Genomic DNA, 72089 nt, shown 5'->3' with positions numbered 1-72089 from the left:
CAAACTAATCAAAAATTGAAACTTAATTGCATCCATAACGGGAGAATACGTTTCTTCATAATCAATTCAAGGTCTTTGAGAAAAACCTTGTGCAACAAGTCGAGATTTATATCTTATTATTTTATTTTTCTCATTTCTCTTTAGAACAAAAACTCATTCATATCCAACAGGTTTTACACCTTCAGGTGAAAGGACTATAGGTCCAAAAATGTTACATTTATTTAGCGAATCTAACTCAACCTGGATGTCTTCTTTCCATTTTATCCAGTCCTACCGATTTTTACATTCACCAAAATATTTTGGTTCATGGTCTTCATTTTCATTTATGATGTCACATGCCACATTATAAGAAAATATCTCATCAATTTCTTCTATATTTTTTTGGTTCCATATTTTTTCAGTATTAATATAATTGATAGAGATTTCATGATTCTCGTCAGTCTGTGGTTCTAACAGAGCATTTTCATCATTATGTGTTTCTGCTGGAACATCGTTCTCTATTTTGTGATCATCATGTTTCTCTATACATTTTCTTTTCTGAGGATTTTTATCCTTGGAATCGTCTGGCCTTTCACGCTTCAAGCATTTTTTGACATCATTAATGTCTTCAATTTGTTTATTTGGAATTTCAATTTGAGCAAGGGCATTTACAGCAGGTATATATGATTTAGTTTTCCTTTTTGTGTCTGCAAATGCATATGGTATTTGATTTGCTATTATTTGCAAGTTCACAATTTGTTGTACATCTTTTTCATATTGTTTGGTTCTTGGATCCAAATATAACAATGATGGTACATACCATGTAATTTCCTTTCGATATGTTTCTTATATCCCCCTAAAATTGGGAATATTTTCTCATTAAAATGACAGTCAGCAAAATGTGTTGTAAACACGTCGCCGGTCTGAGGCTCAAGACCTCGAATGATTGATGGGCTATCATAGCCAATATAAATTCCGCTCTTTCTTTGAGGTCCCATTTTTGTTCTTTGAGGTGGTGCAATAGGCACATATATCATACATCCAAAAATTCTCAGATGAGAAATTTCTGGTTCTTTACCAAATGCAAGCTGCAATGGGGAGCATTTTTTATATGCACTTGGTCTGATGCGAATTAGTGCAACAGCATGTAAGATTGCATGTCCCCTTATAGAAATAGGGAGTTTTGTTTTCATAATCATTGGTCTAGCAATCAGTTGTGGACGTTTAATCAATGATTCGGCTAATACATTTTGTGTATGTACATGAACAATTAGATGTTCAACAGTGATTCCCATTGACGTACAATAATCATTGAAAGTCTGGGAGTAAATTCTCCAGCATTATCAAGTCTGATTTTCTTGATTATATAATCGGGAAATTGATTCTGCAATTTTATTATTTGAGCCATTAATCTTGCAAAATGCCTCATTCCGAGTTGATAATAAGAATACATGTGACCATCTGCTAGATGGATCGATCAATACCATAAATTATCTAAATGGTCCACATGGTGGATGAATTGGCCCATAAATATCACCCTGAATACGTTCAATAAAAATAGGTGATTCTGTTTGGATTTTAAATGGTGATGGTCTTATAATAAGTTTTCGAAGAGAACATGCTTTACATTAAACTTATTATTCTGAAAGATCTTATGGTCTTTCAGCGGATGACCATGTGTAATTTCTATAATTCTTCGCATCATTATTAAACCAGGATGTCCTAATCGATCATGTCAATTAGTTAATGTTGAAGAATTATTGACCACCATTTTTTATTCAATTGGACTTATATGCATATAATGAAATCCAGTAGGGAGCATTGGTAGTTTTTTAACTACATATTTCTTTCCTGATTTATATGTGTTAAGACACATATATTTCTGATTTTTTTCAGTTATTGTCTCAGTATCATACCCATGGGAATATATGTAATGCCCAAAAAATATTTAATTTAAGAATTTACGGAATTTTGGATTTAAATTCCGAGTTTGATAAATTGAAGGACTAAATTGAAGTTTGAAAATTTAGCAGGGACTGAATTAAAATTTTAAGATTTTCCAGGGACTAAAGTCCAATTTTGCCTAGACAAACTCATTATGAGTTTTAATGAGGGATATCATTATCATTATCATCATTATCTACGTTTCCATCAGAGAAGGGGGAAGAAGAACCAACACCATTTTCGTTCACTTCAAACTCCGATCCGAAGTCATCCGCCCGGTAGAATTCAAAGATAATTGCATATTTGCGATCCTTGCGACGAGAGCTACGTTTTGACGTAAGTTTTATGAAATTTTACCAATATCTAATTTTGGGATGATGTTAGATTCGTGATTTGAGTTGATAAACATGTTCTTGAGTTGATAAAGATAGTGAATCTAAGACGGTTTGTGAAAATACCATCGTTTGAACATGTTTTCCAATTTTAATGGAATTTTCGAAAATGCTACTGTTGGGGGCTGTATAATTTCAAAATTTTGGTGATGGTTTGAGGATGATTTTGAATTGATATTGATGAATAATGATGTTGAGGATTTTTGGAAATACCCGACTTTTAACCGTGACGCCGTCGTTTTGAGTTTTGATGAGCTATTGGGTATTTGAATTGAACTAAGCATTGAAATGAAATCTTGAAGATGATATTGAACACGTATATTATCCATTTCAGATTTGAATTGGAGATTATCGAATTCGAGTTATTGAGAATCCGATCAAGGTTTGGTTTGATTTTGTATTGAAAATTCTAATATTTCAAAATTAAATATACTCGGATTAAATTAAATAATCTCGGATTTTTGCACTTTAGCCCTAGAAACATCAATATTTGCAAATCAACCCCGGATCGGGTTTCACCTCCGAATTAAATCATATTAATTCTCAAAACTTGGAATTTAATCTTAAATTCCATAAATATTCAAATCGAATATTTATTCCTTTAATTTAAGAATATCCGAAATTTAATTCTCCAAAATCCGTAAATTCTCAAATTAAATATTTTCGGCTCGAAAATGAAATCTCTAATGTCCATAACTTCTCAAATCAATATTTTCTCAAAATATGAAATTTAATTCTCAAATCCCGTAATTAATAATTTAATATTTTTGGGCCTTACAAAAATATTGATAATTGATCGGTTGGAAATTTATATGAGCTCGTATTGTGTAGCTTTGCAGTTGAGCATTTCGGAAAATCGAGATTTGAAGGTATGAGCATAAGAGGAAAGAATGGGATTGAAGCTCGAGATGAGTTGAATTTTAGAGTCCCGAGAAAAATCACACATTTTACTTATTACATGTTATTGCTTGGATTATGTGATTCGATTCTCGTATTTTGATTGATGGCATAATTATATTTTGATACTGCTCGATGATTGTCGATATTTGTTGCTATGTCATTTACATGAATCGATTTACATGCATATGATTGAGATGGTTTTTGAAACGAGCATTAGCGAGAGCAAGCTATGTTGATATACATATATTGTATCATCTCATTCATATTGAGTCGGCTTTATTTCAAAATTGATAGAATTGATGCCGAGATTGGATATGAATCTTGATGCCGAGGTCGGATACGAACCTTGATGCCAAGTCGGATACGAACCACGGGGAACTGATATACCTACACCGAGATCGGATACGAATCTTGATGTCGGGGTCAGATACGAACCTCGATGATTGATGTCTGTTGTTGCAAGCCAGCATATTATTGAACATGCATTTCATGAAATATTATTTATTTTGAAATAGAATTGATTTAATGTTATCGATTTTGAAATGCATTTATTTTGGGACCTTTGATGATTATATGCTTCCGTTGTTCATACTAAGTTTTTATACTTATCGGTTTTTCGGATGTTGCTTTGTCTGTGTGTGTGCATTGCAACAGGTAACCCAGGGCCGAGTCACCGAGGGCCATGAGATTTGGGTTTGAGTATAAAAGTGGTGCTCCGGGTTTAGCAAGTTTTATGGAGTCGAACTTGATATGTATAAGAAGTTGCATTTTCAAGAACTTTTGTATCATCGAGCATGGTTATATATTCGTCTTGGTTGTGGTGTTTAAGCTTATTTTGAATGTAATAATTGACCATGTATCGAGTTTGAGTCATTTCGGGTTTTCGTTTGAAATTTTGGCCAAAATCACCTCGAAGTGTGTCGGTTGTTTTGTAAATTTCTCCACCAACACATATTGGTAGAATGAGCATAACGTTTTACTGAAAATTCCAATTAAGGTGAGGTCAGTGGAATTGGAAAGCCAAGACAAATATCTACGACTTTTATGTTTAACATTTTTTCAAATCTTGTGCGCATGAATAGTGGAACAGTAGGTTTCTCGCTCGAGCGCATCTTTATGCCGCTCGAGCGCGTATTTTTAATTTTGTGGGCAGAGTGGCTCTCGCTCGAGCGCAACTTTTTGCAAGTCGAGCGCGGCACTGTTCATCAAAAAAAATTATTTCTTAAGGTTTTGCGTTGCCAAATGTCATATTTATTATTTTATTTATTTACACCCGGGGTACCACAATATATGTCATTAAAACTCAACAAATTTCTTTTCGATTGTGGTGAATATAAAACATCATTTATCAAAAATTTTGTACCATTATATAACAAAAAATGTGCTTCACCACAATCTTCAATCAAGTCTACAGGACCTGATATTGTATTCATCATTGTTTTTGTTTGTTTTAGTTCCAAATAATATCTTTTATCTCGGAGAATAGTGTGCGTCGTACCACTATCAGGTATGAAAATTTCATGGGATTATTTTCTTGTTTAGATTTTCTCATAGCATTTTCTATCTCGAACTTCAAAAAATTATGCAGTAAAAAAAAATTAATGACAATACATATGAAAAATATAACATATTTCATAATTATACAATAAAACAATAACACACAAATACATGGAAAATACAATATGTTACATTCCTCTTCCACAAATATATTAATCAATTTCTGAGAAATCATTCAGAAAATCTGAGTCATCAAAATGAGTTGAATTACTCAATCGGCCACTGTGATCAGTGAAATTGGTCTCTTTTTATTTTTTCTTTGATTCTTTATAGATCTTACAAAGGTACTCAGGAGATCGGCAAATACGAGACCAATGTCCTGGAGTGCCGCATCTAAAACAAGAACTTTCAAATCGTTTTGAGTGATTTTTATTAACATTCATGTTCTCATGATTCCTTTTTGGTGGGTGGTTTGTGACGTATTTTTTAGATGAGTTATGAAAGTAACTATCTCGATTGTTTTCATATCCACGGCCGTGACCACGATCACGACCACGATCATTTCTACGTCCACGCCACGCCCTCGATCTCGACCTCGTCCACGACCAAAATTTTGTCTATGACTTTGATTTTGGTTTACATTTTACTTACGACATTTTCTTCTGGAAATGTTGTTGATCCATTGGGTCGGGTCTGATTATTTCTCATTAATAATTCGTTGTTCTTTTCCGCCACGAGAAGACATGCGATGAGTTCAGAATATCTCAAAAATTCACGCACTCTATATTGTTGTTGCAGAGTTATATTTGATGTGTGGAAAGTGGAAAATATTTTCTCAAGAATTTCCATTTCAGTAACCTCATGTCCACAAAATTTTAATTGTGAGATTATTCGATACATCACAGAATTATAATCAATTACTTTTTTAAAGTCTTAGAATCTTAACGTATTTCATTCATCATGGGTGGTCGGAAGTATGACTTCTCTTATATGCTCAAATCTTTCTTTCAATCTTTTTCATAAAATCATTGGGTCTTTTTCTGTGAGATACTCACATTTCAATCCTTCATCAAGATGTCTACGTAAGAAAATCATAGACTTTGTTTTTTTTTGTGAGGTTGATATATTATTTTCTTTGATAGTGTCATTTAGACTCAATGACTCAAGATGCATTTCTACATCGAGAGTCCATGGCATATAGTTTTTCCCCGTGATATCGAGCGTAACGAATTCAAGCTTTGCCAAATTTGACATGGTGTTACTAGAAAAATAACAATGTATTTTACTATTTAACTTTCATCAATATGAAAATACAAAATAATGGAAGAATGATGAGTACAATCATGATTAAAAATATAAAAAAAATATGTGGTAGATAATCACCGATAAATACAAGACTCGTGAGTATGATGATCATAATACTTATAAAAAATAGCCTTGAAAATGTCATCTTCTTCTTCTTCGAAAAATCGAGGAGAAATAATTTTGAAAGAAAGAGTAAGTTTGGTGTGATTGAAATCCGTTTGAGAAATCATATTTATAGGGCAAAAACTAGTTGTTTTATTACCGTTTATGACTGTTAGTATATATACACAATAAAAATATAAGCAGTAATATATAATATAATCATATCACGTTATTATAATGTACTGTCATAGACATATTTTTATATTTTTTTTTGAAGGCAAATTTTATAAAATCAAACCGGGGGAAATACAATGGACGACAGATTAAGAACCCGTCGGTCACGATCAGTCGAAGAACCAGCCGACCTTGCTAGAAAATGGAGTCATCTGGTTTGCTGATCTATAAACAAAAGATAAAATACAAGATGGTAGTTTTGATAAAAGGAATCTACAATCATCCGCCAAAAGGCCTAGGCTTGATACATCCATCTCAGAAGAATGGATGGCATTGATAACTAGGAGCGTATCTGATTCGATGATAACGTTGATGAGTTTTAGCTCATTTATCCAACTGAGGGCCTCACGAACTCCTAAGGCTTCAGCTGTAGACGAAAGGAAATTGCCTTGGAAGCATCCATATATAGCATTGCTAATAGCTCCGGAGCGTCGCGAATAATACAACCATAACCCATGCGAGGTGGATCCTTGAAAAGAGCAGCATCGACATTGAGTTTTACAAAATTGTCTGGAGGGTAGGTCCAAACATGTGTGGACAGATGGGCTGAATGAGAAGGAGGGCTTTTATTCCTTGAATTAGCTATCAGCCATTGGTTATGAGAATCTGAAGCTGATTGGAAAATAAAATTTACTGGTCTTGTGATTCCGTTCCAAATCAATTCATTCCTAGCATTCCAAATGTTCCACAATATCATGGCAGCTCTGTCAATGTCAGTAGGAGAGTATTATAATGAGATGTCATAGACTCTTTTTATATAATAGTGTGACATTATACAAATATAATTAATATATTATAATATATACACAAAAAAAATATATAAACAGTAAAATAAATATTCTTATTTGATGAATATTTTTGTTTTTTTCTTGTGTTTTGGAGCTTTGGAAATTATACAGAACATTCGAGCGATCGTACTGATAACGTGTTGTAAAAAAGTAAAAATTTATGGTAAAAAGATAAAAACTCAAAAACTCAAAATACATCAAACTCTACACTTTATGAAATTTTCTCTCAATTCAATTGTGTTTTTTCATCACAAATGAAGAGATCTATTTATAGATCCTCATTAGAGATTAGTCCAAAAATAATTACATGATCACTTAAATCATCACACAATTAATATTTAACATTCAACTCTAATTTTCAACATTCAACTTTAATAATATATTTTCAACATATATATATATATATATATATAAAATTGGATAACACAAATAATTTCAAATTCTTGTAATTTGAAACGTGTTCAACATGTATTAGTTGGATGGGTGATTACACACATCATGATATGAAATATATGAAAGATTCAACTTGGATAACACAAATAATTTCAAATTCTTGTAATTTGAAACGTGTTCAACATGTATTAGTTGGATGGGTGATTACACACATCATGATATGAAAATATGAAAGATTCAACTTTGGTTGAAGTAGCGCACGTACAGAATTATATGAGGAGCAAAATTGAAATAATAGATGTGAATTTAATTAAGCAAACTATTTGAGTGATCAGATACGTTTGAACATGTTCTTAGAAAAAAATGCTTCTATAGATAATTTATTTTCCGTTTGGATATGTATTTATAAAATTATTTTTTAAATTTTTTTATAAAATGTTTTAAAATTTATATTTATATTAAAAATAAATATGTGTTTCGAAAACTATTCTATAAAAATATTTTAACATTTCAAAAGTAACGTTATTCATCTTTGATTTTCATAATTTCATTCTAAAAACATCTATCAGGTGTTTTTTAAAAATTATACTTGGAGAACACTTTTTTAAAAAAAAATTATTCAAAAATATTATACAAAAATTTTATCCAAACACATACTTTAAGTTTTTTCATTCATAAAATACTAGTAAAAATGTTTTTAAAGTATATGTACAAATAGAATCTAAAGTTTTTTCGGGAAAAGAAAACTAAATCATACATGAATTATAACATTGTATTTGAAATGCAGGATTTTGATGGAATTTGAAATTACAAATATCATTTTAGTGTTTGGTAAAATAGGATTTCGAAATGGGAATGGTATTTGATGAGATTTCATTTAATTAAATGAAATTCTTGTGAAATTGGTCGGATTTCGTGTGATTTTATAGGATTTGACTTTTAAATTATAATAAAATTTTTAAAAATTATATTTATATAACTTAATCGTAAATTTCAAGTTTTCTTTGTAAATTTTACAAAATATCATTTATCTAAAAAATTATACTATCAATTCACACTACTATATTTTAAATTCTTACCAAACACCAAAACAAAATTTCAATTCCACAAATCTAAATCTAAATCTAAATCTAAATCTAAATCTAAATCTAATTTCAATTCCAAATCTCATTTTTTATAAATTCAAACATACTCTTGATTTCGGAAAGAACTACAAAGTAGAAAATATTTATACCCTCTAAAGAAAAGTCATTCTTCACTTTTCATTTTAAATAATTGGTTTTGTGTATTTAAACCCTAAACTTTTTTTCTCGTACTTTTGCTTCATTTAATTCAAATAGGCTTCATGGAAATTTAAATTCTTCAAAGTGATTATAATATTTCGATAAAAAGAGAAAATTTCCCTGGACACTCTTATCCTAAATCCTAATAGTATTTTCTATTTTCCATATACCATCAAACCTTTTTTTTTTACTTAGAGAGATGATTGTTGCAATTAGGTCTCGAACTTGAGACTTCAAATACATATTTGGGACTTTGGTGCCACTTATAAGCTATTTTAAAGCTTATAAGCTCTTGATGTTGTACGAAATCTTGTTGTCCTGAAAAGGGTCTTCCGCGTGCTCAATCAATTGGAGTAAACCACAACTTTAGGAAATCAACTACTCCTCGCGTATCTACTCCAGTAAAATTAGGGTTGTCACCTGCGTCACGAAATGAGGTTAGAGGTGTCGAGAACCTGGTGAAAACTCTATATCGCTCAAGTCTGCGATCCACTCAAAATATGTACTCACAAAAACCAGAGAGCTTTTAGAGTATAAATTGAGATAATGAGATTGTACCTTGAAAAATGGAGAGGAGTCTTCTATTTATAGAGTTCTTTGTAAATGTGTCATAGGCCCCCCAAATATATGGACTCTTCTTTTGGGCCTAAGAACATGGGCTTAATGAACTTGATATTACTTTAATACACCCAAATTATATTTTAATTTGACTCAATTGGTATCTATCACTATCATAAGATGATGCACGAAATCTTACTACCCTGAAGAGGGTCTTCAACGTACTCAGTCAATTAGAGTAAACCACAGTTTAAGGAAACCAAATGCTCTTCGTGTATCTACTCCAGTAAAATTAGGATTATCACATGCGTCACGAAATGAGGTTAGAAGCACCGAAAGATGCCTGACGAAAATCCTCCGACTCTCAAATCAGCGATTCACTCAAAATATACAATCACAAAAAGCAGAGAACTTTTAGAGCATAAATTGAGATAATGATAGTGTACCTTGAAAAATGGGGAGGATTCTTCTATTTATAGATTTCTTTATAAATGGTCCATAGGCCCTCCAAATATATGGACTCTCCTCTTAGACCTAAGCACGTGGATTAATGAACTTGTTAATACTTTAATACACACAACTTATATTTTAATTTCACTTCATTAGTATCTATCAAAATAATTCGTTTGACAGCTTATAAGTTGTTTTTAAAAAAGATGGGATGACCCTACTTTTTTAAAAAAGATCTTATTTGAAAATTTTACTTCTCCAAAATAGCGTTCTATATTTTCATAAATACCCGTCATATCCTCTACTTATTAAATATTAAATATTTTTTAAAAATAAAATTTCAGAATATCATTTTTTTCTAAATTTAAATATGAAATATTTTTATTTTTCGTAAAATAGGTTTAATATTTATGATAAAATTTAAAAAATATTTTTAAATAAAATTCGTAGTCTTTACCTTTTTTGGTAATTTTTTACTCCCTCCGTCCCATATATGTTGTCTTGTTTTAGTTTTCACACGAATTAAGAAAAATTTATTGAAAAAGTAAATTTTATATAAACTTCTTATTTTATCCCTATTTAATGTATTAAAAAATAATTGTACAATTTTCAAGGTGTAGTTAATAGGGGTATATTAGTAAAGAAGTGTAAAAAAGTATTACTAAATATGGTGTATGATTATATATTTGGGACAAACAAAAAAGAAAACGTGGACAATATAATTGGGACGAAGGGAGTATAATAAAAAGATCATATAATGTCAAAAACATCAACATCTTTAATTCGTTTTGATAGGATCAGTTTCGGGGAGCTAAACTGCATGATAAATTGATCTCTCGAAATACCGTAGCAGTTGATCTCCAAAACTCTTAGTTTGGTTCACTTGAGCTTGGTCAATTAAATCCTTTCCTCCTCGTGTGTAGATGTTATAAATTTGCAAATAAGTTTGTTATGCGGAATGATGGAAACTAACAGATTGAACTTTGTGAATTAATGTATTGATGGATGTAGTGAGTGCGTGAGAGATAAACTGAAAATAAGAACACTGAAATTTGTTTATGGATGTTCGGAGATTTCAAAGACTCCTAAGTCACCCCTTCTTCCGATCCACCTCGAAATGATTCACTCTAGAAGACTTTTACTATTATAATCGACTTGCAACAACCCACTCTAAGACTAGGACTTACACTATCGCCTATCCCAAAACTCTTAGAAACACTCAAGAACACGGTTCACGACTGCTTCTTGTTACAACGAGGTTTGCAGCACCTTAACTGATATATTAGTAACACAACATTTGTTGTTACAACAATTAGCACTTATATGATCCTCACTTATCTACTATGCTTGAATGCTTTTGCTAGTGTTCTTCGACTCTTAGATGATGATCTTCAAGATACTCTGTGTTGGCTTTCTCGATTGAGTGTGTAAACTGAAACTTACCTCTGATATCTGGAGTGTATATGCGAGAATTCTCATTGAGTCGGATTCCAATTCTGATCCTCTAGGTGAGTATTTATAATTGGCGAGCAACGGTTCATTTGAATTCAAATCAATGTCATTAACTTTTCTTTTAAGCAGACATCCCCTGATAGGATGGTACACTGATGTGTCTCTGCTTTCGGAGCTTTGTCTTTTACGGAAAAGTTTATCCACAAGAGTTCTGTTGATTTAGTTTGGCTTACTTAGACTCTTGTATCAGTTTAGGCATCAGTTAAGTTGAAGACAGTTGATTCAGTTCAGCTCCATAAACTGAATTCGGTTATCTTCATATTTTCAGTTGAGCTCTGCTTAACTGCTTCGATAGCTGAGTGAGACAGATTCTTCATTTCTTGTGTGCAGTTTATCTTCTTTTTCTTGGATATGCTTATTGTCAATAGTCAACCCAGTTGGTCTCTTTTAGCTCTAGAGAATTTTGACTAGTTTATGTCTTACATGTCAGTATCTGCTCACGATCAGTTGACCTGAAATTATTTGCTTAATTTTGTCAATATTAAAACTTCATAATCTTCAACACGTTTAAAATAAGTTCATCCAAACACTTTAACAGCTTATTTTTAAAATAATTCGTGACAGTTTATAAGCTCTTAAACCAGTAGGGGTGTTCACGGTTCGGATAATCGCCCGATCCGAACCGAAACCAAAAATTCGGTTTTTGAATTTCCGGATTTTCGGTTTTTCGGTTTTTCGGTTCGGTTCGGTTCGGTTTTATAAATACACATATTTTCATTATATATTACATTTTTTTAAAATTCATAAATTATTATTATTGAAATTAAAAATGTTAGCAATTTCTTTGTTTTAAGTGCAGTTATTTTCAAATATATTTTTTGAATCATTAAATCTCAAATATTTGATTTAACCATTAATTTTTGTTTTAAGTGCAGTTATTTTCAAATATATTTTTTGAATCATTAAATCTCAAATATTTGATTTAACCATTAATTTTTTGCAAAAAATTATTCGAATAACTAAAAATATTTAGCTTTTTTAAAAAAAGTTTTAGTTTAATTTTTTTTTTTGGCAAAAAAACCGATTTTAAAAAAAACCGAATCAAAAATTTTTTTAAAAAAAAAACCGAAAAACCAAAATAATTTCGATTAAAAACCGAACTGAACCGCCCAATTAGGTTCGGTTTTTGGTTTGGATTTTCGGAGAACCGAAATTTCCATTCGGTTCGGACCAAACCGCCCGAATGAACACCCCTATAAACCAGCTTATAAGTTCTTAGAGCTTATAAGTTGTTTTTAATAAGTTTAGTCAAGCACCCTCTGACTTAAAAAATTCACCTCTTTTCACTATTATTTTCAACATTATTAATTTATGAATTTTTTCGCTTCTATATTATCTATAAATAATAATTTAGTCACTTCTTTGAAAGCATGACTTTTTACGAACACTTTCTATGTCAAGACGTCATCTCAAACGTACTCACATTTATAAATTAAATGAAATTTCCTGCTATGTTTGGTGCTCCAATTCGTGCTAAAACTTGCTCAAACAAGACTCGTTGCACAACTTATTAAAAATTAAATGCGCCAAATACTATATATGAACAAAATACAACTAATCATTGATAAAACATTTGATGCATCTAATTTTAAAAAGAAAATCGATAATAAATTGTATCACAAACACGATAAATGATTAAAATAATATATTGATGATTTTTTAATTAAAATAAATTAATATAATATTTTATTAATGATTAATTATATTTTGTTCATTCATTCATGTTGTTTTAATACATTTAATTTAAATAATTTGTGCAAATGAAACTTATTTGAGCAAAGTATAGCACAAAATTTAGAATACCAAATATAGCAAAGGATTTCATACCTACATAAATAACTATGACTCTATGATAGATACTTATCCTATCAAAATTCTATGTTAATATATATCCATAATTACCAATCATGAAATTTATTTTTTATATATATAAAAGAAAACACGTGGGTCAAATATATATATATATATATATATATATATATATATATATATAAAAACACGTGGGGCCAAAAAAAATACTTTAACAAAAATTTGTCTGATGCTCAAATAAAAATAAACAAAATAATATATAAAAATATTTTATATTTTCCATACGGTGCTACTTTTTCAAGTTTTACGTACCTGTCCGTTTTATAGCTAGGTGTCATTGAAAATCCCAATGGAAGCAGAATTCTTCATTTACAGGCTAATAAAATATAATCTATCGTTTCATCTATATATATATATATATATATATATATATATAGAATAAAGATTTTTTTTGAGTATCAAAATTATTATAATTTTAATATTTAACCAAAAAATAATCTTAGTTTTAAGAAACCAATAAGAAAAAAACCTTATTTAATGTGAACAGCATTTAATATTCGGCCTTCATCTGTCACTCATAAGTCATAACAACAATTTGAGGACTTGACAGGAAATAAACACCAACAGTGACAGTACACATTAAACACTAGATTTATTTGGTTACTTGCAAGAGCTATTCGAAAATATTTCAGAAATAAAAAATTATTAGATTTGTTGTGAAAAAAGTAAAAATTTATAAAAATTCAAAAACTCAAAATATTCTCAAACTTCACACTTTAAAATTTTTTTTCTCAAATTGTGATTTTCTACACAAATGGAGAGCCCTATTTATAGATCTCAATTGGAGATTAGTCCAAAAATTAATTTATCATCATCTACATCATCACACACTAATTTTCAAAATAATACAACTCAATTTTCAACATTCAATTCTAATATAATATAATATATTTTCAACACTCCCCCTTGTGATGATGATCGTCATACGATGATTATCTTTATTACGTGTTTTATGCTGGCTCGTTAAAAACCTTACTAGGAAAAATCCAGTGAGATAAAAACCATAGTAAGGAAAAAAGAGTGCAGCCACGTAAACTTACCCTCATGTTAACATGAGTGATTCTTCACATATTCCGTAGATTGCGCATCCCAATGTTATATATATGTTTTCTGAATATTGACGTAGGAAGTGCATTTGTGGAGAGATCTGATGAGTTCTCACTTGATTGAATGTAACAGATATTAATATCTTTATTCTTCTCAAGCTCTTGAGTGTAGGTAAGAAATTTTGGGGGGATATGTTTGGTTCTGTCACTTTTGATGTATCCTTCTTTCATTTGAGCAATACATGCAGCATTATCTTCATACAGCGTCACAGGCTTCTTGTCTACTGATAATTCACAAGAAGTTTGGATATGTTGTGTCATTGATTTTAGCCAAACACATTCACGGCTTGCTTCATGTAGCGCAATAATCTCAGCGTAATTTGATGAAGTTGTTACGAGTATTTGTTTCTGTGAACGCCAAGAAATTGCGGTGCCTCCACGAGTAAATACATATTCGGTTTGAGAACATGCCTTATGTGGATCAGATAAATATCCAGCATCAGCATAACCAATGATACTTTGATTGGTGTATTTTGAGTACAAAAGTCACAAATCTGTCGTTCCTCGTAGATAACGAAATATATGTTTAATTTCGTTCCAGTGCCTCTTTGTTGGATATGAACTGAATCTTGCCAATAAATTTACAGTAAAAGATATATCAGGTCTAGTGCAATTTGCAAGATACATAAGGGCAACAATGACACTTAGATATGGTACTTCAGGACCAAGAATAACTTCATCACCTTCACATGGACGAAATGGATCTTTCTCTATGTTTAATGATCTTACAACCATTGGAGTACTTAATGGATTTGATTTATCCATATTAAAATGTTTAAGGACCTTTTCTGTATAATTTGCCTGGTGAACAAAAATTTCACATTCTTTTTGTTCAATTTGCAAACCCAAGCAATACTTGGTTTTGTAACGTCCCACTGTATCAAAACGGGTCTTTTCAGCGTGCTTATGTCCTCACTCACACGCACCCTGAGAAACTTCCCAGGGGGTCACCCATCCTATAATTGCCCCAAATCAAGCACGCTTAACTTTAGAGTTCTTATGTGATGAGCTCCCGAAAAGAAGATGCACCTTCTTAATATGAGCAGTACATATGAAATCTTTTAATCCCTCCTCAACTATGTAGTCCCATACCTACACAGTCTCAGAATCCCCTCTCATTCCGGCACGGGATCGGTTCATTCATGTCTCCCTCCGCCTAGAAGCCTTTCAGGAGCCGCTCATTGTCCGTGCAACCTCTTGGCACCGGCGATCACTCCCCGCCTCTTCAGCCCCGGGCGTCACATGCCCACCAGCTTTCGCTTGGTTTGTCCAAGAACCATACCGTACTAAGAGAGGTCGACTTTGATACCATTTGTAACGTCTCACTCTGTATCAAGAAGAGTCTTTTCATCGTGCTTATGTCCTCACTCACACGCACCCTGAGAAACTTCCCAGGGGGTCACCCATCCTATAATTGCCCCAAGTCAAGCACGCTTAAATTTAGAGTTCTTATGTGATGAGCTCCCAAAAAGAAGATGCACCTTATTGATATGAGCAGTACATATGAAATCTTTTAATCCCTCCTCAACTATGTAGTCTCATACCTACACAGTCTCAGAATCCCCTCTCATTCCGACACGGGATCGGTTCATTCATGTCTCCCTCCGCCTAGAAGCCTTTCAGGAGCCGCTCATTGTCCGTGCAACCTCTTGGCATCGGCGATCACTCCCCGCCTCTTCAGCCCCGGGCGTCACAGGTTTTCCCAAGTTCCTTCATTTCGAATTCTTCTTTTAAGTACATCATAACTTCTTGAATTTCCTTATTCGTTCCAATGATGTTTAAATCATCAACATGTACAACAATAATTACACATCCGGATGTTGTTTTCTTGATGAAAACACAAGGGCATATTGGATCGTTTACATATCCCTTTTTCATCAAGTGTTCACTTAGCCGATTATACCACATTCGACCGGATTGCTTCAACTCATATAATGATCTTTGCAATTTCAAAGAATAAAATTCTCTGGGTTTTGAATTTTGTGCTTCAGACATCTTAAATCCTTCAGGGATTTTCATGTATATATCACTATCAAGTGATCCGTATAAGTAAGCTGTAACAACATCCATAAGATACATTTTCAAATTTTCAGATACTGCCAAACTAATCAAATATCGAAACATAATTGCATCCATAACAGGAGAATACGTTTCTTCATAATCAATTCCAGGCCTTTGAGAAAAACCTTGTACAACAAGTCTAGCTTTATATCTTACTATTTCATTTTTCTCATTTCGCTTTCGAATAAAAACTCATTTGTTTCCAGCAGGTTTTACTCCTTCAGGTGTGAGGACTATAGGTCCAAAAACATTACGTTTATTTAGCGAATCCAATTCAACCTGGATGACATCTTTCCATTTGGCCCAATCATGACGAGTTTTACATTCACCAAAAGATTTTGGTTCATGATCCTCGTTTTCATTTATGATGTCATATGCCACATTATAAGAAAATATATCATCAATATCTTCTATATCTTTTCAGTTCCATATTTTTCCAGTATTAATATAATTGATAGAGATTTCACGATTCTCGTCAGTTTGTGGTTCTGACAGAATATTTTCATCATCAGGTGTTTCTTCTGGAACACCATTTTCTATTCTATGATCATCGTGTTTCTCTATGCCTTTTCTTTTCCGATGATTTTTATCCTTGGAACCGACTGGCCTTCCACGCTTCAGGCGTTTAATGACATCATGAGTGTTTTCAATCTGTTTCTTTGGAATTTCAATTCGAGCAGGGGCATTTATAGCAGGTATATATGATTTAGTTACCGCTTTTATGTCTGCAAATGCATCTGGCATTTGATTTGCTATTCTTTACAAGTGCACAATTTGTTGTACATCTTTTTCACATTGTTTGGTTCTCGGATCCAAATGCAATAATGTTGGTACATACCATGTGATTTCTTTTTTGATGTGTTTCTTTTCTCCCCCTAACATTGGGAATATATTTTCATCAAAATGACAATCAGCAAAACGTGCTGTAAACACATCGCTCGTTTGAGGTTCAAGATATCGAATGATCAATGGACTATCATATCCGATATAGATACCGGTCTTTCTTTGAGGACCCATTTTTTATCTTTGAGGTGGTTCAATAGGCACATACACCATACATCCAAAAATTTTCAAGTGAGAAATATTTGGTTCTTTACCAAATGCAAGCTGCAATGGTGAGCATTTATGATAAGCACTTAGTCTGATGCGAATTAATGCAGCGGCATGTAATATTGCATGTCCCCATATAGAAACAGGGAGTTTTGTTTTCATAATCATTGGTCTAGCAATCAGTTGTAGATGTTTAATCAATGATTCAGCTAATCCATTTTGCGTATGAACATGAGCTACAGGATGTTCAACAGTGATTCCCATTGACATACAATAATCATTGAAAGTCTGGAATGTAAATTCTCCATCATTATCAAGTCTTATTTTCTTGATTGTATAATCGAGAAATTGATTTCGTAATTTTATTATTTGAGCCATCAATCTTGCAAATGCCACATTCCAAGTTGACAATAAGCATACATGTGACCATCTGCTAGAGGCATCGATCAATACCATAAAGTATCGAAATGGTCCACATGGTGGATGAATTGGCCCACAAATATCACCCTGAATACGTTCAAGAAATATAGGTGATTCAGTTTGGATTTTAGCTGGTGATAGTCTTATAATAAGTTTTCCAAGTGAACATGCTTTATATTGAAACTTATTATTCTGAAAGATCTTCTGGTCTTTCAGTGGATGATCATGTGTATTTTAAATAATTCTTCGCATCATTGTTGAACCAGGATGTCCCAATCGATCATGTCAATCGGTTAATATTGATGAATTATCCATCACCATATTTGATTCAATTGGACTTATATGTGTATAATGCAATCCAGTAGGGAGCATTGGTAGTTTCTCAACTACATATTTCTTTCCTGACTTATATGTGGTAAGACACATATATTTTTGATTTCCATCAGTCATTGTCTCAGTATCATACCCATGAGAATATATATCATTAAAACTCAACAAATTTCTTTTCGATCATGGTGAATATAAAGCATCATTTATCAAAAATTTTGTACTATTAGGTAACAAAAAATTGTGTTTTACCAAAACCTTCAATCAAGTCTACATGACCTGATATTGTATTCACCATTATTTTTGTTTGTTTTAGTTCCAAGAAATATCTTTCATCTCGAAGAATAGTATGCGTTGTACCACTATCTGGTATGCAAATTTTCATGAGATTATTTTTATGTTTGCTCGTAGCATTTTCCATATCAAACTTCACAAAAATGCAATAAAGAAAAAATAAGTACAATACAAATGCAAAATGTAACAAGCTTTATAATACAAGAATGCATAAAAAAAATACAAATTTGTTACAATCTAGTCCCACCAATATTTTAATCAATGTCTTCGAAATCATTCATAAAATCTACAGCATTGAAACTAGTTGAACCAATTAAATGGTCACTATTTTCAACAAAATTGGTCTCTTTTATTTTTCCCTTTATCTATTCTTTATAGAGCTTACAAAGGTGCTCAGGGGCTCGACAAGTACGTGACCAATGTCCCGGAGTACCACATCTATAACAAACACTCTCGGTTCTTTTTGAGTGATTTTTATTTTCTTTCATATTTTCATGCTGCCTTTTTGGTGGGTGGTACGTGACGCTCTTTAGAGATGAGTTACTGAAATAACTATCTCGATTATTTTCATATCCACGACCACGGTCATTTCTACGTCCACGTCCACGCCCAAGTCATCGACCTCGTCCACGACCAAAATCTTGTCTATGCCTTTTATTTTGGTTTTCATTTTTAATTACGACATTTGCTTCAGGAAATGTCGTTGATCCAGTGGGTCGGGATTGATGATTTCTCATTAACAATTCTTTGTTCTTTTCCGCCACAAGAAGACATGCGATGAGTTCAGAATATCTCGAAAATCCACGCACTCTATACTGTTGTTGTAGAGTTATATTTGATGCATGGAAGGTGGAAAATGTCTTCTCAAGCATTTCCATTTCAGTAATCACATGCCCACAAAATTTCAATTGCGAGACTATTCGATACATCGCTGAGTTATAATCACTGACTTTTTTAAAGTCTTGGAATCTTAATGTATTCCATTCATCTCGGGCAGTCGGAAGTATAACTTCCCTTATATGCTCAAATCTTTCTTTCAACCCTTTCCATAAAATCACTGGGTCTTTTTCTGTGAGATACTCACATTTCAACCCTTCATCAAGATGTCGGCATAAGAAAATTATAGCTTTTGCTTTATCTTGTGAGGTTGATATATTATATTCTTTGATGGTTTCACTTAGACCCAATGACTCAAGATGCATCTCAACATCAAGAGTCCATGGCATATAATTTTTTCCAATGATATCGAGTGCAACGAATTCAAGCTTTGCCAAGTTTGACATGGTGGTACTAGAAAAATAACAATGCATTTTATTAGTTAATTTCCATTAATATGACAATACAAAATAATGGAAGAACAAAGATTACAAGTGCGTGTACAAATAGAGAAAAAATATGTGGTGGAAAATCGCTGGTGAGTACAAGACTCGTGAGCATGATAATCATAATCGTTATGAAAAATAGCCTTATAAATGCCATCATCTTCATTTTCGAAAAATCGAGGAGAAATTATTTTGAGAGAAAAAATGAATTTTGGTGTGATTGAAAATGAGTTTGAGTGAACATATTTATAGGCAAAAAACTAGTCGTTTTTGTTACCGTTTGTGACCGTTGGGGGTAAGAAAAAAATCGAGTATGTGATGAATAAAAATTCGTGATAATCATGTGATGGATATAATGATAATCATAATTAAATAATTATGTATATCATATCACATTATTATAAGATCGGTGTCGTAGACAGCCTTTTATATAATATTGTGAAATTATATCAATATAGTTAGTATAAAGTCAGGTATAGTATATCATATCACATTATTATAAGATCGGTGTCATAGACAACCTTTTATATAATAACATGAAATTATACAAATATGATTATATTGTTTAAGAACCTTAGAGGCTTTTATACTTGTTGTATCCCTTACCGGGAGTGTGCGATGTCGTCTTAACATCATCTCAGGATTTATAACAAGTTTTTGAAAAAAAACTTATCTTTTTTTTCATAACATGATATTATATATTAAATATATACACAATAAATAAATAAACAATAAAATAAATATTCATACTCTTGTTACCTTTTTCTTGTGTTTGTGAGCTTTGGAATTTTTACAAAACCTTCGAGCGATCGTACTGATAACGTGCTGTGAAAAAAGTAAAAATTTATAAAAACTCAAAATATTCTCAAACTCCACACTTTAAAATTTTTTCTCTCAAATTGTGATTTTCTACACAAATGGAGAGACCTATTTATAGATCTCAATTGAAGATTAGTTCAAAAATTAATTCATCATCATCTACATCATCACACACTAATTTTCAAAATAATACAACTCAATTTTCAACATTCAATTCTAATATAATATAATATATTTTCAACAAGATTGGATTATTTGAAATAGAATAGAGTAAAACCAGTTCAAAAAATATTGAGTTGCGAAAAACTACTTTTATCTTACGTCTGTTTTTTTTAAGTAAATGTCTATTGAAATAGTCTCACATACATAGACGGGTCGATCTAATCCATATTTACAATAAAAATTAATATTTTTTGTATAAAAAATTATATTTTTTAGGGTTAGATCAAGTTAAAATCACCATCTCACAAAATTGACAATGATATCGTCTTTGTTTATCATATGAGTTTCACTATCATCTAATATCGACCTAGACTATTGAGAGATTTATGCGTTCTAAACAAACAAGAGATATTGGAAGAAAACATAAAATGAAACGAAACAAGGGCAAAGATGTGTAGTACAATGGACCCGACAGCCTTAAATTGAATCTTAAATTGGATCCGATTCATTAAAGAGAGGCCCCGCATATATTCACTTAAAAAATGGTCCAAACCCACAACTATGAATTCAAATTTCAAACAATCCACAATTATCTCATGCAATCGGTCCTTTTATTTAACTCACGTATTAAAAATATATATTATTTTTATTTCAGAAATGTTAATTTTCATTACTATTTTTATTGTTGTGACATACAAAATGCAACAAAAACACCAAAAATTAAAAAGGAGAAACAAGAATCTTAACGAAAAAGAGTTCATAATACAGAATGAAACCAACATTACATGAAAAGAAAAACAGGACACTGACTTTCGCATCAGCGAAATAGACGGAGACCATGAAAACAAGACACAACTAATAATAATACCCAACAAAGTTGAACCGGAATCGGAACCAAAACGATCGAAAAAAGACGCCTTAAACCATAAAAACTTAGGAGAACATGAACAACTCATGCAACACAGTAAGACCACTGTTCCTCCTCAGAAGCAACCGAGTCGGCGGCAGCTGCAGCGGTAAAATTCTCGTCCATCAGATAATAGTAGCTGTTATTGCCTGAATTCGCTGCTGTGAGGCTGCAAGAAGACGCTGCCGAAAGATAAGGCATGTTATCGAAAGAGCAAGCAAGGCCATTGGCTATTGCCAGGCTGTTGCTGTAATCGAATTCCTCGGCACGGTGTCTGAGGGTCTCGAACATGATCTTCGGCTCATGCTGCATCACCTGGAGAATGTCTCCGCATGATGGACCAGGCACGGCACGCGTCACCGCGAAGCTATGAGGGCCATCACTCTGTGAGACACGCACCATGCTCGGGCCACCAAATAGGTTGTGAACTCCACCAAGTGCTTCCTCGTACGCCCCGCCCAAGAACATCCCCAAGTAGTAAGCCCCACCGTTACCATTCAAACTGCCGTTTCCATCCAATTCATGGAGAAGCAAACTAGACTCGCCTCCTATGAATTGATCGATTTTTCCATCACTGTCGCAGGTTAAGTCGGATAAAATCCCCCTCACTGCAGGCCTCTCATCGAGCCTGTGTATAGGAATGATTGGAAACAACTGGCCAATGCCCCAGAAATCCGGAATCGAGGTGAAAATCGAGAGATTCACATTGTAAACTTGGACCGGATCAGAAACTCCTATAGATTTCGATATCAATTCGCAAAGGCCATCAACTGCAGCCAACTGTTCCATCTCCAAAGACCCTTCTTTGAACTGCTCAACACACCTCTGTTTCAGCTGCTCCGCATATAGCAAACAGGTATCATAGTCGCCACGAACCACAGCACTGGATAGATTCTTGTAATCAGCAAGGGCCTCATCAGTCAGCTTTTGCACCAGGTGCTGAAGGCCCAGAGAAGATATTCGAGGAGAATCATGGGAACTTGATGAAACAGCTTCAAAAACTAAAATGGAGTGGTGAGAAACAATTGCACGACCGCTTTCACTGCAAATTATAGGATGTTTGACACCCTTCTGATTGCACACGGAGCGAACAGCTTGAACAACAGCCGAGGCATATTCTTGGAGGCTGTAGCTAACAGAAATATCAGAATCTTGGGATTTGGAGCCATCATAATCGATTCCTAAGCCTCCTCCTATGTCAATGACTTTCATGCAAGCACCAAGGCGAACCAATTCACAGTAAATCTGAGCAGCCTCGCGAACTCCATCAGCAAGTAAAGAAGTAGAAGGGATCTGTGATCCGATATGGAAATGTAGCAGCTGCATACAGTCCAGCATCTCATACTGCCGCAGTTTCTTCACAACGCGGAGGATTTGGGTTGTTGTCAGACCGAATTTTCCTTTCTCACCTGAGGTCGAACCGAAATGACCCGAATGCTTGGTACGGAGCTTAGCACGAACTCCAACAACGGGCCGAACACCAAGTTTCCTGCTGGCATCAATCACCAGATCAAGCTCTTCCTCTTGTTCAAGAACAATGACGGTGTTCAAATGTAGCTTTCTTGCGACAAGGGCAAGAGATATGTACTCCATGTCCTTGAATCCATTGCATACCAAAAGGGCCTCAGGGCTTCCATTACAGAGACAACTCATGGCCAAGAGAAGCTCCGGTTTGGACCCAGCTTCCAGCCCGAACCGGAAACCTGACCCGAATTTCACAATATCTTCAACCACCAACTTATCCTGATTGCATTTGACAGGATACACACCCTGGTAGTGAGCCTCGTACCCTTGCGAGTGAATAGCGGCATCGAAAGAAGCCTGCAGGGACTCGAGGCGATTTTTCAGCACATCGGGGAAGCGAACAACAAGAGGCAGCTGAAGCCCGAGGCCGCCTGAATTTTTCGGGTCAGAAGCCTTCTTCACGACCTTGAGAAGATCGATTTCCTGGTGGGCCAGGGTGTTGACGCCGTGAGGACGAACGGAAACATTGCCGTTACCGTTAACGGTGAAGTAAGGAGCGCCCCACCCGTCAACCCGGTAAAGCAACGCCGAGTGGGCAGATGACCAAGCGGCGGAAGCAGCAACGGCATCGGCAGAGGTGTTTGACGGTGGAGGTGCTGGTACAGTGGCCAAAGCATACGGCGGTGGAGGAGCATCGGCGGCGTCGGCGAAACAAGTAAGGGTAGGCATCTCTTCCCGGATCTACGATCTACAAGTTCTTTAATTGTCGGAATAAAAAGGAAAAAGAATCAAAGAATGGAAGAATTGGCCGATGTTGTAAAGGTGGGGGCTTTGACACCCGCCGAGGCCGGAGCCCCGGCTACCCCCTCAAAAGAAGCAAAAAGGGATCTGGGTCACAACAAAACGGAAGCCACTCGCACGCCTACAGGAGCCCGATATCCCCACGCCTACCCCTCAGAAGAAGAGAATTACAGAGCACAAATATACAGAAACGGATGCCGAAAAAGAATCCGAAACAATTCTAGATTCCGTGAGCGAATCCCACCATACAGATTTCAGATCGGAAGTCGAAAGAAGGGAGAGAGAAATGGACGGAAACCTAACGGAATGGCTAGGGTTTCACCCTTCCTATGTTAAATTTGAAGGAGGATTTGTGAAATGAGCGAGAATTGCATGACAGCCAAAGGGCCGTTTTATAGGGAAATTCAAGGTGGGGGGGAGTTTGAGGTGTGGGCCCACATTTTTATTTTATATTATAATAATATAGTTTTCCTCTAATTCTTTAAATCAAAATAAGATTGTATAAAATATAAATTTGAATTTGACTTCTTTTCATATTTTTAGTATTAATAATTTAATTTAATTTAATTAATTTGGAACTTAGAAATCTTTGGAGAAATTAATGTGGTTATGAAATTACACTGATTTTAAATAAATATTAATAATATTATATGAATCTATAATTTATCCAGTATACATGGACAATAATAACGACTAAAAATATCACTATTAAAAATAATAATGATTTGATTAACTTGGAGTGTTTTTTTGAAATTAAATTTTATGGGATGATGATGAATCATTTTCGAGTTGCCGCGTGGCAGAAATGATAAATGGGACCCACTCAGTCTCTCTCTCTCACTAAGGAGCCTTCCTTGGTTCGAGCCCGCACGCCAATAAATCAGTGTTTACTTGCGAATTTACTCTTTATAAATTATAAATAAATCTCACTTGACGATTCCCCTCTATGTTGTCGCCCAATTTAGACAAAATAGTGCATGAACTTCCCGAAAATTCTACGTTATATCTGGAAAAAAAAAATTTGCTTTTTTATGAGTATCAATCACTTGAAAACAAACACATGAGATATATCAATACTCTTTTTATTTAAAAAAATATTATCGTTTAAACGCACAAAAAGTAGCGATGACAATGGAGCGGGGCCGTCTCCACATACAAAGATTATTCTAGGGATGAAAAATTTTACATAAATCCTGACCCGTCCCGATTCCCGAGCTGTTTCCGTCCCGAATTTTTCCCATTCCGAACTTTTTCCGACCCGAGTGGTCGGGATTTTTTCCGACCCAATCAATTTCTAGATCGGGATCGGGATAGACAACTTTTTCCGACGGAATTCCCGACCCGACGCGAATATAAAAATAATATTTTTTAATAATATTTTTTAATTAAAAAAAATAAATTTTTTTATTTTATGTTTTAATATTAATGTTTTATAATTATATACCATATAATTTTTTTTATATTTATTTTTTTAATATTAACATTAAGTTATAAATTTTTATTTTGTTTTTTTTAATTATTATGAATATTTATATGTTTTTTTTATTAATCAAGTAGTTGTTTTAGTTTATTTGTAATGTACTAAAAAGTTGTTTTAGTTTTTTAATGGTTATATATAAAAAAAATTTTAATTTATTTGTAATGTATTAAGAAATTATTTGATTTTTTCATATTTTTTTTAAAAAATATTTACATAGAATTTTTTTTTAAAAAAAATATTATTCGGGATTATCCTCTCCCGACCCGACGGGATCCCGAATGTTCAAAATCCCAAACATTCGAGTCCCGACAATTCTCGGGTGCGGGATTGGGATAAAAAATAAATCTCAATTTCTATCAGGACTGGAATCGGGTAAGGGGGTTACGGGACGGGTCTCGGCCCGATTCCACCCCTAGATTATTCATCCTCATATCCGTGGGGACTTTAATCCCACATCTTCGTGCAACCACTAAAACTCGGTAGTGGGTTGCACCACTAAAACCCACTATCGGATTTTAGTGGTCGCACACAGTTTTTCTGCACCCTAGGGTGCAGGGGATCAAAATTATATATATATATATATATATATATATATATATTTAGTTTTATTTTTATATAAATTGTTAGTCAATTTTATTGTAATCTTGAATAAAAAAATACTCCTATCAATTAAGATTATTTTTTAAATGAATAAAAATTGTTCATTTAAAATAAAATATTATATATCAAAATTTTAATAAAAATATATTTTTTCTCAAATTTTTTTCAAATAAATAATAAATATACATAATTAATCTTAATAGTTTATTTATATTACGTAATCAAATAATATTTTTATATTATAAAAATTATGTTATCATAAATATAATAATTATATATAATGTATAAAAATAATACAAATTAAACTAATAAATAATATTATTTTTAATTTTAATATTTAGTATAATTTATATATTATTAAAAGATATAATAAAATTTTATAAATAAAAAATATTTATACTTTAATATTATTATTATTATTATTATTATCGAAACGAGTTCGAGGATAGAGATAACATCTCATACTTGCTCCATATATGTTCGGGGATTTTTTAAAATCCACGAATCCAAACCCAAACTCGAAAAAGTTCTCTCATATCCGTCTCGTTTCAGATTTTTCTCGCGGTCCACGAACTCGTGAGAAAAATTGTCATCATTAACCGAAAGTAAAATAAATCTTTCCATCCTTCTTCTCAATTATACAAACAAAATTAATATTGAAAAAAACACTATTTGTTAAATGAGTAAGGTTCTAAGAGACGGTCTCGTGAGTATTAATTTTGAGAAAAATCGATTATTCAACCTCATAAATATATAGATTGAAAAGTGATGTTTTACAAAATTAAGTCGTGAGATGGTGCCATAAGATTTTTTGTATTGATAGTATATGGTTTACTTAATTTGTATTTATATCTTTGAGATTAGACAAATATATATTTAATTCAATTTTAGCTAGAGTGCCCCCTTCGATTGAGAATAATGTAAACTCGTGCAAAAATTAATAAAATTAGAGTTGTTATATTGTCATTTTCAATTGGATTTATTTTCAATTGGATTTAGATTGAGCTCGCATGAATGCTTCCACCATGGAAAGTGCTAGGAAGTTTCTTGTGAATTGGGGATTTTCAAAGAATTAATTTTTAGAAATTATCAGGTTTTTTTTTTTGAAGAAAAATACTATAATTAGATAAAGAGACTTGATTTTCCCACGTCATTATTACCATTTCATATTACAATTTTTCCCCAAATTTTTTTTTTAAAAATGACAATATATAATGGAGTTGCATAAAAAAAAACAAACACCGAGGAAACTCCGTGTGCCTATAAATTCTAATGTAAAATTGGATTCACGTCCACAAAAGGTGGCGCCTATTATCAAAAATTAATTAAACAAAAAAAGTTACGATATGGCTTGCCTCTAGCCGCTAGCGTCACCTGAAATACCCATAATGCCCTTCCATGTAATTTTTATAGTTTCATTTATACTTTTATTTCCTTCTATGTATTTAGGGTTATTTTCATTTGCCCCCTTAAAACTGAGACATATACTCATTTACCCCCTTCAGTTATCGATTCTATTATTTTACACCCTCTAATTGTATACCATGTTGCACTTTACCTCTTAGGGCCTAAAGGGAACAAAGGAAGAAAATCTAATCAAGAATATTTTTTTAATAGCATTTGCGATTACAATATTAAAATTTTAGAATTAGAAAATTGGGTTTTGTTTTCCAAAATGTTGACTATATTATGTAAGCTCTTCATTGAACAAGCTAATTTATTTATATACGCAGTGTTTTATTCAATTGATGAGATTATTGAATGATTAGTAAATGAATGATAAAAGATATTATAAATAAGGATTGATAATTTGTGTTAAAAATAATATTGTGTTTGGTAGTTTAATTTTTTTTTTTCAAAAATATCCTTTATATTTTGTTGAACAATTAAATTAATACCTAATATTTCACTTTTTCCCCAAATGTTTCCTCCCTGTACTTTCAGAAAAACCTAGCCGACATTAAAAAGAAAATTGCATCGATCTAAAAGGAGGGGTCGAAAATCTCCAGATCTTCGATATTACAGGTCAATCCTAGACTCAAACGAGTAAATTTCGATTGTGCAGGTTCATCTTCGTTTGAACAGAGTAAATCAATCATATACTTCTTCCACAACGTTTTCTCCGCTTACTTTGAGAAAAACCGACGGGAAAGCTGGTTCAGTGCGCTTACTTTGTCGAGAAGAACGCTCCTCAGGCTCGTCTGCTTTTATAAGCAACATGTTTCTGGTCATGTTGTTTATAAAATTTCACTACCTCAAACGCAGATCCACCTCCATTTGATAGCGGTGTTTTCGGGGTCCTGATTTTGAAGAGCTGAAGGGTTGAAAATATAGAACCGAAGGAGAATTGAAGGACAGTGAGAATTGAAATTCAGAAGTAATTGAGAAGAGGAGAAGAGATTTGGTGCGTTTTTGAGGTTGGGGGTATTGATGAAAATTGAGTAGGATAGAAAGAAGGAGAAATAATACCAGGGTATGTCATGGGTAGAGCTGGCAAACGAGCCAACCCACGGCGGGGAGGGTCAGCCCACCAAAAACCCACCTTTTGGCGGGTCGATGGCGGGCCAACCCACCATATTGGCAGGCTGAAAATTCTCAACCCAACCCAACCCAAGGTGGGTTGCGGGTTAGGCGGGCCGGCCCACGGGTTGGATCACGACAAATAAAAATAAATAAAAAATATTATAATTAATTATAAATATCATTTCATAAATAAATATTAATAGAAACATATTAATAAAAATTTTAATTATTGATTTCACATGTGTAAATTTTATATAAGTAATTAATACAAAAAAAATCACAACTTTTATTAAAAAAATACATATATAACAATAAAAATTAAAATAAATTATTATTTTTCCATGCCCGCGGCGGGCCAACCCGCGCGGGTCGCGGGCCTAGACGGGTTGGCCCATCTAGGCCCTGTAAGAGTGGGTGCCCAGTGAGCCAACTGTGTGGCTATGGGCTTTGATGACTCTTTGTATAAACAATCTTTTGTTTAATATTATTTACACTTTTATGGCAATGACTTTATATTACTTCATATTGTTATATTGTGATATACTATTGTTGTTTTGATAAAGACCTTGAATATACTATAGTGTATGTAAGATGTGGTAGAACATGGAGATGTCTATCATGAAATACATCTTATAGTCACTGTATATTCTAAAAACCGTTCCTAGTCGATTGAGCCGTCCGATAATAAGGATAAGGATCGCTCGAGTTTGAGACTAGCATTTGCGATGCGGAGTACCACGTTTCATTGGTAGGGAACATGGAGATGTTCGAAGCATGCAAATGGATATTCATAGGATGAATAATCGAACTACCCTATCCGGACTTTCCAAGTGGTTATCACTTATCGAGTGGATAAAGTCCGCGGTTTTGGTTGTACACCATTAGTCCTTACGACTTGAAACATCATGGAGACTCTATATGCTAGTGCTGTGCTTTGACTCGTTTACCGACTCTATGGGGGTCATCAGGTGTCGAGATTGGGTACAGTTACGACACATATAGGAGTCAATGCATTGTTGTCAAGGATTCACCACATACTTGCGAGTGTGGATATCCTATGCGATCTGAGGAGATATTAGTGTGACAAATCTCTGGCCAGAGTACTTGATGTGATTTAAGAAATGGTTTCTTAGTATCACATGCGATGTCACTAATTTGATCTTCAAGATGTATTGCATAGTTATCGAATCTTGAGCGACTCTCGATATACCAATGGTTGTTGATTCGATCGGGATATATGGATGAAGGGACCGTACTGTACGCTAACCAAAATCTACTGGTTCTTGTAGGCACTATCAGTGATACCTAGGGAATCATGGGGCGATGTTGCTAGGCGCTTTACCTTGATTCGTTGGGCAAGTCGAAAGTGTTGTTCCGAGTCACAAGGAGTTGTGAGCCCACGGCTAGCTGTATCCCTGAACCATTGAGGGTCACACAGTGTAATGGAGTTTTAATCCCCGTTGAGATAGTTAAATTTAAAGAGTTAAATTTAATGAACTAAGGAGTTGGACTTCTTAAATAAGAGTAAGGGAGTATGATTTCCTAAAATGACATAGGGATGGGCATTTTTGGAAACCACTGAATTCGGATTCAGGAAAATTTATTTTGACTTTAAAATGTGCAGAAATGGTTTCTGTGCACATTGGTGAAATCGGTTCATCAATCGGAGTCACGATGAATTTTATATTAATTTCTGAACGTGCGGGCTTTGCTTGTCGGGCCCTAGCTTATGACTAATGGGCCCTAAGGTGTTAGTGGCCTGCATTATAAATAAGTTATTGCAGTACAGAAATTACACACAACAGGTCATTATTTTGAGAGACAAAATTTTCGAACCCTAGCTCTCACTCTAATATTTTCGGCCGCCCCCCCTTTGCTCTGTCAGAGAAAATTCCGGTCTGTGATTTTGAATTGCAGTCAGGAATAACGAATCAGATTCGTTTAATCTCTTCGCAGAAAAACTTCTGACAGATTTTCTAGTGCAATCTGTCAGAGGGATTTAAACCTCATTCGTGGACCTGATTGAAGGAGTTCATCAGTTCCTGGGAGATACAAGAAGCGCAGAGAAATCTGTGTGGTGTCCATTAATCTCGCTTCGAGATTGAAGGTAAAATTTAATTAATTGTTATTTGAATTTTACACACACAATAATTTAATCGTTGAATGGTTGATACCCACACCATGGAATTGTTCCATGATAAAATTTTTAAACTTCCGCTGCACCGGGTATCAATCGTGATTGATCTGACCGCCAGTTTTTTTCCAACAGTGGTATCAGAGCCAGGTTGCTCAGATCAAACGATTAAATTAATCGATTGTACAAAATTTTTGAATCTCGGTTTTTGGAAAACAAAATAAATATTTTTAAATAAAAAAAAAAAAAATTTTCCGGGGCAAAACCCGGGCAGCGATTGGATCGCTGCCCGGTGGGGCAGCAATTGTTGCTGCCCCGGGCGGCGCACGGCGCCGCCCAGGACGGCGACCGTCGCCGCCCAGGGCGGCGCACGGCGCCGCCCAGGGCAGCGCTGTGCGCTGCCCAGCACAGCGCTGGGCGCTGCGCAGGGCAGCGCTCGGCGCTTCCCAGGGCGGCGCTGGCGGCGTTCGGCGCCGCCCAGGACGGCGCACGGCGCCGCCCAGGGGCGGCGCTAGGCGCCGCCAGGGCAGCAATTGTTGCTGCCCTAAGGGGGCAGCCGGGCTGCCCCCGGCCCGCTCCCCGGGTGCGGGCCGGCCCGGGAGTGTCCCGGGCGGCCCGCGGGAAAAATTATATTTTTATTAAAAATTAATTTTAATATGTTAAAATTTTATTTTTGGTCCGGTCAAAAATTGTTTTTGATTGGTTCACGAGATTTCGGATCGAATTGTTCGAGTCCGTAAATTTTAAAATTGATTTTGGATAAATTTGAATTTTTGGAAAATTTTAATGTTTTATCCGTAAATTGAATTTTGAAATCAATTATTTTGGTACAATTGATGATAAGATATGATTTTATGATATATTGAGTAAAATATGATTTTATTTGTAAAATTGGATTTTATAGATAAAATATGATTTTATTTGATATAGAGATAAAATATGATTTTATATGTGAAATGAGATTTTATATATAAAATATGATTTTATCTTGTTTAAATTTGAATTGCCACTGCATGTTATCCAATAAATTAATTTTGAATTAAATGTTATTGGATAAGGATGATCGATTGCCATGACCAATTTTGTAGGTGTATGTTAGGAATTTACATTTTGTTTTTATTGTTGTTGGTTTTATTAATGGGCCTGGTTTATGGCCCGATATGAATGTCATATGTAATAAAAGTGGGCTTGGTTTATAGCCCGTTCCCACCCCTAAAAATGTATCCCTACTTGTCATTGTTATTTATTGTAAATACATTAGATTTAGTGGGAGATCAAGATTTGAAGACGGTGGGCCCAGCAGACAATAAAGAATGAAGAAATGTAAATTGGAAGCACATGTAATAGGATTGCATTGCATACTGCATATTACCTAGGATTGGACTAAGACCCGTGATTGGCAACCACGGGTCAATTAGAAATGGAATCGATCATCCTATATAATATTTGATATTATGATTGTATGCATGTTTAGACATAAATTGCGTGAATCCGGCAAGCATGCAATAAAATGAATATGATGAGACAAATATTTTTATAATTAAAAATTCCTCATTTTAAATATGATTTAAAATTTATATCAAGATAAATAAAGGAAATTTAAATTTGTTTAAATGTTCCCACCTTCCATCAACGGTCAATGTATGTGACGCTACCCGCGGATACGGTCCGGCTCATATTATTGGGGGGGCCCGTCCGTCGGAAAGCTGTACATTGGATCGACAAATGTTGTAAGTTGGGTGGAACTCCCATGGGATCGGCTCATATTATTGGGGGATCCACATGGCGACCGTCCATCACAACTTAATATTGATGGGTCATCTTGACATGTCACTTTAAACGGCGTCATATTATTGGGCCCTTATTGGACATGAGGTAAAAACATGGGGGTTGCTTTGGAAGCAATTGGGCTCTACCTTTTGAGAATTATGGTTGGCTGATATTATTCGGGACCATAAGTTTGTCAATTGGACTCCATGTTCTCACTAAGGAAAAAGTTTCCCGTTTTCACTAGAGGGTGGTGAAATCGTTAAAATAGTGGGAGTGAGATTCATAAAATTAAATTCTCCTATTTTATGTCTTAGTAAATTGTTAAACAATCATTGATATATGTCTGTTTTTCTTTTCAGTATTTCATACAATGAATTCGCGAAATCCATTATTCTCGATCCTCGAACAAAACAAGTTGACTGGCGCCAACTATACGGAATGGTTCCGGAAGTTGAAGATTGTCTTAACTTCGGAGAAAATGTTCTACGTGTTAGAGAAAGCACCTCCGAAGGAAGCACCAGCTGACATAAGTCCGGAGGAATTGGCCAAACTTGATGCATGGTGTGACCATGACATCAAGACCAAATGTTATATGCAAGCCTCGATGTCTGATGAACTCCAGAGGCGATTTGAGGACACGGTGAATGCTGCTGACATTCACGCGCAACTCAAGGAACTTTTTGGGGCTCAGTCGAGGGCTGAAAGGTTCGCTACTGTTAAGGAGTTGATGACGTGCCGCATGCGTGAAGGGACTTCGGTCCGTGATCATGGGGTACGAGTGATTTGGCTCATACAGAAGTTGGCGACCCTAGATTTGGTGTTGGAGCATGAACTCAATGTGGATTTATTGCTTCTGTCTCTTCCTTCTTCATTTGATGGATTTGTGATAAATTTTAATATGAACAAGATAGAGGCCACCCTTGAAGAGATGATCAATATGCTCGTTACATATGAATCCACACTTAAGAAGGATAAGCCAGCTTTCTTGGTGGGCTCCACATCTTCTGCGAAGAAGGGGCCAAGTATGAAGGGCAAGAAACGTTCTACCCCACCCAAGAAAGTTGAGCCCGAGAAGAAGCAAAAGACAAAGGCTTCAAACAATGGAAAATCCAAGGATGTTTGCCATTACTGCAAGAAGCCGGGTCATTGGAAGCGCAACTGCAAGGAATATCTTGAGCAGTTGGGAACTGCAAAGGGTATGTTCTATATTGAAATAAACATGTCACTTAATACAACTTCTTGGGTATTGGATACCGGATGTGGATCTCACATTTGCAATGATTTGCAGGTGATGACAAGAAGTCGCAGGCTTAGAATGGGTGAGACCCAGCTGAGGCTCGGGAATGGTTCCAGAGTTGAAGCTACGGCCATTGGAGATGTTTGTTTGACTTTGCAGAACGGTTTTAAATTATTGTTAAGAGATGTTTTATTTGTGCCAGATTTAATTAAAAACATTATTTCTATTTCTATGCTTGATAGAGATGGTTATTCTTGCAATTTTGTGAATGAGATTTGCAATATTTACAAGAATGAATGTTTAATTGGAAATGGACAACTTGAAAACGATCTATACAACTTAAAACTAAAAGACGTTCCAGTGAATTATGTTGATAAACCGGCGACAACAAACAAAAGGAAAATCGATAGTCAAAACCCGGCAAACCTTTGGCATGCTAGGCTAGGTCATATTTCCTCAAGGAGGATGAACAAGCTAGTGGGAGAGGGCATGTTTGATATGTCTGATATTAATTCTCTACCTACTTGTGAATCCTGCCTAAAAGGAAAAATGACTAAATCTCCTTTTAAGGGGAAACCTGAGCGTAGTCAGAATCTGTTGGATTTGATCCACACAGATGTTTGTGGTCCATTTAGAGTAGGGACTCAACATGGCCACACCTACTTCATTACCTTTACTGATGATTATTCAAGGTATGGGTATTTATATTTAATGAAATATAAGTCTGAAGCATTTGAAAAGTTCAAAGAATTCAAGGCTGAAGTAGAAAACAAGCTAGGTAAAAGTATTAAAGCACTTCGATCGGATCGAGGTGGAGAATACTTGAGTACCGAGTTTTTGGACTATCTAAAAGAGAATGGGATTCTCTCTCAGTGGACTTCTCCTATGACACCACAGCTTAATGGTGTATCGGAGCGTCGTAATCGAACTTTGTTGGACATGGTTCGATCTATGATGAGCTTCACTGAGCTTCCACCTTCGTTTTGGGGCTATGCGCTTGAAACGGCGGTATTGTTGTTGAACAACGTCCACACTAAAGCAGTGGACAAAACACCATACGAGTTATGGAATGGCAAAACTCCTAAGTATTCGTACTTGAGGATTTGGGGATGTCCTGCTTACGTGAAGCGGACAGTGGGAGATAAGTTGGATAGTCGATCCAGCTTATGTTATTTTGTAGGGTATCCGAAGAATTCAATCGGATATTATTTCTATTATCCTGCTGAAACAAAGGTGTTTGTTTCTAGGAATGCCACCTTCTTGGAGAAGGAATTCTTATTGGATAAGAAAGGCGAGATGATGGAACTCGAAGAAGTTCGAGAAGAACCCGAAATACAAAATAACGATCCTACACCTCAGGAACCATTGCTGGACACGCCTGCACCTAGAAGATCCGAAAGGACTTCTAGACCTCCAGTTCGATATGGTCTTCTTCTTGAAGGGGATCAAGATGAACCCGACATTGGATGTGATCCAAGAAACTTCAAGGAAGCAATTTCTGATGCGGATTCGAATTTATGGCTTGAAGCTATGCAGTCAGAATTGGATTCGATGCATACAAACCAAGTTTGGTCTTTAGTAGATCCTCCCGATGGAATTGTTCCGATAGGATGTAAATGGATCTACAAAAGAAAGCTTGGGCCTGATGGTAAGGTATTGACCTACAAGGCGCGATTGGTGGCTAAAGGTTATACTCAAAGGCAAGGAGTTGACTATGACGAAACCTTTTCACCAGTTGCAATGTTCAAGTCCATAAGAATCCTAATTGCCATAGCTGCATGGTATGACTATGAGATATGGCAAATGGATGTGAAGACTGCTTTTCTTAATGGAGACATTAAGGAGGAAATCTATATGAAGCAGCCTGAGGGGTACACATCCATGGGAAGCGAGCATAAGGTATGCAAGCTTCAGAGATCAATTTATGGTCTAAAACAAGCATCAAGAAGTTGGAACCAGAAATTTGATGAAACAATAAAAGATTTTGGTTTCATCAAGAACCCGGAGGAACCTTGCGTGTACAAGAAAGTAGTTAAGGATGCGGTGACATTCTTAGTACTTTATGTTGATGACATCCTACTCATTGGGAATGATGTAGGGATGTTGCAGTCAACAAAGATATGGTTATCAGGTAGATTTTCGATGAAGGATTTGGGAGAGGCATCCTACATTCTTGGGATACAGATCTATAGAGATAGGTCTAAGAGAATGATAGAACTCACTCAATCAACCTACATCGATACCATATTGAAACGGTTTTCAATGGATGGGTCCAAAAGAGGACATCTACCCATGTGTCATGGAGTTTCTCTATCCAAGTCTATGTGTCCCAAGACTGATGAAGAGATAGAGAATATGACACATGTACCATATGCGTCAGCTATAGGTAGTATCATGTATGGGATGATATCTACCAGACCGGATGTAGCATTTGCTCTGAGTGTCACGAGCAGATATCAGTCTAATCCTGGTCAAATGCATTGGAAAGCCGTGAAGGACATTCTTAAGTACTTGCGAAGAACTAAGAATATGTTCATGGTTTATGGAGGACGAGAACTCAAATTGGAAGGCTATACCGACTCTAGCTTCCAAAGTGATGTGGATGACTCGAAGTCAACCTCTGGATTTGTGTTCATGCTCAATGGCGGTGCTGTCTCTTGGAAGAGTTCCAAGCAGGACACCACAGCGGATTCCACCACTGAGGCTGAATACATTGCAGCATCAGCTGCTGCTAAAGAGGCCGTTTGGATGAGGAAGTTCGTCCAAGAGTTGGGCGTCATTCCTGAATTTGTTGGTCCAGTCCCGGTGTACTGTGACAACACGGGTGCCGTTGCTCAAGCAAAGGAACCAAGGTCTCATCAAAGATCCAAACACGTACTGAGGAAATACCACATAATCCGGGAGATTGTGGAAAGAGGAGACATCATTGTCGAACGAGTGGCCTCTGCAGACAATATCGCTGATCCGCTTACTAAGCCCTTGCCAGGACCATTGTTTGACAAACATCGCGAAGCAATGGGTCTACTTAGTATGACTAGTTGGCTATAGGGCAAGTGGGAGATTGTAAGAGTGGGTGCCCAGTGAGCCAACTGTGTGGCTATGGGCTTTGATGACTCTTTGTATAAACAATCTTTTGTTTAATATTATTTACACTTTTATGGCAATGACTTTATATTACTTCATATTGTTATATTGTGATATACTATTGTTGTTTTGATAAAGACCTTGAATATACTATAGTGTATGTAAGATGTGGTAGAACATGGAGATGTCTATCATGAAATACATCTTATAGTCACCGTATATTCTAAAAACCGTTCCTAGTCGATTGAGCCGTCCGATAATAAGGATAAGGATCGCTCGAGTTTGAGACTAGCATTTGCGATGCGGAGTACCACGTTTCATTGGTAGGGAACATGGAGATGTTCGAAGCATGCAAATGGATATTCATAGGATGAATAATCGAACTACCCTATCCGGACTTTCCAAGTGGTTATCACTTATCGAGTGGATAAAGTCCGCGGTTTTGGTTGTACACCATTAGTCCTTACGACTTGAAACATCATGGAGACTCTATATGCTAGTGCTGTGCTTTGACTCGTTTACCGACTCTATGGGGGTCATCAGGTGTCGAGATTGGGTACAGTTACGACACATATAGGAGTCAATGCATTGTTGTCAAGGATTCACCACATACTTGCGAGTGTGGATATCCTATGCGATCTGAGGAGATATTAGTGTGACAAATCTCTGGCCAGAGTACTTGATGTGATTTAAGAAATGGTTTCTTAGTATCACATGCGATGTCACTAATTTGATCTTCAAGATGTATTGCATAGTTATCGAATCTTGAGCGACTCTCGATATACCAATGGTTGTTGATTCGATCGGGATATATGGATGAATGGACCGTACTGTACGCTAACCAAAATCTACTGGTTCTTGTAGGCACTATCAGTGATACCTAGGGAATCATGGGGCGATGTTGCTAGGCGCTTTACCTTGATTCGTTGGGCAAGTCGAAAGTGTTGTTCCGAGTCACAAGGAGTTGTGAGCCCACGGCTAGCTGTATCCCTGAACCATTGAGGGTCACACAGTGTAATGGAGTTTTAATCCCCGTTGAGATAGTTAAATTTAAAGAGTTAAATTTAATGAACTAAGGAGTTGGACTTCTTAAATAAGAGTAAGGGAGTAGGATTTCCTAAAATGACATAGGGATGGGCATTTTTGGAAACCACTGAATTCGGATTCAGGAAAATTTATTTTGACTTTAAAATGTGCAGAAATGGTTTCTGTGCACATTGGTGAAATCGGTTCATCAATCGGAGTCACGATGAATTTTATATTAATTTCTGAACGTGCGGGCTTTGCTTGTCGGGCACTAGCTTATGACTAATGGGCCCTAAGGTGTTAGTGGCCTGCATTATAAATAAGTTATTGCAGTACAGAAATTACACACAACAGGTCATTATTTTGAGAGACAAAATTTTCGAACCCTAGCTCTCACTCTAATATTTTCGGCCGCCCCCCCTTTGCTCTGTCAGAGAAAATTCCGGTCTTTGATTTTGAATTGCAGTCAGGAATAACGAATCAGATTCGTTTAATCTCTTCGCAGAAAAACTTCTGACAGATTTTCTAGTGCAATCTGTCAGAGGGATTTAAACCTCATTCGTGGACCTGATTGAAGGAGTTCATCAGTTCCTGGGAGATACAAGAAGCGCAGAGAAATCTGTGTGGTGTCCATTAATCTCGCTTCGAGATTGAAGGTAAAATTTAATTAATTGTTATTTGAATTTTACACACACAATAATTTAATCGTTGAATGGTTGATACCCACACCATGGAATTGTTCCATGATAAAATTTTTAAACTTCCGCTGCACCGGGTATCAATCGTGATTGATCTGACCGCCAGTTTTTTTCCAACAGGCCCACCTTTTGTTGGGTTGAAAAAATTTCAATCCAATCCACTTAAATTGTGTGGCGGGCCGGGCCAACCCGACGGGCCTAACCCAAATTGACGGCGCTAGTCATGGGTTTATTTAACCCTCATTTATTCATGACTCAGTCCTTTCTAGACAACATTAGGTAAGTTTAATAAAAAAATCAACCAAACAAGAGATTAACACCACAATCCACCACAATCCTAGCTAATATTTGGTACCAAAAAGGGCCTATATATTTTGACTTTCTATTACTAGGTCATATTCGGAAAACAAGTGAAAAAACTTGCTAATTTTTCAAATAATTCATTAATTTTCATGACGTTGCTAATGAAATAGATGATCTACTTATATCTTATTTTTTTAAAAAAAATTTACAATGAGGTTAAGTTTTGTTTTACCTTGAATTTGAATATATATCAATTTTATAGGGAGATGTGTTTATCCAACACATCAAAAGAGCGTGAAGATTTAATTATATCTTACGCGAGATCTACTTTTGGATAACAATTAAATTTGAAATCTCAACGGACCTATTTGCATCAAATGTGGGATCTAAAGGGATGCATGTATAGTTGAGGTTGACCAATTAGATGACCATCCCTTATCAAATTCATGAGGTTGTATTTAACGATTATTTACTTTTGAAAAAATGATTAGAGTCTAATTGTTTGAAATTAATGGATTCAAAATATAATATATATAGTTGTCATTTTTTTTCAAAATGCAAATGAAAATACATTGAAATATGGGAAAGTTTGAAATATATAAAATCTATGATGTATTATTAAAAAAAATGCACCACATAACAATTATCTTGGTATGATCACTTCAAATCTTATTTGAGTGAGTAATTTAAAAACCACTCATTTCAAATCCTTCAACTTAAGTAGAACATAATAAAATTCTAAAAAATTTATATAATTTCTGAAAATATTTAAATTGTATATCAAAATATTATTAACTCATCCCGACTCTATCATGCTCGTTTTAGCGAAGTTTAAACTTTCACTTGGATATGCCATCTTCTTTTATTTTTTAACACAATTAATAATTTAACGAATTGCCGAATGTTATAAATTAATTGACGAGACAACTCGAATATTGAAACCAAGCATTAATTTTAAAATAAGATATTTTAAAAGGGATAGGGTTGTCACTTAGTATGTGATTATGGTCATGTTCTTTGTTTGAGCACGTCACATGTGTATGTTGATCCCTTGTCTATTCTTTGTGTATATATAATGTCTATTTGCTATTTGGTTAGGGCATTAACCAATGGATATATGTTAGATGTGTCCCCAAACAAACTAACGCACACACATTTAAAATATAATATTTGTTTCACGATAAAATGACATGTGCATGTACACAAACATATATGCATATGTGTTAATATGGGATAATTTCCAATTTGGTTCCACATTTTAGACCCCCTTCCTGATTTGGTCCTCCATTGTTTCATTGACCCAATTCAGTCCTTCAATTTTCACAGTTTTTCCGCAAATTGGTCCATCCGTCCATTTAAACGTCAAAATTAACAGGGTTGACCTGCTAAGCTCATTCAAGTATTACTTTTGACTTCTTCAACCGGCCTTCATCTATTTATTTTTCCCCAAAACGATGTAAACCCTGAATCAAGAACGAAATTGATCCCTCGAATTTGTCTGTGGAGCCAAATACCTCAACCAACCAGCAGCTCATCAAACAGCATACACAGATTTTTTGAAGCGCTGACAGGGGCAAAACAACAAGCACTTGGCGGACAGAAAGTAGAAGACCCGTCCAGTAGCAATGTAGCACTCCAAGCCAGCTCCAAATCCAACCAAAAACAACACAAAACAGCCAACAACCACCCCTCTACCTGTTTGATCGTCACTGATCGGCAAAATCGGTGTGATATAAATCTACTGGCAAGCGTACCAGGTTAAGTAATAGTAAAGTGGACAGAGAGTCCAAGTATCGATCCCACAGGGACTGTTGTCAATTCTTAAGAATTAATTATTTTACTTAATCTAGACAAAATCATAAAATTCAATTTGATTTAAATAAAATAAAAACTGCTTAAGAAATAAGAATAAAAATAACTAAAAATAAAAATAATTAAAACAAAGAAAACCAAGACACACGTAGGTATCGAACAAATCATGTAACATGTAGTCGATTCAGACATCAGATTTAATCTTAATTCACGGGAATTCTCCTAATTTGTTCAAATGACTATTTCTAGAACAATCAAACTTATTTAAATATTGATAAACTAATCTTTCATAATTTTAATCAAATTTGAATGCATTAAATATTTATGAAAATTCAGTTTACACCCAAACCGCACACTGAAACCGAATTCTATTTCTAGTCGGTTTTACAATATGTTAATTATCAGAGTGATCAAAATAAATACCTCCTCTGTCGACTTGGAATCGATTAACATGCAAGCAAACAGTTGATCAGACTATTCACAAGACAAATATAAATCTGGCAATCAATAAAATAAAATCAACTCTGAAAAATCCCAAAAAAACATCCAAGTTTTCTACATAAATTTGTTCGGCCCAATCACGCCATCTTGGTTGAAATAAACTACTCAATAATTAAAAACAATAATTCAAAAATAAAAATAAGAAGAAGAAAAGAAAATAGAAATCTTCTCTCCCAAGCCTTGTAGCCGCCTCCGTTGCGTTCTCTGCGTTCTGAAACTTCCGAACCCTCAAAAAATATGTTATATCTTGTATATATATGATCCGAAATGCCTACCAGTTAATTTCTTTCACAAAATAGGACTTTTCGGAACAAAACTGACCCCGAAAAATGGGCGCGCGCGGAATAGGCCTCGCGCACGCGCAAAAGTAAAAAAACAGAGGTCTGAACATGCAACTCATGCGCGCGCGAGCTTAATTCTCTCGCGCACGCTGATCGAGCTTTACTTGCACTATGAATCTCAGAAAATAATTGTATCTCGCAAGCTCGAGATAATCGCAAGTGCATGATACAAATTATAATATAATATGTGAATATGAGTATCGTCCACAGGGACTAGTGCACAATTTCTACCTAAATACTAATCCTTATTTCACTTTTACGAAAAATGAGTATTGTTTTTATTAACTAATTAATGACAAGAGAATTAATAAACTCAGAAATAAATAAAAATCTAGAATTGAATCAATCTTAGTGAATTAAATTCAAATGATGGAGATAATGTTGAGATTGTCGGGTCACCTTCCCCTAGTCGACTCTGAAAATTGCTTCCAACAACCAATTCACGTTTTTGACAAGATTCCCTAATTCATTAACATACTCTTTCAAGTTATGCTAAACTAATTCGATGCTATGAAATAATCAAATGTCTTCAATTATTTATCATAGATGATTGCATTCACAACTTGTGGAATCCCTTAGCTTTCGACCTACTGGACTATCACTATCAACATGTACCCAATTTCATATGTCTATGTAAATTGTAGATCCATGAATCATGCTATTTGTTCCTATCATGAAATATTCTTTCGAAATAAAACATGATATAAAAATATTGAGAGAGTTAGCTACGCTCCAACAATGCAAAACAAATCATTAGCATAATTAAGCATTCATTAGAAGTCAAAAACCAATATTCGTGAGTCGACAACTGGGGTCGGATCCCCTAAATCTCAACACAAGAAGTTTAGCTACAAATAAAACTCATAACTAACATCAAAATGTTTTTTCCAAACAAAAATAACAGAAAAGAATTTAAGAAGAAGAGGAGAAATTGCTTCACGATTGTTCTTCACTCCTTCCGCTCCGTTTCTCCAGTTTCTGATATTTTAGCCGCCAAGAGATGTGCCAAAAAAAATCCCTTAAATTCTAAAAATCAATCCCTATTTATCTCCAAGAGTCCTTGCTTTGAAATTTTCCTTTTTTTACTCAACGACCTGCGCCATGGCCTAAGAATGTCACGCTTTGGCGCAGGATATGGCAGGCTATAGCGTGAAAATCTCTGCCTCCAGCTTTAACACAGCACTTTTCGAGCTCCGTCTTCCGTCTTTTTCCTACAAAACAACTTAAACGCATGAGTGCATACTATAAGGCTTGAAAACTCGAATTTTAAACGGAAACACGAAACAAACCACAAATCACATGGTCAATGGAATCCAAAATAATCTAAATTAGCATGCATTTTTGGGTTCTATCAACCCCCTCATACTAGCCTTTTGCTTGCCCCGAGCAAAATAGGTTAAAGCCAAAATACAAACTTGCAGTTCAAAATTACATAATTTTTTTTTTCCGAAAAGCCTCAGAGAGTGACAGCGAACATTTTCTTTTTCTTTTCAAATTAAACTCAAGCAATGCATCCCTACAAAGTTCTCACATTACACCCTTGAGAGAAAAGTAGACGTGTGTATGTGATATTGATCCTAATGTCATGTATTTCGTGCTAATCCAGTTGCCCCAGATGGCTAAAGTGACATGTCAACACAAGTATAGTTTTCACACGCATCTCTTCAACCGTCACTGACTGAACACAAGTGATTATTTGGCTTGGGGTATGAGATATAAAAGATTGGAAAAATATGCACAATGAAGAGGGTACATCATCCATTATTTAACACAATCAAATTTTTCATCCGATATCCTCTACACCTTACATTCCCACCTTTTTGCCTCGAATTCAATTCCGAATTCATTAATTTCATTAGGCCGCCCCTCACCTTACTTTCTCCATCCTCTGTTTCTTTTTGCAAGAAACCATCACTGTACTCCATCGGATATAGATTTGGTTTGGGACAGGAGTAAAAGAGAAAATAGCCAAAGACATTTATCAAATGGAGTTTAATGATTATGCAGGGTACACTCCATTATTTTTCAACTAAGCTAACCAAGAAACTCAAGGATGGCTCTTTTTTTATATATTTTTTTTTTCATGAAAGACTCAGGAGTTTAAACGGCTTCAACACATTTATTTGGCAATATCAGTCAGCTAAGTTTCGAGAATGCATGCTTGATTTCTGCAAGTATCTAATGTCACAAGAGCTTCTCCAGTTTAACGGTTCATCACACTCCACACACTTCATTATTCACAACAATTCGTGCAAAAGGAGGTGCACTCTCTACTCGTGGGTTTCATGATTCAAAATTTCAAGGATGCTAGTCTGTAAATTACCAATACTTTCAAAATAAATTCGCATCAACCCAACATCATCACTGGCTTCTCTTTTTTTTTTTTCTCTACTAAACACATAACAAACTAAGCAACAGAGACAACTAAACAAAATGAACTAAACGCAGAAAAATAATCAACACAAACAACTAACACAAACGCACGACGAGTCCCCCTCATACTAAGATTCTGCAGTGTCCTCACTGTGATCGAACTAAAACACAAGAACGAGAAACCAAAAAAAAAAAACAGAAAGAAAAATAAAAGCAAAACTCCCCTGGCGGTGGATCAATCCTCCTCCTCTTCTTAGTGTTCTAGTGGTGGGATGCATTCTTCATCAGTGTGTGGTGCTCCCAATGCAGATGGGTGAGCAAATGGCGGTGGGTACGGTGGTGGATGCGGGTACCGTGAAGCATCAAAACCAAAGTGGGTGACAATTTCACGCGTCATAGACTCAGTGGATATCATATACTGGGCATTGACCCGATCATATTCATTTCGATATGCCTGATATGCATCCTGACGTGCAATCCATGCACAAATATCATCCACCTTCTCATTGTTCGTCTTCTTCTTCGGAGGTTGAGGTGGCTCGGAACTGGAGCTCGCTCCAGTTCTAAGCTTGGCTTGATTGTCCTTCATCCTCTCATATATCTTCTCGTCGATGTCCTGTAGCAGTTGGATCCATTCATCATCCACACCCGTGTCAACATTGGCCAAAGCGCACAACTCTGTAATGATAGTTGGGAAAAATAGCTTCGATTTTGGGTTGTTGGCGCATTGTAGAATCTGGCTTGAGATAATGCGGCCAACATTGATTGGTATTCCCTTCATAATTTCGAACAACAGAACTGCCCGGTCCATATGAACTTCGCTAACATGGGACACGGGCATCAACCGGCGAACCAAAAAAACATACCACAATGACGGCTTAATCTTAAGATACATGGCCTTAAAATTCAAAAATTTGACGGGATCACTCCACATTACCCCATCATGAGCTAAATCCCGCATAATCGCCATATAATCCGGTTCCGCACAAAGTGCGTCATACTCAATCGTATCAACTGAGGGCAATCCAAACAACTCGTTAATCTTTGCCTCTCCATAATTCACCCACTTTCCTCTCACAAACACCGTCCGTTCCTTGCCCTCTTTAGCATTGGCATAGAACTCCCGGACCAATGGTATAACTCCCGCTTTCGGTTGAGCACAAAACAAGTTCCAATTTCTATCTTCTATGATATCATGAATATAACACCCTATCCCAGAATTTGTAGACAAATGAAAGCCCCTCTCGGGCCATAGAGTACGATTAATATTAGAATGATCATACCGGTTCTTGGCCTCTTGGGAAACAAACTTACCCGCGATAACTGATGAAGAAGATGATGAAGAACCCCCAACCTTAGCTCTTTTTGGTCCCATGAAGAAATTGAAGCTTGGAGTCTCGAAATTTGACCTTCCGCACCGTTCTAGACTTCTAGGAGTGAGACGAGGCGTTAGGTAATGACGCTTGGAGCTTCCTCACCGATCGAAACCTGAGAATTTGAGAGATTTGGGCGTGAATCGATGGATTTTTAAGATGGGGAGGGGCTTAGGGTTCGAACAAAAGGGAGAAATTAAGAGAGAGGTGAGTGAAAGTGAAAGGGGGGTCTGCGTTTTTCAATCCGCCGATCTGTCGCGCCGCGGCGTGATGAAGTTCATGCTATAGCGTGACTTAAAAAAAATGGAATCCCGAACTTTTCATGCTATAGCGCAGGAAACATCATGCTATAGCGTGAATGAAAAAAACTCAAACCAGTGAAATTCATGCCCTGGCGGATGAAGTATCCCGCCTAGGCGTGCTCCGGGCCCTTCAATTTTTTTTTTTTTTAGCAAATTAAAAATAAAAACGACACAAAACGGTAATAAAAGGTTCAACTGAAATAACAAACAGGGGATGAAGAGATAGTTCTCAATTTATAGTCTAGAGCTTGACTTTGTCAGAATTAGATTTATGCGGTCTCTGACTGGAACACAGTTGTTCCAACTTTCGGCTCAAAGTGCTCGCCCATGTAGTGCTTCAGGCGTTGAGCATTGACAGTGAACTTATTCTCTTTGGAGTCGATCAGCATAATTGCTCCGGAAGGGTAGGTTTTTTTAATGACAAATGGTCCAGACCATCGCGATTTTAGCTTGCCTGGAAACAACCTCAACCTTGAGTTAAAAAGCAATACCGCGTCTCCCTCTTTGAATTCTCTTTGCATGATGCGCTTGTCATTACTTCTTTTCGTGCGTTCTTTATAGGATAGCACCAGATCATATGCTTTATCACGGAATTCTTCCAGCTGGGCCAACTCTAAGAGTCTCTTTTCACCTGCAGCTACAAAATCAAAATTTAGTGATTTAATCGCCCAATATGCTCTATGCTCCAATTCAACAGGCAGATGACATGATTTACCAAAAAGTAACCTATAAGGTGTAGTGCCTATAGGTGTCTTGAAAGCAGTGCGATATGCCCATAGGGCGTCATCTAACCTGACAGACCAATCTTTTCTACTTGTGTTCACCGTTTTTTCCAAAATTCTTTTTATTTCACGGTTTGACACTTCCACTTGCCCACTAGTCTGGGGATGGTACGGAGTAGAGATCTTGTGCGTGACACCATATTTTGCCAAAAGTTTTTCAAATAATTTGTTGCAAAAATGTGTCCCACCATCACTAATGATCGCCCGTGGTGTGCCAAAGCGATTAAAAATGTTTTTTTTTTAAATTTCAACACCACATGAGCATCATTAGTTGCACAAGGTTCTGCTTCGACCCATTTTGACACATAGTCAACCGCCACCAAAATATATTTTTTCAAGAAAGATGTGGGAAACGGCCCCATAAAATCTATGCCCCATACATCAAATACCTCGCATTCCATAATATTGTTTAAAGGCATTTCATTGCGATTAGAGATGTTACCTGTGCGCTGACACCGATCACATGCAATAACATATGCACGAGCATCCCTAAAAACAGCAGGCCAATAAAAACCAGATTCTAATACCTTTGCCGCTGTTTTTGTCGGTCCAAAGTGACCGCCAACCTCTCGATCGTGGCAGTGGCTCAAGATTGGTTGTATCTCTTCTTCTGGCACACATCGCCGTATCATGGAATCTGCACAGATCTTAAACAAAAATGGTTCCTCCCAAAAATAATATTTCACATCAAATAAAAATTTCTTTCGTTGGTGAAATGTCATATTTGGTGGAAGTGTGTCTGTCACCAGATAATTAGCAAAATTCGCATACCATGGGCAATCTTTTAATGAAAACAATTGTTCATCCGGAAACCAATCATCAGTATCACCATTTTTTTTCCCCCGTGTCCTCACTGACACACTCAAGCCTAGAAAGGTGATCTGCCACTACGTTCTCTACCCCCTTCTTATCTTTTATTTCCAGATCAAATTCTTGCAACAGTAATATCCACCTAATCAATCTAGGCTTAGCATCCTTTTTGGCAAGTAAATATTTCAGTGCCGAGTGATCGGTGCACACAACAACTTTAGATAAAACAAGGTAGGAGTGAAACTTATCAAACGCGAATACTATAGCGAGTAATTCTTTTTCAGTTGTTGCATAATTCAATTGAGCTTCATCTAAAGTCTTACTCGCATAGTATATAGTATGGAATACCCTGTTTTTCCTCTGACCCAAAACAGCACCTACCGCCGTATCACTAGCATCACACATTACCTCGAATGGAAGATCCCAATCAGGAGCTACCAACACAGGAGCTGTCACCAGTCGCTCCTTCAAGATCTCAAATGCCTGCACACAATTATAATTAAAGTCAAACGGTATATCTTTCATTAGTAAAGAGGATAGGGGCTTAGCAATTTTAGAAAAATCCTTGATAAAACGCCGGTAGAAACCAGCGTGCCCTAAGAAACTTCTCACTCCTTTAATAGATGTTGGTGGAGGTAGATTTTTTATGACTTCCACTTTTGCTTTATCCACCTCCATTCCCTGTTCAGAAATTTTGTGCCCAAGCACAATGCCTTCCTGTACCATAAAATGACACTTTTCCCAATTCAAAACCAAGTTAGTTTCCTCACATCGTAATAGCACCAAATGCAAATTTTTCAGACAATCATCAAAAGAAGATCCAAAAATAGAAAAGTCATCCATAAATATCTCTAGGAAATTCTCTGTCTATTCATGAAAAATAGCAGTCATACATCTTTGAAAAGTGGCGGGTGCATTACACAATCCAAATGGCATCCGCCTATACGCAAAGGTACCATAAGGGCAAGTGAAAGTTGTTTTCTCTTGGTCTTCTGGTGCAATCATGATTTGATTATATCCCGAATACCCATCTAGAAAACAATAAAATTCATGACCCGACAATCGCTCAAGCATTTGATCAATGAAGGGGAGGGGAAAATGGTCCTTACGGGTGGCGTCATTCAAATTCCTATAATCAATGCACACACGCCAACCCGTAACCGTTCTAGTGGGTATCAACTCATTTTTGTCATTTTTTATCACAGTTATACCACCTTTTTAGGAACACACTGTATAGGACTCACCCATGCGCTGTCAAAAATAGGATAGATGATACCTACGTCCAAGAGTTTAATGGTTTCATCTTTTACTACCTCTTGCATTTTCGGGTTCAGCCTCCGCTGAGGTTGAACCACAGAAGAGTACTTATCCTCCATCAAAATTTTGTGCATGCAAATCGATGGATTGATTCCCTTAATGTCAGCCACTTTCCATGTGAAGGCTCTCTTATGCTCCTTTAAGATGTGTACCAACTTTTCCTCCATCACACCTGTAAGACAAGAAGAAATAATAACAGGTAAATTATTATCATTACCCAAATAAACATATTTTAGATGTGAAGGTAAAGGTTTGAGTTCTAGAGTAGGTGGTGCATCTATGCTTGGTTGTTGAAGGACTAAATCCTGCCTATCTCCCAATTCTTCGAGTCTGAATCACACTTGCTTCTTCAATTGAGGATTAGCAGTAAAATATGCAATGATATTTTTTCTCTCTTCATCAAAGTCATCCTCACATCCATCATTTATAAGTGCAACTTCTAAATGGTCTTTTAACTCATCCTGCACAAAATTATGAACAAGTGAATCCAATGCATCAATTATAAAACAATCATTATTGTCCAGTGTGTGCTTTAGTGCATTAAAAACATCAAAAGTGATTTCCTCCTCTCCTACTCTCAATAACAACTTCCCTTTTTGCACGTCAATTAGGGCTTTTCCAGTTGCCAGAAAAGGTCTGCCCAAGATCAATGGCATATCCAGGTCCTCCTCCATGTCAAGCACCAAAAAATCTACTGAGAAAATAAATTTGTCCACTTTAACCAGCACATCTTCAATTATTCCTCGTGGATAATTTATGGATCTATCTGCCAGTTGCAGAGAAACTCTTATAGGCTTTGGTTCTCTCATTCCAAGCTTCCTAAACATAGAAAATGGCATCAAGTTAATGTTGACACCCAAATCACAAAGAGCCTTATGAAAAACCACATCACCAATCATGCAAGGGATAGAAAAACTCCCTGGATCTTTCAACTTTGGTGGAATTTTGTTTTGCACTAATGCAGAACAATTTTCAGTTAAGTTGACCATGGCATGCTCCTCTATTTTTCTCTTGATTGCTAAGATTTCCTTCAAAAATTTTGCATAACTAGGCATTTGCAACAATGCATCAGCAAAAGGTATATTAATATGTAACTTCTTAAACACCTCAAGAAATTTTGAAAATTGCGAATCAAGTTTCGCTTTCTTCAGTGCTGCAGGAAATGGAGGTGGAATAACAATATTAGATTTTGATGTGGGTGATTGTGTAGAGTCAGATGACTTACCTGTAGATGGCTCTTTCTCACCCTCCTTCTTTTTCTCTTCCTGCTCCAACTCCTTGGTTTCCAGTTTCTTCCCACTTCGCAACTCTACGGCCTTTACTTGCTCCTTTGGATTAGTCTCAGTGTCACTTGGCAAAGTTCCTGGCTCTCGATTTGACATCCTCTTTGCCAGCTGCCCTATATGATTTTCCAAACTTCTTATAGTTGCGTCTTGGTTCTTCATTCGAGTCTCAGTGGATGATATAAAATTTTGCATCATTTGCTCTAAACTGGACTTCTCCTCTTGAGGTTGCTTCACAGGATTTTGATTCTGATATGGCCTAGACTGATTGTTGTGACCACCCCAAGAAAAATTCGGATGTTTTCTCCACCCCGGATTATATGTATTTGAATACGGGTCAAACCTGGGGCAATTTTGGCTTCCCACGTGATTCACTGGTGCCTCATCCTGCACATAAAAAGGATTACCATCTTGACAATCTTTAGTGAAATGCTCACCTTGGCACCTATCGCAGAACACCTCCTGAATACGCATCGCAGAATTTCCTAAGCTCAATCCATCAATCTTCTTATTCATAGCCTCCAGTTGTGCTGTCATCGAAGTGAATGCGTCCACTTGATGAATTCCTGCTGATTTTCGCATCATGCTCCTCTCAGATTGAGGTTGATAGCTACTAGAGGCCATTTCCTCAAACAGTTCATAACCATCTTCCGGAGATTTCCGCAAAAGATTCCCACCTGCAGCTGCATCCAACATAGTACGATTTGCAGATAGTAAACCATAATAGAAAGTTTGTACCACAAGCCAATCATGCAACTGATGATGTGGGCATCGCCTTAGAATATCTTTGTAGCGCTCCCATGCTTCATACAACGACTCTTGTTTCCCTTGAGCAAACATAGTGATGTCGGTTCTCAGCTTCATGGACTTCGAGGGAGGAAAGTACTTAGTAAGGAACGCTTTAGCCAAATCTCCCCATGTTATGATAGAACCTGCAGGTAAACTATTCAACCACTATTTAGCTTTGTCTCTTAATGAAAAAGGAAATAAACGTAGACGAATAGCGTCATCAGAAACTCCCTGTTGTTTGAAAGTATCACAGATTTCCAAGAAGTTTTCAATATGAGCATTAGGATCATCAATGGTAGATCCACCGAATTGGACTGTGTTCTGGATCATCTGGATGATTGCCGGATTTATCTCATACTGATTTGCTGTCACTGTTGGTCTAACGATACTCGGTCGAACATCCTCAATAATGGGTATACCACAGTCCATCATGGATCTATACACAGGTGGATTATTAGCTTCGCCATCACCGTTATTGATGCGTGGTAGTTCGTTTTCTGCCATCTCAGCTCGTTGTTGGCTTCGTCTCTTTCGAAAGGTTCTCTCAATTTTTGGATCAAAGGGTACAAGTTCTGAGCGCAAGAATGGTAGCATGCACCACTAGAAAATCCTGCAAAGGTAAGATGGATAATTCATGAGAATATGAAGTGAAATTAAAGAAGATATCTAAGCAGAAAATTGTAAATCAAAAGTCCCCGGCAACGGCGCCAAAAACTTGATCGAGCTTTACTTGCACTATGAATCTCAGAAAATAATTGTATCTCGCAAGCTCGAGATAATCGCAAGTGCACGATGCAAATTATAATATAATATGTGAATATGAGTATCGTCCACAGGGACTAGTGCACAATTTCTACCTAAATAATAATCCTTATTTCACTTTTACGAAAAATGAGTATTGTTTTTATTAACTACTTAATGACAAGAGAATTAATAAACTCAAAAATAAATAAAAATCTAGAATTGAATCAATCTTAGTGAATTAAATTCAAATAATGGAGATAATGTTGAGATTGTCGGATCACCTTCCCCTAGTCGACTCTGAAAATTGCTTCCAACAACCAATTCACGTTTTTGACAAGATTCCCTAATTCATTAACATACTCTTTCAAGTTATGCTAAACTAATTCGATGCTATGAAATAATCAAATGTCTTCAATTATTTATCATAGATGATTGCATTCACAACTTGTGGAATTCCTTAGCTTTCGACCTACTTGACTATCACTATCAACATGTACCCAATTTCATATGTCTATGTAAATTGTAGATCCATGAATCATGCTATTTGTTCCTATCATGAAATTTTCTTTCGAAATAAAACATGATATAGAAATATTGAGAGAGTTAGCTACGCTCCAACATTGCAAAATAAATCAATAGCATAATTAAACATTCATTAGAAGTCAAAAACCAATATTCGTGAGTCGACAATTGGGGTCGGATCCCCTAAATCTCAACACAAGAAGTTTATCTACAAATAAAACTCATAACTAACATCAAAATGTTTTTTCCAAACAAAAATAACAGAAAAGAATATAAGAAGAAGAGGAGAAATTGCTTCACGATTGTTCTTCACTCCTTCCGCTCCGTTTCTCCAGTTTCTGATATTTTAGCCGCCAAGAGATATGCCAAAAAAAATCCCTTAAATTCTAAAAATCAATCCCTATTTATCTCCAAGAGTCCTTGCTTTGCAATTTTCCTTTTTTTACTCAACGACCTGCGCCATGGCCTAAGAATGTCACGCCATAGCGTGAAAAGTTCTGTTCTCTTTTTTCATTTTTTCCCAGTTCACGCTATGGCGCAGGATATGGCAGGCTATAGCGTGAAAATCTCTGCCTCCAGCTTTAACACAGCACTTTTCGAGCTCCGTCTTCCGTCTTTTTCCTACAAAACAACTTAAACGCATGAGTGCATACTATAAAGCTTGAAAACTCGAATTTTAAACCGAAACACGAAACAAATCACAAATCACATGGTCAATGGAACCCAAAATAATCTAACTTAGCATGCATTTTTGGGTTCTATCACGCGCAGTACAAATTTTCTGCGCCGAGCGACGATTTTAAAAAATTCATATCTCAAGATCTAGCCGTCTGATTGAGCTGAAATTTGGACAGCAGCTTCTAAACATCTTGAATTTATTCTGAACGGTGGAGATCGGATTTGGATCTCTGTAAAATTAAATTTGATTTTTTGACCAAAGCTGCTCCGTAATTACTCTTCAACAATTAATTTTCCTACAAAATTAACCGAGAGAGTGAAATACACACACATGCACTAAAAAACATAAACATACATAAAAACAATATGAATGCACACAAAATAAATATAAAAATAACACAAACTAATGCATACAAAATGCACTCATCAGTCACCTTGTACGATAATCTCTGACAAAGATCCATCATCGGCGACTATCATTTTCACCTTGATCTGCTCATTTCTCGACGCTTTTGTCCAATAATATGCGCCTATGTTGTATTACTATGTACAAGTTTTTGGAATCAAGGGATTTCAATTTTCATGTTTGAGTCGAATAAATGAGCAGCAGGGTGCAGTGCACTTACGCAAGGGGACTCAGAATTGTAAGCCAAAACCAATTGTTTTTGATGTCCGAAAGCGTTATTGTAAGAACAAGGGCAACACTTGCTAGGCTTACACAGGTGCAGAAAGTAAGCAGAGCACCCTGACCACGGCTTGGAGCCATCATTCCCTTGAATCTGAAAATGGCCAAAAATTTAGAAATAGTGTTCCTACAAACAAAAAAAATCAAGATGTCTTACATTATTGTTTCGCCCTTGTCCGCCACAGAAAAATATTTCGGGTAAAGAAAGAAAGAATTTCCCCTGCCAAGGTGGTTAGGCACCTTCTTCACCTCCCCTTCTCTAATAAATGTGTTATGTACAACATGTGGAGTCAAATACACTATCCACTGAACAACCATATATTTTAGCCTCTTTGGTTAAAAACTAAAGCATGTACGAGGGGCGGAAACATGATACCTTGGATTTGACAGAACGTTTGATGAGGGACCACAGACGGGAACTGAGATGATGAAGAGACCAAGAGAAGTGTAGTAACTGGGATGATGAATTGTTGATGATGAATTGTCAAGATGACATTGGAATGCTTGAAAATCACTTTGAGGGATGTTACAATATTATTGAAGTTCAAAGACATCAATAAAATGGAAAAAATGTCAAAGAAAACACAAAAATAAGTGACATAGTCCATAAAACATGCGCGCCCGCACTTTGTTCCACGCGCGCCCGCGTGTCCTTGCAATTTTGAAGATTGGGGACAGAACTTTATGCGCGCCCGCGCCTGTTTCGAATGTTTTCAAGATTTTCAGACAGAACATTATGCGCGCCCGCGCCTGTCTGTCGCGCGCCCGCGCATGCACTCTCTTTCACACAGTTTGATGTTTTGTGTGTGTGCGAGACTTTTTGATATTTTTGGCATTATTTTCCTATTTTGAGTCTTTTATTATATTAGGAAACTTTTAGGAGATATTATTATATCTTTAGATATATTTTGCGATATCTTTTATTATTTTGTAGTTGTATTATAAATACAACAAACCTTCATTATTGAAATATATTTTCAGATTTTGATATTGATCAATTAAAATTCTCTCTAAAATTTTTATTAAGCTTTTGCTTACCCAAAAATCAAACTTATCAAAGTTCTTCAACTTTGTGGCGTTTGTCGATTGATTATCCTCGTGGGTTGTCAGAAACAGGTTTTCTGAAGGTTTCGTTGTGATCAGTTGTTTTTTTCGTGATTGTTTGTTGCTAGTTTCAAGTAAACTAGAGGTGAATAATCCAAAACTTTTTACTTGTTTTCAAGATTGGGCAATTTCTTGATTTCTTTTGTAATTGGATTGAGGGTACAATTTTAATATAGTCGTGTTTGCCTTTCATACATTAAGAATTCATATTGTTTGGTATCAGAGTCAAGGTTTTGAATCAAGTAAGTATCTTATCTTCATATCTTTTCGTTCATCGTGTTCTTCGTTCTTCATCTTTCGTTCTTCATCTGAGTCTATTCTATTTCAAATTTCTAAGTCATTTCTGTGTCAATCTTGTCGCCCAAGTTTTCATGTCTTGTGCTACAAGTTATCTCGAAAAAAAGGGAAAAAATCGGTCCAAAAAAATAGAAAGATCGAAAAGATTCATAAAAAAAATATAGCAGAATCAAGGTAACTTGTGGTCAATTTTGTTGCTCTTATTCATCCTTGGGTGCAAGTCAAAATTTCAAATCCATAATTTCCGTCTTCTTGTTTTTGTCAATCTTCGAGATTCAATCTTCAAGTGTCTACAAGTATTGAACTTGTGAGTTTGATTTAATTCTACATAAAGCAAAAAGCCTGCATAAATTGAGTGAAAAAAAAGAGTGATTGAGTGAATTCTTTTGGAGTGTCTAGTGAGAATTTATGTGAGAATTTTTTTTTTTTACTAACGTTTTATTGCAGGTACAATGAGTTCTTCTAGCCAAAATTTTTCTCAAGGTCAAATGGATGAATTGACCAAGATGATGATGGCGGATTTGGGGCCAATACATGAGAATTTGGATAAGCTTGAAGTTAGTGGGGGTGGTAGTAAGAGTAAAAATAAAAAAATTGAAGAAGAGGATGATGGTGGTGAGGATGAAGAGAGTTTGAGTGAAAGTTGGGGTAGAAATAGGAGGGCTCACGAGGGTGAAAGAAATAGAAGGGAAGCTGTGAGAGGAAGATACATCGAAGGGGGTCGAGAGGATGAGAATATTAGTGGGATTAAGATGAAGATTTCTGCATTCCATGGGAAATCCGATTCGGAGGCTTATTTAGAGTGGGAGATGAGAGTGGAGTCGGTGTTTGATTGTCACAAATACAGTGACTCGAAAAAAAATAAAATTGGCAGTTGTTGAGTTTGTGGATTATGCTTTTATTTGGTGGGATAAATTTGTTATTTCTAAGAGGAGGAATCGAGAGCATCCTATTGAGACATGGGATGAGATGAAGCAAGTTTTACGGAAAATATTTGTGCCGAATTACTACTATCGTGACATGTTTAGGCGGCTACAGAATTTGAAGCAAAGTCCAAAGAGTTTAGAGGATTATTTCAAGGAGTTGGAGGTTACTATGATCCGGGCTAATATTGAAGAGGATCGTGAAGCAACTATGGCTCGTTTCTTATTTGGTTTGAATAGGGAGATTCAAGACCAAGTGGACCTTAGACATTTCATGGATCTTGAGGAGATGGTGCAAATTGCCATAAAAGTGGAACAACAACTCAAAAGAAGAGGCATGGGTCGAAACTCTACTGCCGGAGGTTCTTCTACTCCTTGGCGTCCAAACGTTGGCAAACGAGAGGATGTCAAGCCGGTGTCCAAACCAAAAATCGACACCAAGAAAGAAACACCAAATCAAGGAGTGAAAGGTAAATCTGAAACTCATATTAATCATTCTAGAGATATCAAATGCTTTAGATGTCAAGGTGTTGGTCATATTGCTAGTCAGTGTCCAAATAAAAAGATTATGATTATGAATGCTTGTGGTGAGTTTGAGTCGGAGATTGAGGAAAAGAATTATGATGGTATGCCTGCATTGGAGGATCCCGATGATGAGGGATATGATGCGGTGGTTGGAGAGTTGTTGGTGACTAGGACAGTGTTGAATGTGCAACAAAAGGAGGAGGAAGAAAATCAAAGGGAAAATTTGTTTTATACTAGATGCTTTGTGAAAAACAAAGTGTGTAGTGTCATCATTGATGGGGGTAGTTTTACTAATGCGGCGAGTCGTGAGCTTGTTGAAAAATTGAGTTTGCCTACTTTAAAGCATCCTCAACCATATAAATTGCAGTGGTTTAATGATAGTTCTGAAGTGAAAGTGACTAGGCGAGTTTTGGTGCCTTTATCAATTGGTAAATATGAGGATGAAATGTTGTGTGATGTTGTTCCTATGAAAGCTTGTCATATTTTGTTGGAAAGACCGTGGCAATTTGATAGGAAGGTAATACATAACGGTTTTAAAAATCGTTATTCTTTTACTATGAAAAAAGAGTCTGTTGTATTGTTGCCTATGACTCCAAAACAAGTATTGGAGGATCATTTGAAAAAGAAAAAGAGATAAGAGGCCAAAAAAAAAGTGAACAAAAAAGTGAGGTGACCTTAGAAAAAAAAAGAATGAAAGAAAAAAAGATGAGAAAAAAATTGAGAGAAAAGAGGCCGATAAAAAAATATATATAGCCCAAAAGAGTGAGTTGCGAGAGATTTTACATGTGCATAATCCACTTGTGTTGATTTTCTGTAAGAAGATACTCCTAATGTAGTAGCCCGTACCCGAAATCAGTGATTAAGTGTTAATCAATTCATTAATCCTACTAATTAAGAGTAAACATGATTAAGGGAACTCTTAATGGGTTAACGGAGTCCGGAATTGGATTCAGAATACTTGAAAATGGTTTGAGGGCCATCGAGTTCGGAGGCTCCGAAGTCAAGGTTCGGACGGTCCGAAGTCAGGGTTCGGACGATCCGAAGAGTGGTTCGAACGCTCCAAACGTGCTGCCGACAGTCATCATGGATGATGTCATTGTGCTGATGTAAGCAATGACGTAGTATTGGGTTCGGACGACCCGAAGTCGAGATCGGATGGTCCGATCGTGTTCGGACGCTTCGAAGTCCAGTTCGGACGATCCGAACTCCGTCTATAAATAGGAGGGCCGAGATTCAGATTTAGACGCACCAATCACCTCTTCTCTCTCGATTCCTTAGCCTTCTAACTCAAATCTAGGGAATTCTAGGAGTTCCATCGAGAATCCGGAAGTGGCATAGCGATCCAGGCGTTGTAGCGGAGCTGTGACCTAGTTTTGAGGCACTCGACAGCAAAGGGCTAACGACGGACGAAGGTATAGCTTTTGCTTCCTAAAAATATTTAGGAGTATGTTTTAGCTTAGTTAAGGCTTTTAGAGCGCTATAATGATAGTAGTATCATTTGGCAGTGTAGCGCGGATTATAGGCGTGGACCTAGGACTGATAGCACTTGCCTAGTATTTGAGGTACGAAAGTACTGTTCGAGATATCTTGACTGAGTATGCATGTATTATGTGACTGCATGATTTATATGTCATTGATTTATGCTGCATTCATTTGCATACTGAGCTATCTCCTTTGAGATGTCTGTTAGTAGGGTTTTTCCCTATCCTGTTAGTGGTTGGACTTCCATCGATTTGGGTCCGACATATCCACTGGTATTATGGTATGGGAGCCACCTCCTGAAGCGATGGCACAACGTGCTACATACCAGGGCCCGGTCTGTCTCTGTTATCTGATCCTTGACCTCGAGTTTATAGGGAGTTCACTTTGCATGCATGTATACTCATACTCTCGTACTGAGCGTTTTATGCTCACGTCTCGTACTCTGTGTTTTCTGGACACCCTATTCCATGGGGCAGGTTTGCGATTGGACGAGGCGGGTGGATCCTAGAGGGGCTAGGCAGTGGTTGGCCAGCTGGAGCTTCGTTTAGGTTTTATTTTTGTTGTTTTGGATTGATACAGCTATTCGATTTGGTTGTATAATATTTGGATAAATTACAGATTCCTTTCCTTGGGATTGTATTTATTTATGGTTTCCGCAAGTTTATTCTGATATCTGTTTTATTAAGTTAATTGCATGCCTAAGTTCTGTTTAGTAGGTGATCCGGATAAGGGTCACTACATTTATGGTATCAGAGCATGCAAAAGTATTCTTGGGATTTAGTCTCATCATGAGGTATTTTTGTAGATGGCAAACTACGATGATGAGAGTAGCCACAGAAGTGGAGGCGGTCGTTGGGGCGATGCCGACCGAGAGCGTCGTCGAGAAAGGCGTCATCGTCATCATGACGACGAGCATTTCACTGTGCGTCGATTCTTAGCTATGGGTCCTAAGCCCTTAGTTGGAGGTGAGTCTCTGGAGGATGCGGAGAACTGGTTAGACCGCATGGAGACGACTTTTCAGACTTTCCAATGCACCGAGGAGCAGAAGATGGAGACACTGGGTTATCTTCTGGATGGACGTGCGCGCAGGTGGTGGAGGTTTACTTCTGCACCTTTTGTTGCGGCGAGGGGAGTGGCCACCTGGGCCGAGTTCCGCATAGCTTTTCAGAAGCTGTATTTTCCTCCTGCACTCCGTTAGTCGAAGGCAGGCGAGCTACTGAGTCTGCGATAGGGAGCCATGTCTATTGACGAGTATCAGCAGAAGTTCTTTGATCTGCTATCCTATTGCCCCGAGATTGCCAACAGCTCCGAGATGAAGTATAATCTGTTCCTTCAGAACCTTAACCCTGAGATCCATGACCGTGTGGCGGTTGGCGACAACATGTCCTATGAGGATTTGGTGAGCCGTTGTCACCAGGCAGAGGACAGCATTCGGCGGAACAGGTCTTTCTCTCAGTCGAGACCTGCTAGTTCTTTGGGTCCCCGTGCCCAATCTTTCAAGAAGTCTGGATCTACTTCTTCTTCCTCTGGCTCTGCTGGTGTTGTCCATTTCGGTAAGAAGGACAAGTGTGATCACTGTGGGAAGAACCATCCATCCGAAAAGTGCCGTAGAGCTTCTAGAGCTTGTTTCCGTTGTGGAGAGACTGGTCATATCCGGAGGGATTGTCCACTATCTGGGGGAGGCGTTTCTGGTTCTGGTTCAGGATCTGGTTCTCAGGCCACCGTTCAGCAGTGGTCGCAGGGACATCCTGCTGGGAGTTCTCATTTGAGGCCACGAGCTTCTGGCCAGGTTTTTGCCTTGAGACATGGTCAGGCAGTGGAGGAGAATGAGAAAGTCATCGCAGGTACATTTATGCTTTATGGTATACCTGCTCTTGTACTTATTGACACTGGTGCATCTCATTCCTTCATTTCTGCACATTTTGTTAAGAGGCATAAGTTACCATGCATTGCACTAGACGTAGTGATGTCTGTTTCTACTCCGACGGGCCAATCTGCTTTGGCTAAGCGTCTAGTGATGGGTTGCCCTTTAGAGTTCGAAGGGAACATTCTGTTAGCGAATCTCATGGTCCTGGCGATGGACGACTTTGATTTCATTCTGTGAAAAAATATGTTGACTACCTATCGAGCTTCAGTGGACTGCTATCAGAGATTAGTACGCATTCATCCGGAAGGGAGTGAGAGCTGGTTTTTCTATGGTGAGGGAGCGCGACCCCCGATGCATTTGGTATCAGCTTTGAGAGCCTCTCGAGCTCTAGAGTCTGGCGAAGAAGGCTACCTTATCTATGCAGTTGATTTGTCCGCTGAGAGCATTGGGATAGAGAGCATTCCTGCTGTGGATGAATTCCCAAATGTATTTCCTGACGAGATTCCGGGTTTTTCCTCCTGTTAGGGAAGTCGATTTTGGCATAGAGTTGGTGCCGGGTACTTCGCCTATTTCTAGAGCACCGTATCTTCTGGCTCCGTCAGAGATGCGTGAGTTGAAGAATCAGCTACAGGATCTTTTGGACAAGGGGTACATTTTTCCTAGTGTATCTCCTTGGGGAGCTCCTGTTCTTTTTGTAAAGAATAAGGATGGGTTGATGCGGCTGTGCATTGACTATAGGAAGCTGAATCGTGTTATAGTGAAGAACAAGTATCCGTTGCCTCGCATTGATGACTTGTTTGATCAGATGCAGGGCACTTCTATTTACTCCAAGAATGACTTGAGATCTGTAAGAGTGGGTGCCCAGTGAGCCAACTGTGTGGCTATGGGCTTTGATGACTCTTTGTATAAACAATCTTTTGTTTAATATTATTTACACTTTTATGGCAATGACTTTATATTACTTCATATTGTTATATTGTGATATACTATTGTTGTTTTGATAAAGACCTTGAATATACTATAGTGTATGTAAGATGTGGTAGAACATGGAGATGTCTATCATGAAATACATCTTATAGTCACTGTATATTCTAAAAACCGTTCCTAGTCGATTGAGCCGTCCGATAATAAGGATAAGGATCGCTCGAGTTTGAGACTAGCATTTGCGATGCGGAGTACCACGTTTCATTGGTAGGGAACATGGAGATGTTCGAAGCATGCAAATGGATATTCATAGGATGAATAATCGAACTACCCTATCCGGACTTTCCAAGTGGTTATCACTTATCGAGTGGATAAAGTCCGCGTTTTGGTTGTACACCATTAGTCCTTACGACTTGAAACATCATGGAGACTCTATATGCTAGTGCTGTGCTTTGACTCGTTTACCGACTCTATGGGGGTCATCAGGTGTCGAGATTGGGTACAGTTACGACACATATAGGAGTCAATGCATTGTTGTCAAGGATTCACCACATACTTGCGAGTGTGGATATCCTATGCGATCTGAGGAGATATTAGTGTGACAAATCTCTGGCCAGAGTACTTGATGTGATTTAAGAAATGGTTTCTTAGTAGCACATGCGATGTCACTAATTTGATCTTCAAGATGCATTGCATAGTTATCGAATCTTGAGCGACTCTCGATATACCAATGGTTGTTGATTCGATCGGGATATATGGATGAAGGGACCGTACTGTACGCTAACCAAAATCTACTGGTTCTTGTAGGCACTATCAGTGATACCTAGGGAATCATGGGGCGATGTTGCTAGGCGCTTTACCATGATTCGTTGGGCAAGTCGGAAAGTGTTGTTCCGAGTCACAAGGAGTTGTGAGCCCACGGCTAGCTGTATCCCTGAACCATTGAGGGTCACACAGTGTAATGGAGTTTTAATCCCCGTTGAGATAGTTAAATTTAAAGAGTTAAATTTAATGAACTAAGGAGTTGGACTTCTTAAATAAGAGTAAGGGAGTAGGATTTCCTAAAATGACATAGGGATGGACATTTTTGGAAACCACTGAATTCGGATTCAGGAAAATTTATTTTGACTTTAAAATGTGCAGAAATGGTTTCTGTGCACATTGGTGAAATCAGTTCATCAATCGGAGTCACGATGAATTTTATATTAATTTCTGAACGAGCGGGCTTTGCTTGTCGGCCCCAGCTTATGACTAATGGGCCCTAAGGTGTTAGTGGCCTGCATTATAAATAAGTTATTTCAGTACAGAAATTACACACAACAGGTCATAATTTTTGAGAGCAAAAATCGAAAACCCTAGTTCCTCTCAAAGATTGTTTCGGCCGAACCCTCCCCATACTCTGCCCGAGATTTTCCGGTCTGTGATTTTGAATCGCAGTAAGGAATAACGAATCAGATTCGTTTATTCTCTTCGCAGAAAACTTCTGATAGATTTTCTAGTGCAATCTATCAGAGGGATTAAACCTCTGTTCGTGGACCTGATTGAAGGAGTTCATCGGTTCCAGGGAGAGACAACAAGAGCAGATAAAATCTGTTGGTGTCCATTAATCTCGTTGCGAGATTGAAGGTAAAATTTAATTAATTGTTATTTGAATTTTACACACACAATAATTTAATCGTTGAATGGTTGATACCCACACCATGGAATTGTTCCATGATAAAAATTTTAAACTTCCGCTGCACCGGGTATCAATCGTGATTGATCTGACCGCCAGTTTTTTTCCAACAGTGGTATCAGAGCCAGGTTGCTCAGATCAAACGATTAAATTAATCAATTGTACAAAATTTTTGAGTCTCGGTTTTTTGAAACAAAATAAATATTTTTAAATAAAAAAAAATTTTCTTTGGGGCAAAACCCGGGCAGCGATTGGATCGCTGCCCGGTGGGGCAGCAATTGTTGCTGCCCCGGGCGGCGCACGGTGCCGCCCAAAGGGGGCGCACGGCGCCGCCCAAGGCGGCGCTCGGCGCCGCCCAGCGCAGCGCTGGGCGCTGCGCAGGGCGCTGCCCTAAGGGGGCAGCCGGGCTGCCCCCGGCCCGCACCCCGGGTGCGGGCCGGCCCGGGAGTGTCCCGGGCGGCCCGCGGGAAAAATTATATTTTTATTTAAAAATTAATTTTAATATTTAAAATTTTATTTTTGGTCCGGTCAAAAATTGTTTTTGATTGGTTCACGAGATTTCGGATCGAATTGTTCGAGTCCGTAAATTTTAAAATTGATTTTGGATAAATTTGAATTTTTGGAAAATTTTAACATTTTATCCGTAAATTGAATTTTGAAATCAATTATTTTGGTACAATTGATGATAAGATATGATCTTATGATATATTAAGTAAAATATGATTTTATTTGTAAAATTGGATTTTATAGATAAAATATGATTTTATTTGATATAGAGATAAAATATGATTTTATATGTGAAATGAGATTTTATATATAAAATATGATTTTATCTTGTTTAAATTTGAATTGCCACAGCATGTTATCCAATAAATTAATTTTGAATTAAATGTTATTGGATAAGGATGATCGATTGCCATGACCAATTTTGTAGGTGTATGTTAGGAATTTACATTTTGTTTTTATTGTTGTTGGTTTTATTAATGGGCCTGGTTTATGGCCCGATATGAATGTCATATGTAATAAAAGTGGGCTTGGTTTATAGCCCGTTCCCACCCCCTAAAAATGTATCCCCTACTTGTCATTGTTATTTATTGTAAATACATTAGATTTAGTGGGAGATCAAGATTTGAAGATGGTGGGCCCAGCAGACAATGAAGACTGAAGAAATGTAAATTGGAAGCATATGTAATAGGATTGCATTTGCATACTGCATATTACCTAGGATTGGACTAAGACCCGTGATTGGCAACCACGGGTCAATTAGAAATGGAATCGATCATCCTATATAATATTTGATATTATGATTGTATGCATGTTTAGACATAAATTGCGTGAATCCGGCAAGCATGCAATAAAATGAATATGATGAGACAAATATTTTTATAATTAAAAATCCCTCATTTTAAATATGATTTAAAATTTATATCAAGATAAATAAAGGAAATTTAAATTTGTTTAAATGTTCCCACCTTCCATCAACGGTCAATGTATGTGATGCTACCCGCGGATATGGTCCGCTCATATTATTGGGGGGCCCGTCCGTCGGAAAGCTGTACATTGGATCGACAAATGTTGTAAGTTGGGTGGAACTCCCATGGGATCGGCTCATATTATTGGGGGATCCACATGGCGACCGTCCATCACAACTTAATATTGATGGGTCATCTTGACATGTCACTTTAAACGGCGTCATATTATTGGGCCCTTATTGGACATGAGGTAAATACATGGGGGTTGCTTTGGAAGCAATTGGGCTCTACCTTTTGAGAATTATGGTTGGCTGATATTATTCGGGACCATAAGTTTGTCAATTGGACTCCATGTTCTCACTAAGGAAAAAGTTTCCCGTTTTCACTAGAGGGTGGTGAAATCGTTAAAATAGTGGGAGTGAGATTCATAAAATTAAATTCGCCTATTTTATGTCTTAGTAAATTGTTAAACAATCATTGATATATGTCTGTTTTTCTTTTCAGTATTTCATACAATGAATTCGCGAAATCCATTATTCTCGATCCTCGAACAAAACAAGTTGACTGGCGCCAACTATACGGAATGGTTCCGGAAGTTGAAGATTGTCTTAACTTCGGAGAAAATGCTCTACGTGTTAGAGAAAGCACCTCCGAAGGAAGCACCAGCTGACATAAGTCCGGAGGAATTGGCCAAACTTGATGCATGGTGTGACCATGACATCAAGACCAAATGCTATATGCAAGCCTCGATGTCTGATGAACTCCAGAGGCGATTTGAGGACACGGTGAATGCTGCTGACATTCACACGCAACTCAAGGAACTTTTTGGGGCTCAGTCGAGGGCTGAAAGGTTCGCTACTGTTAAGGAGTTGATGACGTGCCGCATGCGTGAAGGGACTTCGGTCCGTGATCATGGGGTACGAGTGATTTGGCTCATACAGAAGTTGGCGACCCTAGATTTGGTGTTGGAGCATGAACTCAATGTGGATTTATTGCTTCTGTCTCTTCCTTCTTCATTTGATGGATTTGTAATAAATTTTAATATGAACAAGATAGAGGCCACCCTTGAAGAGATGGTCAATATGCTCGTTACATATGAATCCACACTTAAGAAGGATAAGCCAGCTTTCTTGGTGGGCTCCTCATCTTCTGCGAAGAAGGGGCCAAGTATGAAGGGCAAGAAACGTTCTACCCCACCCAAGAAAGTTGAGCCCGAGAAGAAGCAAAAGACAAAGGCTTCAAACAATGGAAAATCCAAGGATGTTTGCCATTACTGCAAGAAGCCGGGTCATTGGAAGCGCAACTGCAAGGAATATCTTGAGCAGTTGGGAACTGCAAAGGGTATGTTCTATATTGAAATAAACATGTCACTTAATACAACTTCTTGGGTATTGGATACCGGATGTGGATCTCACATTTGCAATGATTTGCAGGTGATGACAAGAAGTCGCAGGCTTAGAATGGGTGAGACCCAGCTGAGGCTCGGGAATGGTTCCAGAGTTGAAGCTACGGCCATTGGAGATGTTTGTTTGACTTTGCAGAACGGTTTTAAATTATTGTTAAGAGATGTTTTATTTGTGCCAGATTTAATTAAAAACATTATTTCTATTTCTATGCTTGATAGAGATGGTTATTCTTGCAATTTTGTGAATGGGATTTGCAATATTTACAAGAATGAATGTTTGATTGGAAATGGACAACTTGAAAACGATCTATACAACTTAAAACTAAAAGACGTTCCAATAAATTATATTGATAAACCGGCGACAACAAACAAAAGGAAAATCGATAGTCAAAACCCGGCAAACCTTTGGCACGCTAGGCTAGGTCATATTTCCTCAAGGAGGATGAACAAGCTAGTGGGAAAGGGCATGTTTGATATGTCTGATATTAATTCTCTACCTACTTGTGAATCCTGCCTAAAAGGAAAAATGACTAAATCTCCTTTTAAGGGGAAACCTGAGCGTAGTCAGAATCTGTTGGATTTGATCCATACAGATGTTTGTGGTCCATTTAGAGTAGGGACTCAACATGGCCACACCTACTTCATTACCTTTACTGATGATTATTCAAGGTATGGGTATTTATATTTAATGAAATATAAGTCTGAAGCATTTGAAAAGTTCAAAGAATTCAAGGCTGAAGTAGAAAACAAGCTAGGTAAAAGTATTAAGGCACTTCGATCGGATCGAGGTGGAGAATACTTGAGTACCGAGTTTTTGGACTATCTGAAAGAGAATGGGATTCTCTCTCAGTGGACTCCTCCTATGACACCACAGCTTAATGGTGTATCGGAGCGTCGTAATCGAACTTTGTTGGACATGGTTCGATCTATGATGAGCTTCACTGAGCTTCCACCTTCGTTTTGGGGCTATGCGCTTGAAACGGCGGTATTGTTATTGAACAACGTCCACACTAAAGCAGTGGACAAAACACCATACGAGTTATGGAATGGCAAAGCTCCTAAGTATTCGTACTTGAGGATTTGGGGATGTCCTGCTTACGTGAAGCGGACAGTGGGAGATAAGTTGGATAGTCGATCCAGCTTATGTTATTTTGTAGGATATCCGAAGAATTCAATCGGACATTATTTCTATTATCCTGCTGAAACAAAGGTGTTTGTTTCTAGGAATGCCACCTTCTTGGAGAAGGAGTTCTTATTGGATAAGAAAGGCGAGATGATGGAACTCGAAGAAGTTCGAGAAGAACCCAAAATACAAAATAACGATCCTACACCTCAGGAACCATTGCTGGACACGCCTGCACCTAGAAGATCCGAAAGGACTTCTAGACCTCCAGTTCGATATGGTCTTCTTCTTGAAGGGGATCAAGATGAACCCGACATTGGATGTGATCCAAGAAACTTCAAGGAAGCAATTTCTGATGCGGATTCGAATTTATGGCTTGAAGCTATGCAGTCAGAATTGGATTCGATGCATACAAACCAAGTTTGGTCTTTAGTAGATCCTCCCGATGGAATTGTTCCGATAGGGTGCAAATGGATCTACAAAAGAAAGCTTGGGCCTGATGGTAAGGTATTGACCTACAAGGCGCGATTGGTGGCTAAAGGTTATACTCAAAGGCAAGGAGTTGACTATGACGAAACCTTTTCACCAGTTGCAATGTTCAAGTCCATAAGAATCCTAATTGCCATAGCTGCATGGTATGACTATGAGATATGGCAAATGGATGTGAAGACTGCTTTTCTTAATGGAGACATTAAGGAGGAAATCTATATGAAGCAGCCTGAGGGGTACACATCCATGGGAAGCGAGCATAAGGTATGCAAGCTTCAGAGATCAATTTATGGTCTAAAACAAGCATCAAGAAGTTGGAACCAGAAATTTGATGAAACAATAAAAGATTTTGGTTTCATCAAGAACCCGGAGGAACCTTGCGTGTACAAGAAAGTAGTTAAGGATACGGTGACATTCTTAGTACTTTATGTTGATGACATCCTACTCATTGGGAATGATGTAGGGATGTTGCAGTCAACAAAGATATGGTTATCAGGTAGATTTTCGATGAAGGATTTGGGAGAGGCATCCTACATTCTTGGGATACAGATCTATAGAGATAGGTCTAAGAGAATGATAGGACTCACTCAATCAACCTACATCGATACCATATTGAAACGGTTTTCAATGGATGGGTCCAAAAGAGGACATCTACCCATGTGTCATGGAGTTTCTCTATCCAAGTCTATGTGTCCCAAGACTGATGCAGAGATAGAGAATATGACACATGTACCATATGCGTCAGCTATAGGTAGTATCATGTATGGGATGATATCTACCAGACCGGATGTAGCATTTGCTCTGAGTGTCACGAGCAGATATCAGTCTAATCCTGGTCAAATGCATTGGAAAGCCGTGAAGGACATTCTTAAGTACTTGCGAAGGACTAAGAATATGTTCATGGTTTATGGAGGACGAGAACTCAAATTGGAAGGCTATACCGACTCTAGCTTCCAAAGTGATGTGGATGACTCGAAGTCAACCTCTGGATTTGTGTTCATGCTCAATGGCGGTGCTGTCTCTTGGAAGAGTTCCAAGCAGGACACCACAGCGGATTCCACCACTGAGGCTGAATACATTGCAGCATCAGCTGCTGCTAAAGAGGCCGTTTGGATGAGGAAGTTCGTCCAAGAGTTGGGCGTCATTCCTGAATTTGTTGGTCCAGTCCCGGTGTACTGTGACAACACGGGTGCCGTTGCTCAAGCAAAGGAACCAAGGTCTCATCAAAGATCCAAACACGTACTGAGGAAATACCACATAATCCGGGAGATTGTGGAAAGAGGAGACATCATTGTCGAACGAGTGGCCTCTGCAGACAATATCGCTGATCCGCTTACTAAGCCCTTGCCAGGACCATTGTTTGACAAACATCGCGAAGCAATGGGTCTGCGTAGTATGACTAGTTGGCTATAGGGCAAGTGGGAGATTGTAAGAGTGGGTGCCCAGTGAGCCAACTGTGTGGCTATGGGCTTTGATGACTCTTTGTATAAACAATCTTTTGTTTAATATTATTTACACTTTTATGGCAATGACTTTATATTACTTCATATTGTTATATTGTGATATACTATTGTTGTTTTGATAAAGACCTTGAATATATTATAGTGTATGTAAGATGTGGTAGAACATGGAGATGTCTATCATGAAATACATCTTATAGTCACTGTATATTCTAAAAACCGTTCCTAGTCGATTGAGCCGTCCGATAATAAGGATAAGGATCGCTCGAGTTTGAGACTAGCATTTGCGATGCGGAGTACCACGTTTCATTGGTAGGGAACATGGAGATGTTCGAAGCATGCAAATGGATATTCATAGGATGAATAATCGAACTACCCTATCCGGACTTTCCAAGTGGTTATCACTTATCGAGTGGATAAAGTCCGCGGTTTTGGTTGTACACCATTAGTCCTTACGACTTGAAACATCATGGAGACTCTATATGCTAGTGCTGTGCTTTGACTCGTTTACCGACTCTATGGGGGTCATCAGGTGTCGAGATTGGGTACAGTTACGACACATATAGGAGTCAATGCATTGTTGTCAAGGATTCACCACATACTTGCGAGTGTGGATATCCTATGCGATCTGAGGAGATATTAGTGTGACAAATCTCTGGCCAGAGTACTTGATGTGATTTAAGAAATGGTTTCTTAGTAGCACATGCGATGTCACTAATTTGATCTTCAAGATGCATTGCATAGTTATCGAATCTTGAGCGACTCTCGATATACCAATGGTTGTTGATTCGATCGGGATATATGGATGAAGGGACCGTACTGTACGCTAACCAAAATCTACTGGTTCTTGTAGGCACTATCAGTGATACCTAGGGAATCATGGGGCGATGTTGCTAGGCGCTTTACCATGATTCGTTGGGCAAGTCGGAAAGTGTTGTTCCGAGTCACAAGGAGTTGTGAGCCCACGGCTAGCTGTATCCCTGAACCATTGAGGGTCACACAGTGTAATGGAGTTTTAATCCCCGTTGAGATAGTTAAATTTAAAGAGTTAAATTTAATGAACTAAGGAGTTGGACTTCTTAAATAAGAGTAAGGGAGTAGGATTTCCTAAAATGACATAGGGATGGACATTTTTGGAAACCACTGAATTCGGATTCAGGAAAATTTATTTTGACTTTAAAATGTGCAGAAATGGTTTCTGTGCACATTAGTGAAATCAGTTCATCAATCGGAGTCACGATGAATTTTATATTAATTTCTGAACGAGCGGGCTTTGCTTGTCGGGCCCCAGCTTATGACTAATGGGCCCTAAGGTGTTAGTGGCCTGCATTATAAATAAGTTATTTCAGTACAGAAATTACACACAACAGGTCATAATTTTTGAGAGCAAAAATCGAAAACCCTAGTTCCTCTCAAAGATTGTTTCGGCCGAACCCTCCCCATACTCTGCCCGAGATTTTCCGGTCTGTGATTTTGAATCGCAGTAAGGAATAACGAATCAGATTCGTTTATTCTCTTCGCAGAAAACTTCTGATAGATTTTCTAGTGCAATCTATCAGAGGGATTAAACCTCTGTTCGTGGACCTGATTGAAGGAGTTCATCGGTTCCAGGGAGAGACAACAAGAGCAGATAAAATCTGTTGGTGTCCATTAATCTCGTTGCGAGATTGAAGGTAAAATTTAATTAATTGTTATTTGAATTTTACACACACAATAATTTAATCGTTGAATGGTTGATACCCACACCATGGAATTGTTCCATGATAAAAATTTTAAACTTCCGCTGCACCGGGTATCAATCGTGATTGATCTGACCGCCAGTTTTTTTCCAACAAGATCTGGGTATCATCAGTTGAGAGTCTGTGATCAGGACGTAGCCAAGACTGCATTCCGTACTCGCTATGGGCATTACGAATTTCTAGTGATGCCATTTGGTTTGACTAATGCGCCGGCTATATTCATGGATCTGATGAACCGTGTCTTCAGGGAGTATTTGGACAAGTTTGTCATGGTCTTCATTGACGACATCTTGGTGTATTCGCGTAATACGGAAGAGCATGTTTCTCACTTGCGGTTGGTACTGCAGACTCTTCGAGATGAGCAGTTGTACGCCAAGCTGAGCAAGTTTGAGTTCTGGATGGATCGAGTGGTCTTTCTTGGCCATATCATATCCAGGGAGGGGATTTCTGTTGATCCAAGCAAGATTGAGGCGGTGCTTAATTGGTCGCGTCCGACGACGGTTGCTGAGATCTATAGTTTTCTGGGTCTAGCAGGTTATTATCGTCGCTTCATTCTGAACTTATCTCAGCTAGCTCGACCTTTGACGCAGCTTACCCGCAAGGGTATGGATTTTGAGTGGTCCTCCGAGTGTGAGGAGAATTTCTGTGAGCTTCGACGGCGGTTGACTTCTGCGCCGGTGTTGGCATTACCGTCAGGATCTGGAGGGTATGTGGTGTACACTGATGCTTCTCTGCAGGGGTTAGGTTGTGTCCTGACTCAGAATGGGCATATGATCGCATACGCTTCTAGACAGCTGAAGCTTCACGAGGACAACTACCCAGTCCATGATTTGGAGTTAGCAGCCATTGTGTTTGCTTTGAAGATCTGGCGTCATTATCTGTATGGCGAGAAATTTGAGATCTTCACCGACCATAAGAGTCTCAAGTATTTGTTCACTCAAGCGAAATTGAACATGAGGCAGAGACGTTGGATGGACTTGCTTAAGGACTATGATTGCGAGATTAAGTACCATCCGGGAGCTGCTAATCTCACTGCTGATGCTTTGAGTCGCAAGATGCGACTATCCGCACTTCAGACTTGTTCGATGTCTAGTGCGATCAGTGACTGTTGTACTTTAGGTTATACCTTCAAGCATAAGAAAGGTATGCAGAGTATCCAGATTTTTGCGATATTATCTGAGCCAGCTTTGTATTCGCGGATTCGAGATGCTCAGATGTCTGATTCGAAGACCCAGCGTTTAGCTCGTCTAGCTAACGAGGGTAGCTCATCTGGATTTCATTATCAGTCAGATGGCTTTCTGTATTTGTCTGGTAGGCTTGTGATTCCGCATGATGAAGAGTTGCGAGAGGAGATTTTGTCTCAGGCACATTGCACTAAGTTGAGTATTCATCCTGGGAGCAACAAGATGTACAAGGATCTACGTACTCGTTTCTGGTGGAAGGGAATGAAACGCAGTGTTTATCAGTTTGTTTCGAGATGTTTGGTGTGTCAACAGGTCAAGGCAGAGCACCGACGACCTGGAGGATTGCTTCACAGTCTGCCTATTCCTGAATGGAAATGAGAGTTTATCAAAATGGACTTTGTGACCCATTTGCCGGTATCTCCGAGGAACTGTGATGCTATCTGGGTTGTGGTGGACCGACTCACCAAGTCAGCGCATTTCATTGCCTATAGCCGGGAGTACAATGTGGATCGTATGGCTCGGTTGTACATTCAGGAGATCGTTCGACTTCATGGAGTGCCTGTGAGCATTGTCAGCGATCGGGACCCCAGGTTCACTTCTAGATTCTGGGGGAGTGTTCAGCGTGCGATGGGTACTACTCTCAGTTTGAGTACTGCCTATCATCCGGAGACTGATGGTCAGTCAGAACGCACTATCCGTACTTTGGAGGATATGCTTAGAGCGTGCGTCATGGATTTTGGTTCAGCCTGGCAGGATCATTTGCCGTTGATCGAGTTTACGTACAATAACAGCTATCATACTATTATGGGGATGACACCTTTTGAGGCGTTGTACGGGCGACGTTGTCGTACTCCACTCTTTTGGGAAGAAGTGGGGGAGAAACAGGCTGAGGGACCAGAGTTTATCCAGCAGGCAATAGACATTGTTGATCAGATCAAGAAACGGATTAAGAATGCACAGGATCGTCAGGCCAGCTATGCTAATACCAAGCGTAGGCCTTTGCAGTTCGATGTCGGCGAGAAAGTATTTCTGAGAGTGTCACCTTTTCGCAAAATTCTCAGATTTGGCCTTAAGGGCAAGTTGTCTCCCAGATTTATCGGTCCGTTTGAGATCTTGGAGAGCATTGGCGACTTGGCTTATCGACTAGCTTTGCCACCGCATCTTTCCAGTATTCACGACGTGTTCCACGTATCTCTGTTGCAACGATATGTGGCGGATGAGTCCCATATTTTGCAGCGGTCTGAGGTTCAGGTGAGCAAGGATTTGACCTATGTTGAGAAACCTAAACCTATTCGTATCCTGAATTATAAGGAT

The 72089-nt window shown here is 37.3% G+C and overlaps 2 protein-coding genes, 1 non-coding gene and 1 pseudogene across 3 annotated transcripts; 1 reads left to right on the top strand and 3 right to left on the bottom strand.

The window, feature by feature from the left end:
- Window positions 1-21487: 21487 nt before the first annotated feature.
- On the bottom strand, window positions 21488-24297 carry LOC140863397 (arginine decarboxylase-like). Its single transcript, XM_073266796.1, has one exon. The coding sequence runs from the start codon at window positions 23865-23867 to the stop codon at window positions 21720-21722; it is 2148 nt and encodes a 715-aa protein (XP_073122897.1). The 5' UTR covers window positions 23868-24297; the 3' UTR covers window positions 21488-21719.
- Window positions 24298-48740: 24443 nt separating this feature from the next.
- LOC140861094 (uncharacterized) lies at window positions 48741-50981 on the bottom strand. The gene is made up of 2 exons (XM_073264097.1): window positions 50729-50981; window positions 48741-50620 (listed from the first exon to the last, which is right to left on the bottom strand). The coding sequence occupies exons 1-2, from the start codon at window positions 50979-50981 to the stop codon at window positions 48741-48743; spliced, it is 2133 nt and encodes a 710-aa protein (XP_073120198.1).
- LOC140869882 (small nucleolar RNA R71) lies at window positions 50443-50549 on the top strand. Its single transcript, XR_012146873.1, has one exon. It is a non-coding gene; the product is annotated as a small nucleolar RNA R71 (small nucleolar RNA).
- A 1866-nt stretch (window positions 50982-52847) lies between the features above and the next one.
- On the bottom strand, window positions 52848-54715 carry LOC140861093 (protein COFACTOR ASSEMBLY OF COMPLEX C SUBUNIT B CCB1, chloroplastic-like; annotated as a pseudogene).
- Between the last annotated feature and the right edge of the window lie 17374 nt (window positions 54716-72089).

This window comes from Henckelia pumila, chromosome 4, assembly GCF_033568475.1.
Source record: "Henckelia pumila isolate YLH828 chromosome 4, ASM3356847v2, whole genome shotgun sequence".
Classification (NCBI taxonomy): Eukaryota; Viridiplantae; Streptophyta; class Magnoliopsida; order Lamiales; family Gesneriaceae; genus Henckelia; species Henckelia pumila.
Note: the sequence above shows the minus strand (reverse complement) of the source record. Positions and strands in the feature narration are given on the sequence as shown.

Bases quoted from the DNA above. Each gene is read 5' to 3' on its own strand.
- LOC140863397 (XM_073266796.1), bottom strand. From the start codon at position 23,867: ATGCCTACCCTTACTTGTTTCGCCGACGCCGCCGATGCTCCTCCACCG.
- LOC140861094 (XM_073264097.1), bottom strand. From the start codon at position 50,981: ATGGCAGAAAACGAACTACCACGCATCAATAACGGTGATGGCGAAGCT. The intron at 50,621-50,728 runs GTGATACTTTCA...GTTTACCTGCAG, and splicing joins TGAAAACTTCTTGGAAATCT to GTTCTATCATAACATGGGGA.